At 44.0% G+C, this 72,089-nt stretch overlaps 1 protein-coding gene across 1 annotated transcript; it reads right to left on the bottom strand.

Annotated features, from left to right (window-relative positions):
- Positions 1 to 30,907: 30,907 nt before the first annotated feature.
- Positions 30,908 to 58,306, bottom strand: SENP5 (SUMO specific peptidase 5). Its single transcript, XM_054040486.1, has 10 exons — positions 58,194 to 58,306; positions 46,691 to 48,282; positions 41,295 to 41,400; positions 40,987 to 41,134; positions 40,347 to 40,394; positions 38,669 to 38,746; positions 35,330 to 35,467; positions 33,344 to 33,427; positions 31,829 to 31,879; positions 30,908 to 31,745 (listed from the first exon to the last, which is right to left on the bottom strand). The coding sequence occupies exons 2-10, from the start codon at positions 48,249 to 48,251 to the stop codon at positions 31,635 to 31,637; spliced, it is 2,325 nt and encodes a 774-aa protein (XP_053896461.1). The 5' UTR covers positions 48,252 to 48,282; positions 58,194 to 58,306; the 3' UTR covers positions 30,908 to 31,634.
- Positions 58,307 to 72,089: the final 13,783 nt, after the last annotated feature.

Raw genomic sequence — 72,089 nt, 5'->3', positions numbered from 1 at the left:
CTCCACGCCTGGAAAGAATGAAATGTTAGATGTGCAGCATTCTGCAGCTTGTTTAGCCGAACCCATTTATCTGCATTTTCCCTGGACCCCAATTCTATTCCCCAGAACCACAGCCAGGACCGGCTCCAGGGTTTTTGTCGCCCCAAGCGGCGAAAACAAACAAACAAAAAAGCCACGATCGCGATCGGCGGCCGCTCTACTGCGCCGTTTTCTTCTTCGGTGGCAGGTCCTTCCCTCCGAGAGGGACCCACCGCCGAAGAGCCGGGCGTGCCGCCCCTTCCCCTTGGCCGCCCCAAGCACCTGCTTGCTGGGCTGGTGCCTGGAGCCTGCCCTGACCACAGCAGTCTACTTCCCTCTATCTCATCATTCTGTTCTAAGAACATACCCGCTTTCATTTTCCCTAATGCCAGTTAGCAGCAGTAGAAGCATCTTTGAGACTAGAAATCCAGTGCAGTACGCATAGCATTACTCAGAGAGCTCCCTAACCAAAGTGCCTCCCTGACCCTCTCTCTCTGAAGCAGAATTGGTTAGTACATTATACTGAACCACTGGTATGTCCATGAAGGAACGGCTGGCATTTCCAATATCACACAGCATTTGCTGAAGCCCTGCCATGAAAGCAGGGTCTGTGTGTTCTCCGTTGCAAGAGGCAAATGACTGGATCGGCGGGCTCAGACACCCATTTCAAGAGGAGAAAGTTGCTGATTTAAAATATACCTACTTAGAGGGAGTTGCATTTGGCTCAGCAGGGTCAACAACCCAAGAACGTTCCCAAAGGGGAGAAAACGTCAGTTCACCCAGGAAACTCTTGAGTCAACCCAGTGTCCTGAATTACGTCAGCACGTAAATTGTCACCCTTGAGATGCAGCATCAGCACCTTAACGTAAGGGGATTGTTGTCCCCTTATGAAAACTCAGTGGAGGCGTTTTGGTTGCTAGCGCCAAGTACCAAAAGTAAGGGGAAGGGTCAATGGGAAATCAGGACCCTGAGACTGACAGTCCCCAGGAACAATGGGGAGAGGCCAGTGCTCCAGGTCAGCCTGACTGACAGGGCGGGCAGCTAATCAGGGAGTCAGGCAGCCAGGGGGGTCCCGTCCTCCGTGTGAGCTGGAATGGCCTGGGTCAGTCAGAGTGGGGCCGAGCTAAGGAGAAAGCAGGGGCCCGAGCTGAGCTGGGGAGCAGGGCCGGGCCAGCCAGAGGGGCCAGACAAGCAGCCCAGGAAGCCGGTCAGTGCTGGGAGCGGAGTCACAGAAGCAGCCCAGAGAGCAGACCTGTGCTGGGAGCAGAGCAGCAGCAGCCGTGCCGAGGCAGAGTGGTGGGGCTGGAGCCGAGACAGATTGGAGCTGGAGCCAGGTGCGGTGAGCAGCTGGGGAAAGCGAGGGGGACCCTGGGCAGCAGGCTCAGCGCAGGGAGATGCCCCCAGCCAAGACACCCTGCAGGCCAGACTTGGGGGGGGATCATAACCCTGATGGGGCAGGGGCGACACTGGGAAGCAGGGTCCTGCCACCTAGATCCTGAGAGCGTGTGGCCACCGCCAGAGCAAGTGTCCGACCCGCAGCGTCCCTGCAGCACAGGAGGCCTGGGCCATGTGAGGAACAGACTGAACTTCACGTAGTCGGGTTGTGATGTCCCCGTGCCACAGAGCGAGGTGACATGTTTTCCTTTAACCTTCCCCATTTTTTCCTTTTGTTTCAAATTGGCAGCTGTTTAATAAGTTGTATTTCCTTTGAACTGTATGTAATGATCAGTGGGTCAGGGAAGCATCCAGTGCCGAGAGCACCCCGCAGTGGGGACGTCCTAGCTCCTGCTCTAAGTGACCATGACAAGCTTGGGGGTCGAGCCCCCCAGGAATCCTGGGCCCAGCCTTGTTGGGGTTCCGAGGACTCTGCCACACAGGAGAGTGGAAGGGGAGCCCCCGAGGTCAGGCAGGCCTCTGGGTAAAGGGCGTGGGAACCAGGACTCAGATCCTTTCGCTAGCCCATTTCACTGGGGTCGTGTATAAGCCAGGAAAGTTCCCCACAATAGCGGGACCATTCCCCCGCTTACATTCATCTCCATAGCTGAGTGATCAACCAACACTGGGACAACACTGAAAGAAAGCAAACCTGTACCACTGCTTCCTCATTTACTGAGAGCTACCTCATACTGTAGAAGACCAACTGTGGGATGCCTGACTGTTAGTGGGAGTTCACAATATCCATCAGTTCTGTATGTTCAATAACAACCTACCACCTCAAAGCTAAATTCTTTACTTTTCCATCTTTACCATCACATTTTAGTGGTTTTCGCTGCTTCAGATCTTGTCATGCCCAGACACTGAATTTTCAGAAGACATTTCATGAATGATCCAAAGGCGAAAATTTGTTTGCCCAAACTACTTGTGAATAATGAAAACATTTGTACAAACTGGGTCAGAGCACAAAGATTTTGTGAAGAAAAAGAGGCCCAAAGCAGCTGTATAAATTATTTGTAATGAATCATTTGAATGGCTCTTCTAGTGAACGTCCCATCACAACACCCACTAACTGCATTTCATCGCAACTCCTCAGACCCATTTTCTGGCACCTAATTCAGACCCACTCTCCTTGAGAGTGGTTAATGATGTCTTTACTGTCCCACTCTGGGCCAACAGCCTTTTTCTTACAGAAGTGTAGTCGAGTAAGATTCTGCAGCGAAGGGAAAAATCTGTAAGCTATTAAATCAATTAGTCTGACTGACAATCGTTTGCCTCCTTGTGGACTTTCTGCAGAGAGGTATTTTCTGTCCTGATATTCCAAGGCTAAGATACAGATGCACAAACTCAGGCATACATGCACACCCACACGGAACAATGGAGGCACATCCTTATTAGACATGAATGAAGCCAATCCAAAAAGGTTGTAAGAAAGGAAATATTTCATTAGGGCAGAAAGTCACCGAGAAAGCAAGACAACCATTTTTATTTATTTTTTAACCGTGTAAATGGGACGCTCTACCTTGGCTGAGTTATTTCATAATGTATCTCCAGCAGAAATCAAAAAGTCGGCCAGCCTTTTTATTCAGTCCCCTCAATTACTGCAGCGGGCTGTTAGTGGTGCCAGAATGACATCTTTAGAGCTGGCAGAGAGATGTGCTTCTGAATATTCCCTTCCTGTTCAAAGGTGTTGGGAGAGTTTGCAGCTCAGGTCAATGTATGCTAATAAAGCACGAGTCTCCATATGGTATTTTGGCACTAAAACATCAGCCGCTTTTCAGACACTGCACTTGCCTCCTTTCAGACAAGCCTCTTTTAACTGGTTTGTTTAGTTTGCTTAGAGAATAATATTTGTTATTTGGCTTTTAGGATGACTAATAAATGAACTGTCTTTGCTCAGAGAGAATAATGCCACTTAAGCAAAACCTAGTACTGCAGTTCAGAGCTATTTAATAAGAAATACCTGTCAGTGTCAGAATATATTTACTGTGCATTAGCTTTGAAGAACAGCCGAATGAGTTTTCCTCTTGCTAAGTTTACTTTATGTAAAATGTAACACATGAACTGTGAGTATGTGGACAGCAAACAGAGTGTATCAATGAATTCATCCTCCCCCAGAAAACGCTGACAGTAGCAAGAGGAGCAGCTCCTAACAGACAAAACTGACATCATCAAAGCCAAACGTGTGACAGCTGCCAAAGATTCTCAGCCCACTCCCTCCTTTCCCTTGTTAAAAAACACTCTGTAGTCTATTTATTCTGTTGTTTAATCCAGGAGGGATGTAGCCACATAATTAAACACTTTTAACCTCTTTGTTTTAACTCACAATCAGAATCCAGCTAAAGAAAATTACTATGCATGGGAACATAGATCATTTGCCTTACCAATCAGACACTTAGTCCAATACCCTGCCTCCTGCAGGTGTACCCAAGAACAATCCTGTATCGGCAAGGGATTAACTAGATGAGACCTAATTCTCTAGGTCTTTTCCCATCTTTAATTTCTATGCTTCCCGGAAGGTAAAACAAAGTACAATGCACCTGCTAAATTGGGCAGTACTGAACCTGCAGGAAAGGGGGAGGGGAACCCGCACCAGATTCCAGTAGCAATCAGCTCACACCCTGCAGCATGGGATGTGAATACAGCTACCTTAGCACATGCAGTAGCCAGAACATTTGTATTATTTATGTAAGGATCCAGCCCCTTTTGAAAGCCAGCTCCAGCCTCCTGAGGTTGTGAGTTCCAAGGCTGATGAGAGGCTGGGTAAAGAAATTACCTGCTAAGATCACTGTCCCCGTGGCAACATGACCACCTGGAAAGAATATGGGAATGAGACTCTTGAATGTGCTGGAATTTTCCCTAGGTAAATTGGCTGCGACTCTTAAAAAGGTACGTACACCTGAGTGAGCGCGCACAGTTCTAATGACAAGGCTTTCACGCTTGCACATAGGTACGAGCACATGCCACTACCAGATGCATGCAAAAGTGTACGGGCTCATAGGTACTGACACAAGAGCCAATGAGTAAGAAGTGCAATAGGCGTAGGGTCAGATTGAGTCTGGCTGTAAGGCACCCATACAGGAGGTTCTGGGGGAATAAGACCCCCTCTCCGTATTAGGACTCCCAGGACCTTGGCAAAGGGGTACCGAGCTATTGCTCACCCCCTCGGAGGGACTGGAGAAAAGATGAGCAGAGCTGAGCCAGCAGGAAGGAAGACAGTGGGCCACAACTGGTAAAAGGCTGAAGCAAATTATCTGCTTCCTACCCGCTCAAGGAGCAACGGGGGGAGAAATTGTGATGCTATGAGTAACAATTCCTTCACAGGCAACGCAGCCACACAGTGCCTCCTCATGGCACTGGGCAAAAGCCTTATCTAGCCCTTAGCGAGGAATTGGAGAGTGCAGACTGGCAGCCCAACAGGACCAATCAACCCCTATGCCAACCATATACTAATCAAAATATCAAGCCTTAGCCAGACTAAAGTGGACCCGTCTTTCCTGAGTACGAGACACATGGCTCATTGACTGCCAGACCATGGACAGCTGGGCAGAAATTTTAGCAACCTTCTGGGGCCTGGGCAAATCCCTAGATAGCCCAAGACCTTAAAGCCACCTTTGCCCATCATGTCCCTCTGGTCTTGAGTCCAGGAGCTTGGCCAGGCTACAGGACCTGACCCTGAATTTAAGTGATAAAGGAAAGGGAGCCAAGAAATTACCTTCAAAGAGTTCATGAAATAGTTAATGAGTCTTTCAGCCTCAGAGAGGCAGGATGCAAATGCCGTTCTCCCCGAGGCGCCTTGTTCTGAGCGCTTCCAAGCGAGCACTGACCTTTCATCATTTGAGTGAAGAAAATACAACCCATGTACGTGGCCTGCGCTGTCCAGGAGATCACACCAGATGATTGCAGTGATGCCTTCTGGCAGGGGAATCTAGGAACCCAACCAAACCGAGAATAGCTGCTAAGGGCTGGACTTACTGCAAGCCAAGGGTGAGGAGACATGCCCACAGGCTGGGTTTAGTCGCAGCAAAGGGACAGGGTGGTTGAAATGCCATTTGATATCAATAAAGGGTGGATGTACGCAGTGTGTGCAGTTGGTATAACGTTACCACCTGCTACCGCGTCCCTTTGGCTTGCTAACTCAGGTAAGAGTCTGCAAGAGTGGCTGATGTATGTTACCCTGTTCTGCTGTCAATGCCTCTTTACAAAAGTGCTGCATTACAGCACTCGGCTGCTCCGTGGTCCGATTTCCAGCTGTCCTGATCAAACTTTTTATCTGGTGCAACCTTAGGTCGATGAGAATCAGAAAAATACAATGACAAATTGGATTTAATATGCAGCAATAAATGAGTGTGCTGTGATATCTAGCATCAACAAGGGGGCCAGATGACGCCCACCGCTGCAGGCTGATCTGACAATCCAAGGGAAATCTCCCTTGCTGGTGCTAAGTCTCCAAAGTGTTTCCTTCTTCCCAGCAGCATTGCCTTCATCTTGGATAGGTTCACCGTCAGCCAGCTGTCCTTCATCTAGGAGCTGATCTCAACCAGGCACTGGGGGAGAGGAGAGAGCGCGCTGGGTATTGTATCCATTAGAGCCTGTTACTTCATGATCTCCCCCCCCACCCCCCACCAATTCCCATGGCTTCGTGGATAGGCCTCCAGAAGGCAGGCAGCGCTGGAGGGACAGGCAGTGTCTGTCACCACTTCCTGCGAAGTCTCGAAAGGACTGGAGCCATCTCAGTAAAGCCAGCTGCATTCCGGAGGGGAGACAGTACTATGCTATGCTCAGTGTCGTCAAACTGAATTTCCTTCTCTCCTGCTTTATCTGGGGCAGGTCATCAGAATCATGGGGATCTGCAAGGCCTAAGGCAGATTTAGGGTGCCGGTGAATGCAACACTAGAGTCTCGAAATCCTCCGCTCCTTGGTCCTTTGGTTGGGTTGAGATTTGCTGAGCGTGCTCTGGGATTCAGCTGAGGTTATGGGGGGAGGACCATGGTAGCAGAGCTGTTTCCTTGCTTGCGTAGTTCAGGTGTCCATCTCTGTGCGGAGGAGACAGTGATCTGACAAGGATAAGAGGGTGCGTCTTATGCCGCCCAGATCCATTCCTAGACAAAAGATCAAGTCTAGGTGTCTCCAGTAGAGTGTGAAGGTCTTGCGAGTACACACGCGATCTCACGGTGAAGAGGGCGGTTAGGAGATTTTGGGCCATGGGGTCAGAGGCGTAGTCAGGGTGGATGTTGAAGCGTCCTGGGTTGATAAGCAGGAGATCACCACCACGTCAGACCGCTCTTCGGGCAACCTTTCACTGTGACTGAAGCTCTGTGGATTGGCAGGATTTCTCTGTGGACTCACAGTTGAGGTGAATACACCCAGGTGTGAGCTGCTTCTGTATGGGAGGTTTAATGGGAGTTGGACGGCTATTCCACGCCTGCTTTTGTGACTTCTGGAAGTGGGCTGTACAGAATAGCTAAGCTACAGCCAGAACCAGGCCTACATGGCATCTGGCCAGGTTTTAGTGATGCAGGCGGGGAGGAAGGGGGGGGGAATGAGTAAATTACACTCTTGTCATTTGCAACTGTAACTGTTTTTTTTTTTTAGTTTTTTTTTGGGGGGGTGTTTGCATTAATAAAGCACAGAGCTCCATTATGCACAGATGACTGACAGTCTGGCAGGAGTTTATGGCAGAATTTTTTGGCCACTCAAGGTTGTGTATTTAATAGATAAAGACTTTTTTTTTTTTTTTTTTAATACAGTCACATGTTGGTATTAACATTAAAATAGAAAAGTGACTTATTGTCTCTCCCTGGCTTGTCTTTCCCATTCTGCTCCTTCCCTTGTTTCTTTTTCATTTACCATATGCAATAGTTGTCTCCCTCATTCTCTTTAGTGACCGTTTTCCCTCTATTTTCTCCCCTCCACCCTCCCACATTTCTCTCTTCCTTTCCTCGTGTTGTTTTCTCCCTCCCTCTCCCACCCCCAATTTCTTCCCCCACACTTGTAGTCCCTTTCTGTGCTGTTCTGTCTCGCACTCATGCATGGGCACACACACACAATGAGCAGGAACAGCTACCACTCATAAGGTTGTGGGATCTGCCCGAGTGAAGCCAATTTAGCATTACATCGCCCACTCCTGCTAGACTAGTTTGTGGGGCATCAGTGTCAAAGGCTGATGAGCAATATTACAGAATGAACTTGGATGGCTGAATAATGACCTTGCTTGGGCTGACAATGGACCCCTGGACCTATAGAGCTAAAAGCATCCCCACTTGAACTAAAGGAGTCAAGTCACTCTTCCAGCTGGTGGCAGTAATAAACTCTGATCCTGTTATTTAGACCAACCACTAGAGGGGGACAAACACACTTTGTGCTGCTATAAGCTAGATAAGCTCTCTGTCCTGGGCCATGAGATCTCCATTAGTGCCAGCAGAGCTGTTTCTAGGTTATGTCCCAGTGCTCAGTACTGATTGTGAGGAGTCTAGGATAGTGAGAGAGCTCAGGCATTGCTGGAGTTACCTTCTCAATACGAGAAACTGGATGGTGGCTGGCAGGATAGCTGGTGTCAAGTGAAGGCTTCTTAAGCATGGATCGAATGTTATGCTTTTCGTGGTGGCTGGCAGATCCCCCTTGCTGGAGGAGACGCTGGTGGTCTCAGTCAGTGGTGGGCTCAGGCTCTCTTTAAACATCTCGAACTGCCATGAACTTTTAGGTGGCTGGTGGAAGTCTGAGATAGGAACATCTCCCAATTCCTCTCAGGACCGGAGTCCACAACATTCCCTTTCTAAGGTACAAGGTGCATGTTCTAAACACGGCCTTGTTTGAACTCACCGAGCCGTCAGAGGAGTTTCTGCAAGGACAAGCATTATGTTGGGTTTCTAGGAAGCAGAAAAGAAAACATTTCATGCAGTGAAGTAACACATCACAGACAGAGCAAGTCTCACTCTAAATCTGTTTTCCACAATGAATCACTGCTTCAAAGGACCTGCTCGGCAACGGGCAGGGAGAAAAAGCTTTGGCACAAAGAGACCTGGACCTGCACAATTTTAGTAAAGTTTTTGCCTTTCCATTGACTGCTTGATGCAGAGTGAAGATCACAAAGGGCGGACTCCACTCTTATTTGTGGTTTACACCAGTGGCATGCATACCAGCTGGGGAGGTAAAGTCCATGTTAACCAGCCTAGACTCAGGGCATGGGAGGATGGTGCACTCCTCCTACGTATGGTATCCCAGCCTCTGGGCCAGAATAAGGGCTGCAGTCCCACTTGTTGCTAAGGGCACTGAGGTCACTGGATTCTCTTAAACACAGAACTCCAGCCCAGCCCCACCTCAGTGGAGCAGTCTGCTCTGGCCTATGTTACCTAAGCTCTTGAAAATTTTAGCCAGCACCTTCAGTGACGCTCTCTCATGGAGCATTACAAGCACTTGCAGGCCTCATGTTTCATAAGATGACCCCTAACTGTGGCGGGAAGGAGTTTTCCCACGTAGCAGTATTGCAACTGGCCAAGAGCATTGGGGTGGGGGGTGGGCCCTCCACTGAAGCATTTGTTACTAGGATAGCTGATTAGCAATTCCTGCGTGAAATGCCAGGAGAATTTCAGAGAGTCTCAATAGGACGAAAGATAGGAAATAAAGGAAATGTGAGAAAACAACCATACTCCCCCTCATGGTATCGGGCAGTATCATCCTCCTGGCTAGGGAAATGGGCCTACTCCCTTTAATTTACTGGAGTGACACATGAGCCGTAATCACCTCAGAAGCAGCCCTGCCCTGCTTTCCCAACAGGCCTGGTAACAGAGCCTTTTGTAGCTTTTGGCACCAGGAAATGAATTTTTGTCATAGACCAAAAATTCCAGTTCACTGTAAACACTGAGCAACTGGCCTGTGATTAATCAGTTAAGGTTTTTACAGCTCTTTGAAGATGGAAAAGCACAACATATGCGATAAGTGTTTATCATCATTATTTATAGGACATTTCATTTGCATCTCAGTCCAGCTCCCAGCACAAGTGTTCCCATCACAGACCGGCACCATAAATGTCATTGCTGCAAACTCGGCAGAGCACCTAAGGCCTGAGTGAGTGGGCCCACAGACTCCACTCCCCTCACACCCAAGGAGGCTGTGGCTTCAGCTCAGGGGTGACAATGGCAGATATTTAACCTTTAAGACACTGGCTAGGTTCCCAGGGGGCTAAGCACGGACAACCAGCTGATTTCTAGGACCGTGCAGAGGCTCTCTACCATGGGTGCTGTGCCTGGAATCCAGGAAGGAGGGGGTTGGAGAGAGTCTGCCCATCCCTCCGCTTCCCACATGACACCCCACGGCAACTCCTCACCCACCTGCTCCGCTGTTGCTAGCGTGGCTGGGAGTAGCGTTTGCTGGATGATGGCTGCCACTGGCATTTGAAGAACTGTACTGATTAGACCTTTTCAGAGCAGGACTAAAAGAAATGGTACCTGGCGCTCCAGTGGCCGCTGGTGGCTTGTCTACACTAGGGCCCCCCACGTTAAGGCTGGTGAAGCACTGAACTGCTGTCAGCAGAAGAGGGACAGACATGTTCAGCTCAGGTATGGCATGGCCCTTTCCCTCCAGTGATGAGCCTGCCCCTTGCAGCTTCCCCAGCCCCAACTAGGGGGTGGGATCCAGAAACAGGGGTGTGCGTGGGGGAGGGTAAGCTGGCTTGCAGGGAGCAGGCAAGAATTTCCCACAGGGAAGTGGGGCAGAGCAGGACACACTCCTCTCAGGAATCCCAGAAAAACCCTATTTCCATAACAACCAGTCTATCTCTCAGCCCAGCACACCCTACCGGCTGGTCATCAAACCCAGGAAATTAGCTAGTTCCAGGTGACTCGCACTTGGGGGCCCAGTTAACCAAAGGGTTAAGCAGTTGTGCTCATTTGGGACTGAAGTCATTATATTCTTGCTGCACTTCCTACCTCAGTTCTCATAAAGGAAAATAAATGGGTCCCCTAAGCAAACCCAAGTCTGTGCAGTAACGGCATTTGGGGAAGGAGAAAGCGATTCCAGCTCTCTGCTCAAATTTAAACAAAACAAAAAAAAGGGAAAAGTTAAGGCCCTTTGCAAAGGCCTTCCCCTCCCTCCCCGAAGAGCGATAAAGGCCTCTTGGCAGCGCGAGAGAGAGTTTATTTTGGTTTGTGTTGTGTTGCTGCTGGGACCCCCTCAGCTGTTAGAAGGCAAGCGTGACAGCGTGATTGTTTTTACTGGACTACATAGGAGTTTTTAGGCTTGCAAAACTGATTTGGGAGCCGTTTTGCACTGATTGCTGCTGAGGGCTCTGACCGGAGCCCATAGACTCTTCCTTTATTGTGTCCAATGCTGGGGCCGTGTAGGCCTGGAATGGGAAAGCAGCCCCTTGCAGCTGGTTTAAATCATCACTTTCTTCTCATTTCATTGCACAAAGCAGCGCTTGAAGATTTTCTTTCTATTGCACTGAAATGTGAGTCTAATTAGATGATAACGAGGCTCTGACATTTTCTAATTGTAATCCTAGCTGTGCTAGGGATCGTTATGAAAATGATTAAAACTGTTGATAAGGGAGGAGAAAGGAGGGTCTACCAAAGAACCAGCTATTTGGCTCACAGCACAGGAAGGGCAGGACAGCGGGTCTGCCCCTTGGGTGAATCCACAATTGGACCCATGAGTAGGTTGTCCTCCGCGTACTTGTGCAAGGCCTTGATCCCACAGTGAGTTCCACACCTGCAGACACAACACCCAGTGAAGGCAATGGCTCTCCATGAGGTTGCAAGAATCCAAATCTCCTTGCAGAGGAAGAGCATCAGTCCTTTTTAATTAAAACTGTATTTGTGGCTGCTGTTGCTGGAGCGGGTATCGTGCCACATACAGCATTTATGTTTTTCTATATAAGGAAACTCAGCCCAAGGTCCATAGCCAAATTCTCCCAGCATCTCTGGAGGACAGATCTCTGATAAACCAGGGATCCCTGGAATTCTCCCACGCTCTCGCGTCATGTGGTATCAGCCGCTCTTCTGCGCTGGGCCTGGGGGATACCACCAAAGGAAGCTGTAGCATGTTTAATACAATGCCTCCCACTAAGTTGGATTCTTCCATTTGGACACCGACCTAAAACGAAAGCTGGTTCAGGTGAAAAAAGTTACTCTGGGCCTGAAGAACCGATGTGGAGCCTCACCAGACACGAAGCTAAGGAGACAACGGGATTCATGTATTTCCACACCTGTCTCTGCTAATGTCCGAGTCCCGGAGCAAACATTAGCGCTTCACATTCTATGGATTTGACACGCTCTTTCTGGAAGGTTTCCATTCCCCAAAAGAAAAGAATTAGCACCGAGGGACAAGTAACTCTGCTCTCCCCTGCTTCAGCGTTTTTAAAGGGAGCCGGGCCCATTTCCGTGAGATCAGTGGACAGTTCTGAAGCCAAGCACCTCACCTTGTGCTTAGCCTAGAAACAGAGATGGGATGAGCAAACAGTTCTCCAAGGCTCTGAAGTTTCACAAGAGAATGGCAAACTGGGACAGGTTTTATTTTAACTAGCTTTGAACCCCGTGGACGTAACGCATTCGAAATAGTTTCTCCGGCACACAAGAAGGGAATACTGTACCCTGTGGCTTTCGCAGTTAACTCAGAGGCATGACATGCGTCTGATGAAGTGGGCATTCACCCACGAAAGCTTATGCTCCAATACATCTGTTAGTCTATAAGGTGCCACAGGACTCTGTCGCTTTTTACAAGCTAGCAGTGACAAGCAAGACTGATGATAGCCTTCCCAATCATGCTGCCTCTGTCGCAGGCTGTTTGGCAGTGCCCTTCCTTGGCATCAGGGTGAGAATCTCTCCAGATTAGTCAGTCTTCTGGTTGGTTCCACATCTTTACAGAACTTCCGTGGCCCCTTATCTGGTAGTGGGCTATTTAAACTCAGTCCTCAGCTGCTCTGCATTTGCACTGAGAACTGTACACTTCCCACTCCCACCATCTCAGGCGACAATACAACCCTGCCGTTATTTAGAGCAGCCAACCACTGGGCCAATGGAGGATCTGGCAAAGTACTGCAAGCTCCACTCTTAGCCTGCCCCTTCCCCGGAGGCAGTGGTCAAGTAACGGAGAACTAGATGCACCAGCTTTGCACCACCTGAACATTCCCTGGATGGGGTGGAATGCTCTGCAGCTACAACGGGGCCAAGGACGAAGCGGGTTACATCTAAACAAAGCAAAATCATTTTAAATGATGGATTAAAGAAATACATGCAGCTAAGTGGCCCAATAACTAATGAGCCCAGGGGTAGCTTACAGCCAGTGATTCAAGTCTTCCGACAGCCAGATCTTAACCAAATTCCCTCTCCAAGGGTATAAAAATTTGTAGTATTACCAAATGCACTGTTTATCGTGGATCTGCATAGATCCCTATGGCACAGTTGTTCTTGTAATTACAGTAGAGGCGCATTCAGCTGTCACCTGCAGTGTCCATAGTCCAGCTCTGTAAACCTAGCTGTGTAAATCCCCCCAGAGGGGACAGATTTCAAGGCATGGGCCTCTGTAGGCTAGTAAAGTCTGAGTATGAACTCCCGAAGTATATGCGGTTTAAGATGTCTCCAGCCAGCACCAGCGGGTGTGGCCCGACCACTGAGACACCCAGGACTGAAGATGCCAGCAAGCTGTGGTACTTGTCCGGAGAAGAGAACTAGTGAACTATTTTCAGAGAACAACTTATTCATCCAAGTCAGGGCTTTATTTCGGTTCATGAATAGATTGTCGTTTCCACGCAATTGCTCATTGCTGAAATTCACGCACTGCAATATTTGCTGCATGATTTCCAGCAAACTGCTTGCTGCCAGCATTGTTTCCACGTCACAATTTGAAATTTGCACTGTTCTGGGAGGACACCTAGCTTCCATACCATGTTCCGTTCTTTGTCTAGGCCCATCACTCTTAGAATCTCGGACCAACATATGGAGATTTGTAACAAAAATAAATCTGACAATCAAAGTAACAGTGCAAAGATTCATGATTATGAATGGGAAAAATCACTTCCTGTAACTATTCTGCACGATTTGCATTCAATTTGCTGTTTCAGCATCATTCCTGCCAGTACACATTTGCTTTCTGTGCCTGTTGTAGCAAATGCAAAAAGGTCAGAAAGGGAAAGTGAACAAATTCATTGGAAAGAACTCAAACATATGTTCGAAGCTGGGAAAATACAGCAGAAAATATTCATAATCTCCACAATACACAGCCAATGCACTGTGTAGCTTGCATCTGGGAACAGCTTTAAGGCTAACAGAGACCAACTCTGCATTTATACATTTACCAACTTCTGATGTTTAAAAAGTTTCAGCTTAAAAAAAAAAAACCTCCAACTTTTTTAAAGCCACATATTGGAAAGCCACAACGGGATTTTTAAGACTTCTCCGCCCCGTACTTTAACAAACAGTTTAAGTTGTAATTTTTTTTGCTGGGAACCTTCATTAACAGAAGAGTAACTAACAGGCATGTTAATATAATTCACAGATGATACTAAATTAAGCAATATTGTAAACAGCGGTGAGGACTGAGAACTAGTACAGAAGGCCCCAGAGAGACCGAAACATGAGTGGAAAATAAATGAGATGCAATTTGGAAAAACACTGTCTCGGTGCCTTTGGGGAAAATAATTTGAAACACACAAACTCAGTGCGAGAGGGGAACTTGGAAAGCAGGAGCAATTGACGCTTTAGAACAACGAAGACAAAACTAGAAAAAATTTCGCAATACACCATGGGCCCAATCCACCGCATACTGAAGTCAATGAAGAGATTCCCATTGGCGTCAGTGGTTATTGGAACAGGGACTATGGCCAATGTCTTTTCGGGCTGCAGAGGCATCACAAAGCAGGGAGGTAATTGATCCTTTCTCTGTGACACACAGGATATTGGGTTCAGTTCTGGGCACCATTTGCCGTGAAGACGTTTGCGAGGGAGTTCAGAAAAGAGTAACCAAAGCAATCAGGGTGGAACCATTGCATTATGAGGAAGGATGAAGGTGGTAGAGCTGTGTGGCTTGACTGAGCAGTGGCTACAAGTCTACCAGTAAGTGAAAGATGGAAACATTGAGGAAGGAGTGGAAGCGTTTAGGGAGCTGCCCAGGAACATGACGAGGACAAATGGGATGGAACTAGGAAAGGGGAAAATTAAAGCTGAATATCAGACTATGAACGTTCCCGAGGGACATCCCATCCACTGGGATATTTAAAGTTAGACAAGCACAAAACTCTAGCAAATGTACAATAAGACACCACCCTGTCCTGGCAGGGAGATGAACTGGCTGGGGCTTCATTGGTCTCTTCCCTAATCTAAGGGCCTGTAACTACCCCCCCTTTTCTCTCTCCGGCTGTTTTCCATTTTCCTCTCTTTGCCTAGCGTGTCAGATGTCCCTTTGCTGCAACCCCCTTCTTAGCACCTCACCAGGTTCTTCTGGAAGTTGTATCGGTCACTGGCAAAGATATATGGCATGCTGCTCATTCCCTTGGTTTCTCTCCTAACCCAGATCTGATCAATCAAGGGACCCGCAAAGGTGGGTGCAAGGGGAGGAAGCATCTTTTAATGCCACTGGCTCCTGCTGGAGATTTCCTGAGTGACGGGCTGGGGAATGGCCGTTATTTTGCTCAGAAATAAGGTCCGTCTCTCCTCACTAGGAACAGTTTGCACGTCTGGGCCCTCCCCTTTCATTAGTCACTAGCTTCCTCCACTCCTGTGCCCTGGGATTCTCTGCTGTCTCCCTTCTCCCAGGCTCCAGTCCACATGACTGGTTCACGCGCCTGTTTTCCAATGGACCCTTTGGTGTTGCTAAAGCGGCTCGGTGGATAATCACAGGAGATGGAAAGCTTGGTTAAGATCCTGCAGGCACTCCGCACTGGCCTAGCTCTGCTCCCGCAGAAGTCGGCGATAAAACTCCCATTGAACTCTGTGAGGCCAGCACTTTAGAAAAAGGCGTCTAGGCTCATCCCAGCTTCTATCTTCCCTTCAGATAACGCGGTTGAATTGTAAAAGTGGAGACAGGTGTCCTCCTAAGTCCCACCCAGTCCATTCCCTGCCGTCTAGAAGTCCCAAGCAACCGAGTTTCCCTTGGGGGAAAAGGCTTCCCATGTGAGACATCACCCCTTGAGAGACAGCGTGGTTCTCTCTTCATTTAGGGCCTGTCAGCCAGTTTAATCCACAGGGCAATGGCAAGCCCCAGCCAATGGGTAATAATTGTGAGCAGGATTTCATTCAACACCTGCACACAATATAAAAGCGAAATTGCTCTGAACTAACAGAGGCCCCAGTTCAGCAAAGCACTACGCAGGTGCTTAAGTGCCTGCTTAAATGCTTTGCTGAACTGGGCCCATAATACACACTGACACCGTAGCAAGCCCCAAGCTTTATGTATGCCCCTCGTTCCCCTTTCTCTGGTCTTTATTTCCCACCTGTTCTGTGTCATACTCCCCTTCGGCCCCCATCCTGCAGTCAGGTCTGTGCGGAGGGACCCTTGGCCTGCGTGGACACATGGAAGCCAGTGGTGCTCTGTGCTTACAGCTGACAAGCTTTGGCCAGCTCCCTGCTGGACACTTCATGCAACTGGTTAACGAGCTGAATTGCAGATTTGCAAGTCGCCATGAACTTCGGTCTGTGGTCAGTACACCTTGGTGCAGCAACAGTGGAGTAGGCGGAGGAGCTGCACAAAACTCAGCAGCTGTGGGCGGGGGAGGCGGGTGGTTGCTGAGGAGAGTCCAGCACTGATGCTGAACGGGGGAGTAGCCAGGGGCGGGGAGAACTCAGGGGAGTGGGGGCACCGGTGAGTGCAGGGTAGCTGTGTTGGCTGAAGTTGTAGGCAAGGAGGGGGAAGGGTTGCTGGTTGCCTGTGGGGTCCATGGGGCTGTTTGCAGAGGCTGGAGAGGGAGTAGCTGGCAGCCTGCCATCTGGTGCAGCTCTCTGTTGGCTGTGGGAGCTTAGAACCGGTCTCGGGCCCCTCAGCTTGTACTGCTGTCACCTCCTGCCCCAGCCACGCGGCTGCTGCCACCTCCTCCCGGCTACTCCCTTCCTGGCTGGGATCCCACGGCGGTTGCCGAAAGGGGAGGCCGAGCGGCTGCTCAGCCGTCTCCTGTGACCTGAAGGTGCAGCTGCAGCCAAGTGATTGCCGCTTTCCGGCAGCTCAGCTGGAACGCGTGAGGGCTGCCAAATGCACAAGTGTCACGGGAGACGCGTGGCACTTGGGCAGCCCTGTGTGTGGGCACGCGGTCTCCTCATGTGGCTCCAATTACAGGATCGAGGTCCTAGATCCAAAGTGCGGTAGGGAAGAGACTGGGACTCGATTCACTAGGCGAAGCATCACAAAGGCACCAATACGGAAATACAAAATAACCATCCAATGCTTTACTACAACTCAGCTATATGTGGTCAATTGCGTAATCATTCACTATGGCTATCGCATTACGTAACTTTTTGTATTTCAAACACCCAATCGAACCCCATATACTTTAGATCAGCGATACTCAGACCTCAGCGGTCCAGGAGCCACATTAGCCAACAACATCACCCAAAAGAGCCACAGTGGTGTGAATTCATTGTTTCATTTACTATGGTGCTATTCATATTTAAACAGTATGACGGGAAATAGAGATATATTATTCTCACAGCAAATAAGTTAATAACCTAGCGCAAGTTGAGAACTTAATTGGTTAATAATGTAGTAAAAGCATCCGGATTAACAATTAAATCACGCCATGTTTTAATATCATGTGCTGCAACGAGCCACAGGAGATGCATTAAAGAGCCAATTGCAGCTCACAAGCCAATTTGAGTATCGCAACTTTAGGTGATGCATTCTTGCTACCCATTTTCTCCATTTTTCATTTGATTATTTACACCACATCATCTAAAAACAAAATCAACATCAGAAGGAAGAGGGGCAGGTACCAGCAGGACTAATTGCCTTTATATTGATCTTTTAGGCTCTCCATTAAGCATGCTTTATGTCTATGAACTTTTGAGATATCTATAGTGATAGCATGAACATGTTAAATGGTATCCCTCACTCATTCTTAACCTTACCTTCTTTAACTTATCCCTATGCTTGGAAGGATTTCATTTCTACTGGCAAATGTCAGCAAACGTTGATTTCACTGTGCGCATGCACACACACACACACACACACACAAATATTTCCACCAATAATAGAAATGAACAGATAGGCAAAATATGAAAAATCTTGCTTTAAAACTTAGAGTTTAAGGGTATTTACTTCATATATTTTGACATACTTTTTCAATATCGTGTGTTAATGATAATAAAGCTTTAATATTTTTAATTAATATCTACTGTCATTAATTATACCCCATAATTTCCCACCACTGTAAACATTTAAATTGATCAAAGATGCTTTAAAAACATTGTTGAAATGATTTAAAAAAAAATCAAGTTCTGCTAAACCTACTTATATCTGATCACAACAACTGATCAGGAAATGGATTTTGCAGTCTGTAAGAAATTCCAACGTTATCATCATGAACTAGGACCGAAAAGTCAAATTCTTGAAATATTTCACAGAACAAGATATCCTCAAATATTTTGTTTTGGAAACATCCAAATGACCTTTTCAAAACATATCATTTTTGACAAGGCTGAAATCTTATAATAAAAATGTAAATATAATCAACTAAACAAAGAAGTCAGAATGAAACATCCCATTTCAATTTCAAATGGTTTCAAAAAACATTTCATCAGCAATTGTCGAAACTGACACATTCCTGCAAAACATTTCAATTCAAACAGCATTTGCCACGGAAAACTCTTCCATCAAATATTGCAACCAGCTCTACTTACCACCAGCAGCTGCCTCTAAATGGCATTCATTTCAGGTCAGCTGGAGACTGTTTATTCCAGGACCATATGACATTTAGCACATACTCTTCAGAAGTAGCTCGTATGTGGCTCTTGTGAAAGAAGACTTTGGAAATTAATCTTGTGGACAAGGTGGTGGATCTGGAAGAAGGTCTCTGAAATATATTGGATAGGGACTAGATTTCCTGACATTTTGTCATATTGCACAACTCCTGCGACAACGGAAGATTGTACTATGTGGAAAAGAAAATTTCCCAAAATATGTTTAGAAGACTCAGTCATTAAGGAGTCCTTGGAGGAGGTCGGCAAGAGGGGAAAGAAAGAGAAACTATTGCCCATTGGTTAGGACACTGGCTTGGGTTGGGAGGTTTTCATGTTTTATCACTCTGAATCAGGCAGAGTAAGGATTTGAACCTGGTCTCCTCGATGTGGGCGCCCCAATCCAAAAGCTCAACTTTCAATTAAAAAAATGGACATTTTCACACAATTCCATGTTTGCAAATATGTTCAAAGGGTTTTGTTTTTATTCCAGTGGGAAACAAAGCCGAATTTCAACAGCTGTAAAGTTGCTACCCACCCGGAACTGTCACCCTCTGGACAGCTCTAATCTGATGTTCACATATCATCCCTTGAAGTTGGTCCCATCACCGAGGAATATCGGTCATGGCAGCAGGGGCCATGTAGAAGCAGGCAGAACTATAAAAAGAGAGGAGTTGAAAGGAGCAGGGTTATCATTATAGTATTTAGAGCTCAGCTCCTAAACCTGGAAAACGTGAGTTGGAATTACTGTCACACTGATCAATGTGATGTACCAAGCCAATGGAATTGTTTCCTCAAGACTTACAGGGCAAATTACTGAATTTTGTCATTTTATTTGACAAAGCGGTTGTGTCAGGCACCTGGTTTTATTGCCCCATTTTACTCAGGTTGCCATCCACTTAAGCAGGACAGCTGCTGGGGACGCTAGCCACGCGGCATGGATAGCGAGTCGAGACCTCCACCATAAGGATAAGGAGGAGTGCTTGCTTCTTTTCAGTGGGCCTTTCAATTACACGGCTCCAAATGATCCGTTGAGGTCATGGCTCCCAGCTGCCATACTAACTCCATATCTCCCCTTCTGCAGCAGCATAGGCGCCGACTTTCTGATTTCTCTGAGGGTGCTCGACCCCCAGCCTGCCCCCATTCCACCCCTTTCCCCAAGGCCCCACCCCTGCCCTGCTCCACCCCCTCCCCGAGCGTCCCACTCTCGCTCCACCTCTTCCTGCCCCTGCTCCTCCCTCTCCGCCCCCCCATACCTCCTGCCCACTGCTGAACAACGGATCAGCAGCAGGCAGGAGGGGCTGGGGGGGAAGCGGAGGAGCTGATCAGCTGGGCCCGCCAGTGGGTGCTGAGCACCCACTATTTTTTTCCCCCGTGGGTGCTCCAGCCCTGGAGCCGCCACGGAGTTGGCACTTATGTGTAGAAGGGAGTTTGAGAAACCATTTATCACATGTTCCATTACTACCACACCACCCTGTAATTCTCTTGATAAACACTGGAAGGATGAATGGATTAGCCTACTAAAATAGCCATTTTAAAGGGATGCCTCCAAGCCCAACCACTTCCTGGAAGTTGCTTCTAACCAGCCTCCCACCTGGCTGAGATGCCATCACTAAGCAGCCCCTCCTTCCCCCCTCCCTTATAGAGTGGAATTTAAAAAAAAAGGATTTTTTTCCCCCCAAAATAAACATGATTTAAAAAATTTTTTTACATATTCTCAAAAATAAACTTGTTTAAATTTGAAATTATGATAATTTATGTTAAGGCCCAAATTTATTAAAATAAAAAAATTCTGCATCACCGAGCCCTCAAATTTTAATGCGTTAAAGAGCCTTTTTAACTATAGATTCAAGAGGAAAAACATCTAACTTTTGAGGTCAACTCAAGCTTTATAATACATATGCTACAATGTGACTACTGCATTAAGTATCTATGAGAGTCAGCCTTGTCAGTGGAGCAAATGCTGGTATTTGTCTCTCTCCAAATGTAAATATGTGCAGCTTCAGTTGTGCAGGACAGCTTTTGCCTTAATCACTTTTGCTTTGTTTGGTTAACAAATACACAGTATAGTTTAACCATTTGGACTAGTTCAAATTGAGAAACCAATTGAGAATTGAAAAAGCCAGAAAGCTTATTTTCATCCAAGCTATGAATTAAAACCAGCTGGGAGAGGATGAGATCTACTAATTCTAATTTTAAAACTCTCACTGAAATCAAGGAGAATTAGGGCTTAACCTACTTAGGTGCTTTTAAAACTCCCACTAGGTGCCTATCTGCATGTTAAGGTACTTAAATATCTTGAAATTCTGGCCCATGATGGCCAGAGACAGAATTAATTTACTACAGTTAAATATTTCCTTTAAGAAATCAGTTTTGAATGCAAAACATGTTTTGAGACTTAGTTTTTTCCTTATGTATCCAGGCATATTTAAGTGAGTTTTATTTTAATGAATAAAAACAAATTTCAAATGCTAATTTTATACAGTAATTGAATTCCAATTTCCATCCAAATGCACAAATGGACAAATCTTAATTTAAAAAAAATCTAAAAAATGCATCATTCACCATTTTCTATCATGAACAAATAAAGAATCTGAAAAAAAATATGCTAAACTATATAACGGATTAAATTAAAGGCGTGTGGATAGAGCATATCCTCCTGGTTAGCCAACAAAGTTCCAAATGTGGCATAAAGGCTTTATTTGGTTGCCAATCAACATGTTTTAATGGCCACGCCAACCAATGAGAATTAACATCTCTTTAGGAAAAGAACTAGAGTACAAAGCGGTCATGGATTCTTCAGTTTTCAAAGGAAAGTGGGGATCATTAGGACAGCTTAGAAAGAACTTTGAGATTTAGGGTTGAAGCGTACTATGCAAGAGCTAAAATATTTTATCATTTTGCTCTCCAAGGAGAAAGGGTCCTGCTCTCCATCATATTTTGTATTCATTGTTTCCTCGGGTCATGTCAGTCCCAACGTGTTAGGTCTCTTTGAGACTTCACAGGCAAGAAGGCCTGCATCCACCTTACAGAAGTGTGTACTACTAATAAACCCTGTTGTATGCAGGGTTGTAGCCATGTCGGTGCCAGGATATTAGAGACAAGGTGGGTGAAAAACAACAAGGAGTCTGGTGGCACCTTAAAGACTAACAGATTTATTTGGGCATATGCTTTTGTGGGTAAAAACCTCATTTCTTCAGATGCAAGATGGGTGAAGTCATCTCTTTTATTAGACTAACTTCTATTGTCTCTTTCACCAACAGAAGTAAATAAAAAGACATTAGCTCACCCATCTTGTCTCTTTAATAACCCGTTAATCCCCACAACAAGAGGATAAAGAGTAAGAATTTCTAGTACTGAACTTGGTCCATGAAGACCATGTGCTGCTTCTCCTTTAAAACTCAACACAAAATCTATTGAAGACTCCATTGATTTTAATTGGCACCGACTGGATCAGGGACTTTAAATTCCACCTCGTTTATTTCTCTCTCTTATCGTCTGCATGACTTGCTCATTCATGCCACGGCAAGAAGGCCAGTGCCAGGAGGGAAGGGCATAAGGACACTAGAACTCTAGCTAGAGATTACAAGGGTGTTACCTAAGAAAAACAAAACTGCATCGAAACATGCAACTGATAACCCACCATGGCCCGTTGTCATCTTGATGCATCTGTGTATTTGTTCAGATACATGAAAGCATTTCATGCCAATAGGCCTGTAACACCTTACTAATTGTTCTGACTACACATACAACGCCCCCCCCCCCAATCAAAAAAAAAAGGAGGGTAAAAATTCAGCTGACCTCTGAAGATTACCCATTATCTTAACTAAAGGGAAACGTTTTAGGGGGGAAAATCTTGCAAAAGGGGGTTCAGATTAGAGTTGGTCAAAAAACAGAGGGAACAAATTGACTTTGTTCAAAAAAAATTAAATTGGGAACATTTGGAGCTGCTTCAGTTCAGATTCCCAAATAGCAAGTTCAGCACCTGTTTGATCTTTTCCCAACATGTTGCACTTTAAAATATCCCAAACCAAACTTATCTAAACCTGGAATTGCCTGACACCTGGGATCAGTTTGGAGCAGTTTCTGTGAAGCTGAGGAATCCAATTACTGAACTGGTAACAGGATAAAAAGCACAAAGGGACAAACCTACCCTTTGCAATTCACTTACTGTCCGCTAAGTGGATTTAGTCTAATTAATTAATGGAACACTGTACAGTATACAAAGCATGACGTTTTAGACTAGATAACAGTGCCACCTAGTGTACAATAGTGGGCTCTGCACCTGAGTACTTATGGAGGCTCCTTTGACTGAAGCCCTGTTGTAGCCATGGATGGTACTTACGCTTCCTGAACCTATCAGAGCCGCCGACACGAGCTCAGCAAAAAGGCTAAAGGAAAAAATGTGCCTAAGTGTTAAGCTAGTTTTTCCATGCTGTGATCCCCCCTTTCAAGCTTGTCAGTTATACAAACAAAATAATTCAAAGACATTTTAACATGTATTTTCTGTAGGTCTTGAATTTATATTTCCCTTTGCGGTGGCCTTTGAGCTATACTGCCTGATTTTCAAAAAGTGACATGTGGGTTTCAAATTAGAGATTGGATTCTAAAGGAATTTATAAAGAGCTGGCAGGTAAAAACACATTTCTGTTTATAAATTTAGGCTGGAGCAGACCAGCAATTTAATACAAATTCCTAAAACTCCAACCTGGGTGTCATGGGGCATTGCAGGATTCAGTAACACAAGGCAACCATATTCCAGCCCCAAGCGTATGGTAGAGGGTAACTAATTCCAATTCCTGGACTAATCAGTTTTCCATTTTAAGGTCCAACTGTGAGTTAAGACTATAAAACACACCAACTATTGGATACAAATTTTTTAAAAGGAAACCGGGCTGTTTAGTTATTTGCAAAACCATGTTGAGTTATAAGTATCTGACCACAAATTAGACAGAAGTTGCCACTGATGTGGTTTTTCTTTAAGAATTTATGGCGGTGGTAACGTAGTGTTGTAAAAAGAACGCTCGTGATCTATACAGAGCGGTGGTTTGTGATTGAACTAAAGCCTTTGGCATCCTAGCCCAATTCCTACCAATCGTTTTTTTCCCCCCCTCTTTGGACACTTGTAAAATAAATGAATAGCACATCTCTGGAATAATTCTCAAGATCAAATGCTTGTGTATTTGATGCATAGGGATTTTTAGTGGGTTTGATGGGGCTGAAAGGACTTTTAAAATATAGTTTCAAAATTGTTGCATATTTTCTTCAGAAACATGTGAAAACATAATTACCAATATGGCAAACTACAAACATCACAAGATCTTTCTTCTTACATGCCAATACACTAATAACGTGGCCCTAAATCCCCAGTTTATGCTATTTTGATAGTGCTTGTGTGACATCTGGTGGTCAAACCATAGATTGCAAAAAAATTGATCCCTCAAAGAACTCAGTCGAGAGAGACCCCTATCATGAACTCATTGCAGGGTTGGAGCCATATAGATAACATGTTTATGTAGGCCAAGATTTTCAAGTGACTAGTGATTTTGGATACCCAACATGTTTTTTAAGGGCCCGATTTTCAGAAGTCACTGAGCACCTACCCTCTGGAAATCTGACCCCTTTAAGGGGTCTCAGACTGGACCACCAAGAATGGAAGCATTCAAAAATCACTAGGTATTTCTGAAAATCTTGGCCATAATGTTTAGATAAGCCACTACTATATTTTGGGGGTGGGGGTGGGTATTTTAAACGGAGAATATTAAAAAGATGGACGTTAACTGCTGAAGACGTGTATTTTTAGAAGGCATGAGAAAGACCGTCTTTGAAAAGATCTTAAGACAACCACAAAAATTCAGGCATAATCTTTTTATTAGGCTGAAGATTTTAGTATTTTTCATCTGCATAAATCAGACTCAAAAGTTTAATAGGAAAAAAACATTAACTGAAGTATGGACCACTGGTATAACCCTCCCTACAGTATCTTGTTCCAAAACTCTGCATGAAAACATGCCTCCAGGTCTACTCTCTGCCCTGTAAAATGGTGGTTTTGAGACTGGTGCACCAACTGGCTGAGAAACAAAGCAACACAGGAATGTTACATTCATTTTTCATTAAAAAAAGTCTCCAACTATACATATCCCAAGAAGAACATGAGAAGAAGTTGGTATTTCTTTAAAAGTAGGTTTCAGAGTAGCAGCTGTGTTAGTCTGTATCCGCAAAAAGAAGAACAGGAGTACTTGTGGCACCTTAGAGACTAACAAATTTAAAAGTAGCAAAGTCTCTGCAAGTGGGACAGTTTTAAAACAAGGATTTTAAAAGTCGTTTGACTACTTGGAGACTGAAGGGGGAATCTTCTTAGTTCTCCGACAGGCTCCAGCCCACATGGTGCTCCCAGTAGAGGAGGAGGCTGCTGCAGCCATCCATTCCCCCTGGGCTGGCTCTGCAGTGGAGATCAGATGCCCTCACACAGAGCGGTGGTATAAGGAGACAGGGTTTCTAACGGCCCATGTACAGAGAGCATCCCCTCTTCAGCTGTAATCAGTGCTGCTGAAGTCCGTTTATTTTAACTGCAAACATTAGGTAAACAGCGAATATTTCACTAGTGAACAGAACTCCTCTATGATCCAGATGTGCAGGACTGAATGGCAGTGTCTTCGGGCAGCGCACATCTCCCCTCTTTAAAGGACCCTGGCACCGGAGCAGCTGCTCCAGTAAGATTCTCAAGTGACCGTAGTGACACGGCAGGGGAGTGCCATGGTTCAGTGCGCTGTTGAACTCCACCATACACAGCTCTTTGTTCTAACACTTTACTTCCCCAAAAGGTTTGCGTAGTCAGGAAGGATGGGCTTTATATGCATCTACAACAGAAACAAAACTGGACTTACCTTGTACTCTAAATTCTGTCCTTTATGTAGCTAAACAATTCATACATCTTTAAATGTCAGTTCCCCCAGGCCTCCAATTTACCTCCTTGCAACTTTTGGTTAAAGGCTCCGTAATGACTTCAAAACCTCTCCCCCACTTCAAGAGCTTTGGTAACTTAACAGAGCTGTGGAAACAAACTTAAGAGTGCAGAGTCTCTTTGGAAACAATTGGGACCTTAACCAGTGAACTAATGCCATGTTTGAAGAGACAAAATAAACACTAGTCAGCTGAATCAAATCTGAAAAAAAAAAAAATCACAGGAATGAGCATTGCCCAAATTTCAGAGGGGTAGGGGGGAATTCCTTGCTTGTGTTCAGAGGAAACAAGTTAGTTTATTTTTCAAGATATTTTACTCAGTTTCCAACAATATAAGTTGCATGTTACGTGTTCAGAAGACTAAATTCTATCCCCAAATCCTTCTAGTCTGTTGCTTGCAAAATCCATTAAGTTCAGGCACAAGCAAGCCAGACTCATCTCTTTCGCTCCTGATGCCTATTACATATAAATAGTAATTATTGTTTCTGGCAAGGCTCTAGTGTCTCTTATGATTTTGTATTTTAATGATCTGATTTCTTAGTACTCTCTACTGGAAGAATATATTTAACAAGCATCCACACTTCCTCCACGAGAGGGTTTTTAAATTATGAATGTAATAAAGACAAGGATGTTGCCAGATGATTAATAGCTTAAAAAAACATTTCTTACTAAGCCGTCATTTTCCCCCATTTGCCACACATTCAATCCCTGTACATTTTTGTAACATTCAGCAAGAGATGCACAGTTTAACTCAAGAGCTACATAACCAAGTTAACCAGCAGTGCTATTTTTGTTTCATATAAAAGGAGTAAAAGCAAGTCAAGTTCTACCTGTTCTACTGACAGATCTACATTGTTTAAGTACCTCCTTAGTATAAGATAGATGTCTACTATATGCAGCTTTCTTCTTTTTAATGCATACAAGATGCCTCATTTTGTAAATTGATCACAGCTCAAACTACAGAAAGTTGTAACATTGCACCCCTAGAGAACATCCAAAAAATAAATAAAATAAGAAGTCATTGTCTGCAGTTCAGAGTTACTGAGCTCCTGGCAACATTCCCTTAAAATCATTTTAATTTTGTTTTAAAAATGATAAAGGTGAAAACACACTGCTCAACGACAATAGGATCAGTGCTCAACCGCAGTACTTTCATACAATGCAAAAACACACCCAACTATAGTTGTGATTTGGGAAATTTATGAAACTAAGTCACTTTCTAATGTTTGGGGTTTTTTTAAGTTTCCATCTTAACTTGAACAAAAACCTACAGTGGCTACAACAACAAATACGCAAAACTCCCAGGAAATAGAGGCGGGATAGATATTATACTAGAGATAAAATGCAAACTAGCAAAAGAAAGGCAGTTTTTCCAAGTATGCCTAATCATCACAAGGGAAATACAGAAAGTATGCACCATGTCTCACTTGCAACCCGCAAAAAGGGCACGGTAAGACCGGAGGGGTAGCATGTTGCAGTCAGTATTACGGTTCAGCCTTCGTTCAGCAAGATACTTGCAGACAAGACGACCACACCCAGGCTTAGACACACTCTTAAGTACCTTGTGGAATCTATTTCCTTTACGTGTATTGACATCAGCAACAGAGTCCGTCATTTTAAACTAGAGATTCACACAAACTAAAAATAGGGAATAAAACTGATTGGCAATTGTGGTTTACATGTGTTACAATTCGGGTAGTTGGAGTTATACCAACCATCTCAAAATAGGTAAAACCCCCATTTCGTGCTTGTAGTACAATTTGACTGTTGACTGGACAAATCTCTTCAGAACAAGATCCGATATTTGCTATGTATTAGACAATCCAGTTTAGAGCGGTTTATGGAACTCTCAAATACCACATTAATGGAATTGCTGACAGCCTTAACTACAGCCAAATAAATATGCCTCTTATAATAAAGGCACTCTCCACACATCTGAAGCACTATACGAAATAGCAAACTGACTGCAGGTTAGTGAACTCCATCTCCTTTCAGGGATGAGGAGCATTCTTGAACAAGACTTAAACTGCCTACGTTTCACAATGTAAACACTCCAGTGTGTCATGCCCATGATGAACTGCAGCCCGACACTAACAATTATGTAAGTAAAGTGTGCATTTAATATCTTGGTTCAACTTTCCCTGGCATTCCTTCCTCAGATTCCCCGCATTGGAATGTTAAGCTGCATATTTGAGTGTCTACAGTGCCCCATAATCAACTGAAATTAGCATACTTCTCGGCAAGCCACTGGCTGACAAGCTGGCAAATAGATGAGTTTAGAGAAACATGCATCCGACTCTCCACTTCACTAACGTCACAAGGCTGCAGATTAAAGATGCAAGATCCTTTTTTTAAAATCAAGAAATGTGCATATATGAAATCATTTCAATGCATTTGTTTTCCAGTTAAATATGAGGTTTATAAATGCGCTGTGCTACGGCTGATGCCACCAGCTAGCGGGCCTAGACTCTTGCCCCTCTCCCATTTAGTGTAATTGAATTTGGGTTCTTAGCAAGTAGGCATCAAGCCAAAAGACAGCAGGAAAAGGTCCAATGTGTAAGTCATGAATGGAAAACCCTAAATTCAGAGATCTAGGCCAGTGGTTCTCAAGCCATTTGCGGCCCAATCAGCACAGAGCTGCAGTCCATCCATCTTCAGGGCCATACAAGTAGTAAATATATTGTGTCGATGCGGCCCACGTAACACAGAGAGAGCTTAATATGTGGCCCACAATGGTAAACAGATTGAGAACTACTTATCTAGGCATAAGTCTAGATCAGGGGTTCTCAACCTGGGGGTCGTAACCACCCTGCCTTTCCCCTACGCCCTCCCATTTAGCAGTTCTGAGATGGTCCTGGTTTGGAAGAGGTTGAGAATAGGTTGATCATAAGAAAAGGTTCCAAAACATAGGCCTCTCAGTCCATCGAGTGACCAAAGATTCCAGTGAATTAGGAAATCAAATACTCATGGACACTGACTCCTCTATGGAAAGTGCTCGATCATTTCTGATCCGAGAACAGACTTGCTTGGGAATCTCACATTCTGAGAAGTGTCCCACTTGGCATACCACCAACATGCCATATATACTCGTTCACAAGATGAATTTTTTTTAGTAAAAAAGGGAAGCACCAGAAAAGGGGGTCGGCTTATGAACGGGTATAGAGAGGGAGAGGTGGGACACAGCCCCTCCCCCCAACAGAGGGAGCACGGAGAGGCAGCACAGCCAGAAGGGAAGAGGCGGGGCCAGAGTCTCTCCACTTCTGGCCACGCTGCTCTCCCCCCAGCCTCCCAAAGCAGCTGCAGCCGTGCCGCTCAGCCCCGCCCCCCAGAGCAGGCTGTGGCCACGCCGCCGGAGCACACTGTGGCTGTGCCATCCGGCCCAGCCTGCTGGAACATGCTGCGGGCGCCGCCCGGTCTGGCCCACTGGAGCAGGCTGCGGCCGCGCTGCCCAGCTTGCCGGAGCAGCTCCAGCCAGGCCAGAGACATCCTCCCCAGATAAGGTGGGAAGGGATGGGATGGGGAGAGTGTGGGGGTCCTGGACTGGGGGGGTCTTGTGGGGGTGGTCACAGGGATTACTCCCCTGACTCCCAGCTTCTCCCCCCCAAAAAAATTTCCCCACCAGTTGCTGTCCCGGCCTGTCAGGGTAAGCAGTTGGTGCACCAGGACACTGTTTACTTAGGTTTACCTCCATGCCTGCAGACGCTCGAGGTAAACAAACTGTCTCGGCCCGCTAGCGGCTTATCCTGATGGCCCGGGAGCCAAAGTTTGCTGACCCCTGAATTATAGGGTTGGCTTATGAACGGGTTATAAAAATTTTCCATTTTTACTTATCCATCTTGGGGGGTCAGCTTATAAACAAACCAGCTTATGATCGAGTATATACGGTAATTCATTTTTTAAAAGTTGCCTCGCCTCTCGCCAATATCCTGAATTACAAAAGCGGACATCTAAAATCAAAACGACTTGTCACCATTTATGCGATTTAGTCTTTGCATTTCACTCACCTTGGACAGCAAAACTAAACTAAGTTTCATTTTTGGTTAAAGGCCAACGGATGCAATTTTTGGTCCCAGACACTAGGACAGGTGTGCTGGGGTTGTATTCACAACAGTGTAGGGGAATGCCTAAATAAATCCATGGACTTTTCTAAATCAAGATGCACCAAGTTTAAATGTTGAGCTTACAACTACTTAGGCCTTGAACCAAGTGCCCAATTCAGCGAAGTATTTGAGCAAGTGCCTAATTTTAAGCATATGCTTAAGAACCTTGCTGAATTGGGCCGAAAGCTTGATGCTGCAAGCCCTTGTGTGGTGTACGGTTGGGAGCACAAGGCTGTTGCACTATGCATGAGCACAAAATAAGACTAAGTGCTAAGCATAATCCTCTGCACAGAGCAGCCCCTCTGGGCCTACTCCCTTACTTGAAAATATTACAGTGTAAAGAAAGGGGAGCAGCAGAGCATGGTGAGAAAGTGGGCGAGGAGATGCCATGCATAGGCATTTAGTTATATGCTCTCTCCTATTCAGTCTCAAGCCGGCTGCTAGGAGTTGGTGTGGTGATGTCACCAATGCAGCATCAGATTCCCCTGCGTTCTGTCTTGCACTTAGCGAGGCAACATTCCTACACCACATGGGGCAGGATCAAGTCTCTAGTACAGGGGTAGGCAACCTGCGGCACGCGAGCGGATTTTCAATGGCACTCACACTGCCCGGGTCCTGGCCACCGGTCCGGGGGCCTCTGCATTTTAATTTAATTTTAAATGAAGCTTCTTAAACATTTTAGAAACCTTATTTACTTTACAGGCAACAATAGTTTAGTTCTATATTATAGACTTATGGAAAGAGACCTTCTAAAAACGTTACAATGTATGACTGGCACGCGACACCTTAAATTAGAGTGAATAAATAAAGACTCGGCACACCACTGCTGAAAGGTTGCCGACCCCTGCTCTAGTATATCTTAGCTCAGTGGTGGGCAACCTGCGGCTGTTTCCACTGGCCAGGAACAGCGAACCGCGGCCACTGGGAGCTGCAGACAGCTGTGCAAATGTAAATAAATGGTCTGGCAGCCTGCTGCAGGTTGCCCACCACTGTCTTAGATTGCACACTTTTTTGGGGCAGGGACTATCTTTTTGTTCTGTAGGTACAGCGCCTAGCACAATGGAACCCTGGTCCGAGATGGGAGCTCCTAGGTGCTGCCATGCTACAATTCATAAACAAAAGAGATGAAAAGAGTGTTTAAGATAGTCAAGTACCATGAAGAGGAGCGGAAAGATACTTTTTGACGGAATTAAAGTTATAGAATTGGGGTTGGGAGTGGGAGGAGAGAGAAAAGAGAAATGGGATGGACAGAACAGCTAGAAGGGAATCCAATTTCAGAAGAGAGACCCAGAAGGAAGATGGCTACAGTGAAAGAGGAACTGAAACGCAACACTTCACCTTAGCCTATTTATAGAATTTACCTAAGATGTGAACAGTTGCTAGTTACCAAATCCAACGTTAAAACTAAGTTTTGCATCTTCAGGGTCAGCTTCATCACTCCCCCTCTAACACTCCAAGACACATGCACAATCATCAAGGCTCCCAAAGCACATATGAACATACTGTCAATCTGAATAGCTGAATATCTCCATGTTTTATTATACAGTCAAGTGCCGAAGTCTCATTTGTGCAAAGGCTGCTTTTCAACCACAGGGAACAGGGGGATAACGACAGCTAGATAAATGTTAACAGAGAACAATTTTTTTATTAGTGACTTCAACTCTATTCAAAGGGGGGTCTCCACACAAAGTCTGTAGGCAGATTTATCCAGCCCTCCCCCCACCCCCCAAAAAGCGGGCATTCAGTACTACACAGCCACAATGAGAAAAATGGAATAATTTGAGTTTTCAAAAAAAGGTTCTAGCTGCTCTTTTTTATGGCATTGAATTTTTTTGATACATTCAAAGCATTATTGCCTCAGAAAACGGATCATGCATCTTTATGTTGTCAGACAAATTTTTAACCTGTATTCTGTCATTTCTAGCTACATTTCAAAGGTGCACCAAATCTACAGTTTTATACCTTTTTTTAGTCGCATGCTTTGCCTATATGCATGCGTCGATAATAAATATTAAATACAGGAAAGAACATAAAAGAGGAAACCAAACTGACATTAGGAATATTTTGTGGCAGCTCTGTTAAGTCCTGCAGAAAAAGTTGAGGTAACATCGTGGCCACACCACTCAGCTGAGAGTCATTTGAAATTCACGGAAGTTTTCAGAAATTCAAGTACACAAACACCAGCTGGAACTCTTCAGAAATGCCAGAGAAAAGGCTCGACATTTTTTTTTTTTTTTTATTGTTAATCTATTAGCTGGCGCTCACACAGCTCCTTGTAAATCCTTTTTCTTACTCGTGGCATATCTTCCTGGGAGAACTGAAAAGGCTGGTCTAAGGCGAGGCACTTGCAGTACTGAGGAAAATGAAAAAGCTTAATTGAAACAGGAAAATTGACAAGAAAAAAAGCCACATAACGCTTTAAAATTACACTCTTACCTGGAGCACAAAAACCCCACAGTCACTGTCATTTTTCTGTTGTGGAATGCACTGAGGGAGGAAAAAGACGCAAGACGTTAAATGACATGTCTTTAGCCCTCCTTCAGTTTTCACTCTATGTTCTATTTAAAATCCAAAATGCGATTTTGCAAGATTAGGGAGTTCTTTTTATTGAAAACTGGTGACTCTGCAACACATACAGCTTGAGCTGCAATTACTTATTTTGGGCCCAGTCACGCCAGGGGAGGCAAACGCAGCACCTTGTTAGGATCATGCCTAGTATTTAAGAGAGTAGATATTTTATGACCGATAAATTACAGCTCTCCCTCCTATATCTGGTGTTTAATGACCAATTCAGGATCGCTTCCTCTCAATTACTTTAAATAAATATTTTAACATTACTGTCTACTTTACTCAAGTCAGACTTCAAGACATCAGCAAACTCACACAAGCCTAGAGAAATGTTTCCCTAGGTATTTGTGCTATAGAAGGTGGATCCCCATCCTCCCCACACATCTTGAAGGAAGCAATGGGCAATTTATGGGCAGGCCATTGCAAGGTTTCAGTTAGTGGCCTGCACATTGCACGGTTGCTGGCCTGGAACGATGCCTGCAAAGAGACAGTGAATTCACTGCAAATGACAGCCTTTAATTTCCTGGCTATGCCAGATCATCTCTCTCTCTTTTTTTTTTTTTTTTAATACTTGCAACTCACTAGCTCTCAGACATTCATATTTCCTTTAAATCCAAAGCATTGCAAGAGGAAAAATGATACTTTCCTAGAGCCAAAATCATCCACCTCACAGGGCTACACAGAAATAAGGGGGAGATGTGCATCTGGGATCCTCTCAGCATTGCCCTGGAACCTAGAAATAGCTCCGGTGAGTGGGGAGCCGTTGGGAGACCGTCTAATGTTCAATGACCTGTTTTATATCCTCAGCCATTATGGGGCAGTTATGCAAGTCACAAATTCCCTCGTTCGCACGTCACACAAGTTGTTCCCTTTTATCACTGCTAGACATAGTTTATTTGTTAGCGAATATAGTGCTGGTGAAATGTGCCAGACGGACAGCCCTGCAGACCAAAGCCCTCTGTCTATCCACAGCAGTAGTTGTCTTTCACTTCATACTGTCCCCTGCTGATGTGCTTCAACCTTTGGGAGCAGTCACCTCTAAAGAGCAGAGGAGCTGGTCTCTTCTGAACACACAGTTCTTTACCCCTGTGCCAACATGGGTGCTGACTGTAGTGGCTTTTGCAATGTGAATAACTTCTCCACCAGGGTCTGGGCGGAGGCCACCAGCTCACTTAATAGGAGAGAGAGGCCTGGTGGGATCTGAACGAGCAACCAAGAGCACATTAGCAAGCCCAAGTCATCCAGCTTCTTCCTTTTCGTTCATTTAAAAATACGTATTTACTGCTTCTTTAAAATAACGTGGATTTAAAAGTGAAGGTGGCCCACGCAAGAGACTCAGCTTGTAGAAGATTCACACCGGGGTTTAGAGAGGCTGGCACTAACCTTTGTAACAGCAGTTTGCCATCCCTGAAGAAACTCAGGATGATTCTTCTCTCTTGCTTCAGTCAGTAAATACTTTCGTATGTTCTTAAAAAGAAAATCAGAGCCTTACAGTTACACACAAATTAAAGCCAAGGAGAAAGGCATGCGGGTACGTTTAACCAGCGTGAGCTTGGCCCTTGTGCTTAACCCAGCTCTAGCGGTTAAGGAGGGAACTAACTGGCTTCATTGAGCACCAGGGCTGGATTTGGCCCGCCAGTCCACGCAGAAACGCAGTGGAAACCCCACCACACTTGGGACAATTAAAAGTAGATTGGGCAAAGTGTTAGAAAATGAACTGTAGAGAAGAATTTTGTACTGGCAGGAAGATGCACTAGATGGGCTAGCCTTGTCTAGTTTTAATGTATTTGATTGGCCGAGCTTGTGGGGCCCTGACACACAATTTGATTGCATTTCTCTCTTTGAACGTCACGGGATAACTTTTGACCGCTGCATCCGATCAATTCCAAAGTTTCAGGGCAGGTTCTCGGCATCAATACATAGAAGCCTATTGATTGGGGGGGGGGGGGGGAATCGTAAAATCCAAAAGGGGGGAGGGGGACAGCATCTGGTTAGCAGAGCCACAGCTTCAACCACCTCTGTAATTCTCTATAAATCAAAGAACTGGTTGTTGGCAGAAATGAATACAGTCCAGCATAACCACCTCTCTCATTTTACCATGTCCCAATTAAGCTTACAATGTTGACGCCCTTCAAGAGAAAGAAAAGAAAAAGGAGAATAAAAATGGGGGGGGGGGGGGAATAGGGAGTCACACGGAACCCCTGCCAGGGGAGAATGGGGAATTGTGGCATGGTGAAGATTGCAGAAAGTCCCTGAAATACATGGGAACGGGAGGGTGGCACACAGGGAGCTTGTGAACAATGGGAATGGAGGGATGCAAGAAGCCTCCGGTGTCTGCAATGAGCATGGCCTACAGAAGCAAAGTGTGCAACTCTCTAGTTCTATAAACATCAGGGTATGTTGACACTACAGCTGTGCTGTAGATGCTTCCTAGATTGACGGAAGGGGTTTTCCCCATTGATGTAGTTAATCTACCTCTCCAAAAGGTGGTAGCTTGGGCAATAGGGCCTAGCTGGGTCTATAGGAGGGGTTAGGTCCACCTAACAACGAGCTGCATTTTTCATAGCTTTGACTGATGTAGCTAGGTCGATCTAAGTTTTAGGAGTAGGTGAGGCCTCAGCTTTATCTTCGGCAGTTGCTGATGGGAAACTTATTTTAATTCTGACGTCCTTTCTGTGAGCTCTGTGAAATACTCTGCCTTCATACACACTACACACACTTCAAAGCTGCAGCCTGCTGTATTAGCAAGCAATTAGGTCAGCTTTGCAAAACAGCCACTAAAACTGGTCAGTCCAGGCCAAACTACTTGCCTATGTTTTACCATCATGATTGAAATATTATCAATCGACCAGACATTTAAGGAAAAAAAATGCTGGTACCTGCACTCCTCAAAAAAATAAAACAAAACGATCTTTGGTTCACAAGATGTGCAAACGGCTATCTTATTCCTCTTTGAACAATGGATTTCTCTTACTGTACTAGGCTTTAAGCAATTGTTTTTGGGGGAGTGCTACAGAAGAAGAGAACACAACAGAAAAAGTTTGCTAGACACAGATTGGTTGTATAAATATGGCAATGGCAGACCTGGGCTTTATTCCCAGGTCTGGCACAGAGTCACTGTGACCTTGGTCCATGTCTCAGTTTCCCCATCTGTCAAAGAAGTTAACTCTCCTGGACCTTTGTAATCACTTTGAGAACTGGATGAAGGCAATAGAAGTGCCCAGTATTTATTTTATTTTTAGTGCATGCACAGAGATTACATAAAGCACGATGCCTCCAAAACCTAGACTTATTTTGGATAGGATAAAAATTTAATTCTTAAAGCAAGGATCCAAGCACTTTAAGCGTAACTATAATAATTCCTCTTACCTCTACACAAAATTTAAAATGAATGCCTTGGGAATCGTAAAATGAAATAATTCGGTTAGGGATGTTCACAGTAATGAGGGACCAGTGGACTTCCAGGTGAATAGGAATTAACAGGAGAGTCTTTTTGAACAAGTCCACCTGACAAACAAAACAGTAAGTATTACCAAACAGGGAAACAGACCACGTGCAAGTTAAATACGCTTCCCACAACATTGTATTTCTTTTAAAACAGAACATCTTTGCCCTCTCCTGACCCTGAAAGTTCTCTTCTTTTAACTCCCTCCAAGAGCTCTTCACGCGGGCATTTCAGTCACACATTTGTGTCTTGTACTAGATGCAAGACATTGTTGCAGTCGAAAAAAAAACAACAATGAACACTGTGGGGGTTCCACAATTAGTCTTCACCTGCAATTGCAACCAAGCACACTCGATTTACGTGTTACAACGGAGGGTGGCGTGGGCACTCACTTTAACTAACATGGCTAACACAACCTGCAAGCAAGCTAGGCCATTTATACATCTTCGGCAAGGATGTTTCTGCAGTGAGAACGCAGCTGATTTGTACCGACTCTGCAGTGCTGATGGCGGTAAAAATGGGTCAGCAGATTAAGCAATCAGGACTCAAAGAAACCACACACAAACAGCAGGCCGAGGCACTTTTCTGACCCGTATTCACTGTAACATAGCACTTTGTTCTTGCCCAGTGAACTGCAGCTCGGACAATGAAGAGGCAGAGATACTTTCCAGGGCAAAGATTTTCTTCCTGTGTCTGCACACTGCCTAGAACATTCGGTGTGCTTCTATAAAGTCCAATAAGCAATATAAAACAGGGCGTGACTCTCCATTGCAAAGTCAATGAAAGAGGAGGCGAATATACTATACAGTGCCTAGCACACCAGGGTCCTGTGCCATGACTAGGGCTATGCAGTGCTACTGTAACACACACACAAAAATCAATAGATCTAGTCCACAAGCAAGGAATCAGAGGGCATAGGGAGCGACAACAACAAAGTTTTGGGTAAGGGATGACGGCATCTTTATGTTGAGTTCCTTAAGGAAGGTTTTACGTGCTTACGTTGTTTAATTCCTAGTGCTCGGAAAGGCAATGGAAAGCAAAAGTGGATTTCCAGCTCCCCATGCACTAGATTTTGGTTTACATGAAGAGCCATTACACACAACGGAACATTCGGAAGGCACAGAGAACAACTCATCCTGCATCATTAATGGAGCACAAGCAATTATTGGATTAGGATACTTTACCCAGCAGCAGAGGTACTGCAGTCAGACAGGCAAACAAGGAAGAAGGACTAATACCACCTTAAAAATCATATGGAATGGCGGGCTCTAAACAACATGGCAAAGTTGAGAACACGCCCTTTTTTTTTTTTTTAAGAGTAGATTAGGATTTATTCTTTTGGAAGTAAGGCATTGGAACTGCTTTGGTCTTCAACTGCACTGTCCCCTTCAATCTTCTCTTTTGTCCCCCAAAAGCACATGATATTGGTAGAATCTTGTTGTGTACACCAGAAACGCAGAAGAAACAGGACACTGGACTAACTGGACTGGTCTAATCCTGCAGGGTAATTCCTATCTATTTTTAAAAGCACTACGCAGTTGGTACAAAGCATAGCGTCCATGCTATAATACTACGAGTGGGAGAGGGGCGGGTTACATCTGTCGTAAGGAAATAAAGTGTCCGTATGAACATTAGTGGGTAACACACGATGCAAACAAGCGGTCAGACAGATACACTTCTACACCGATATAATGCGACCCGATATAACACGAATTCGGATATAACGCGGTAAAGCAGTGTTCCGGGGGGCGGGGCTGTGCACTCCGGCGGATCAAAGCAAGTTCGATATAACGCGGTTTCACCTATAATTAAATCACTAAGATTTTTTGGCTCCCGAGGACAGCGTTACATAGGGGTAGAGGTGTATTGCGACAGCAGTGCCTCACGTTCCTCTGTAGGCCAGGCTGCATATCCCATGTTGCACCACAGTCTCCCCTCTTGTAATCCAGACAGGGGGCCCAGCCTACAAAGGAGAACTGGGACATTAAGCAACCAAACTACAACTCCCATGAGGCCTTGCACCAATGTATGCAAACTAAAATATTTGGGTTTTCAGACAACAATTTGAACATTTTTTGCAGAAAGCAGACACTTTTCCTGAAAAATGTTTAGTCATAAACCCAATTTTCAATGCTAAATGCTCAACAGTCCTTGAAAGTCTGGCCCTCTGCCTTTATATCTGTACTTGAATTGTGAGAGCTATTAGTATCAGCATTTACATAACAATTTTTTGTGACAGCCTATTGCTTTTATTACAAGGGAAATGAAGTTTCCCCTCAGTGCAGTGGTGCGGTAAGAAACAGGGATCTACTTTGGAAGGGACCCACAACAGTTTAGGGCCTGACTTTAGGGATTTTTTTAACAAATATTTTCAAGTTACTTTCATGTAATACAGTCCTGTCCCCATCTGAACACTCACCAACAACGATGTGAGCATAATCAATAGTGCTCTAGAACATGAGAACCAAAAAGTGACTAGTCTAGTTTCACTTACCAAGCTTTTGCAAAATGTATAAAGTACACCACTGACCATAGTGAAAAAGCAAATTAGAATTTAATAAGTATTTAATAGTAAAAGATTTGGATCATCTAAAAAGTATCCCTTTAAAGACCACTGGTATATTTAAAAAAAAAAAAGTCACATTTCTCCACAGGGGAGGTAAACAGAAACCTGATAACTTTTCAATTCCTTTATTAAAGTACACTACAATTCCTATTTGAAGATGGGCTAACCTGATTTTTTTGTTTAATACCTGTGTTAAAATGTGGCTCTACTGTACACGCAGTCTCTAAAAATGCTTCGTGCAGTTTCTTGTTTGTCATCTCTAAATTTCCGTACCAAATGTGCAAGCGTTTACAAATAGAGGGTTTTTTTTTCTTTCAGCTGACAGCCCCATACAAACCAACTTGACTTCGAGAACCCAGGCTGAATTCTTTGCCTCTCATACACCATCACCAGCAAGAAGGGGTTCTGCCATCCAAACGGAGTTGTTAGCTACCACCCCTTTTTGCTAAGCTCCAAATGATAATGAAACTTTAAAAAAAAAAACCAGTTCTATTGATGATGCTGAAGGAGGACTAGAAGGCTTGTCAGCTGAGCAGTACTGAGAGGAGTAACAAGCGGTAAAACTTTCTTTTGTCACTTGGTACTAACGTAATTTCAAGTTAAACATTTTCTTGTGAGCGGGGAAGAAATGCGAAGTATCAGCATCCAGTGGTCTATTCTATACAAATCATAAGCAATCGACAGAATTAAATGGTACCTTTTTAGTCCATCGTTTTACACCATTATATCCTTTGGTTACCAGCTGTCTATGAAAAAAGCTGTTAAAAAAATGAACCTAGAAAGACAAATTAAAAAAAGAAATGAGGGCTAAAAGTGTGCATAAATACTTCCAGTCATGCCTAACATAACTTCAACATAATTAAACATCTAGCTGCTTAATACACAAGAACTAAAAAAGCAAAACAGCAAGAGACAAGCAAGTCTACAGATGTTTTAGCAAACCTTAAATAGCTACTGCAGTTCTTTAGAATGAAGAGAAACTCTCTATTTCCCTAGAACATGTAATGCGAAGCAGTTTATTTTTTGAACTTGGCATTCCTAAGCCTATGACATGCAGCTGCAATCCTTTGTTTAGGGAGAAGAGGCTACAGAAGAGTTACAGATATTATTCTCCTGCATTCCAGGGATTAAAATCACTGGAGGATTGGGGAAAATCATATTTTCCCATCCTCCCTACATAACTTGCTGGAAACGCCTTCCATTTTCTGCTATGTGACTCAGAACCAAATAATTTGATTGTCAAAAGATATGAAGTTTAAGACACAAAAACATGGACATCAGCGTTCAACCCTCTGGCCAGTTACAGATTTCACAAAAATGCTTCTGAAATACAGAATACTTCTTTGTCTACTGTGTTACATCTTTTGCAAGTAACTACAACCTACTGTTGTGGCGAAAGGTTGTAGATTTGTACAGTTAAAACAATTCTTTAGCATTAGGTTAACACTTGTGTTAGCATCTCAATTAAAGGAAGAGATTAATACAAAATGAAAAAGCTATAAGTCACATTTTATGCAGTTTTACAACATCCGTATTTAATAATCTTGCTGGTACTGAGGAGGTAGAAATTATTGCTTGAAAAAAGCTGGATAGTTCAGCATTTGAAAATGCTGGATAAAACCTATTAGTTATGCCAACAGAAACTTCTAACTGCATTCTACAAAGTACTAGAACAAGATCTCCCATGAGGATTTAAATTATGCACTATAAAAAGTGGGCACAGGCAGACAGATACACTCTCCAATACCACAGTTCTGGTTCATGCACTGAAAAGCAGAGAGAATACTAATGAGGAATCACTACCACCACCAATCAAAGAAGCAATGCTCTACATTCTGAGCGAGAACATTAAAGGGTTGCTATACTCTGTGCAGCCAGCCAATCTAAAAATGGCATTGTGTGGTTTCTTTGTGGTCTCAGTGATTCCATATTCAATTTGTTCAGCTTACAAGTAAACAGATGGTTCTTCTAACTGTCAGTGCTACAACCAAACTCAATCCAGAATCTGAAAGTCAAGATGGGTTTCTTCTGCCCTGAATGTCAACACCAACAATGAGAGACACTACAGCTGGAAAGTAGTTAAGAACTCTGTTGATGATGCATGAGCCAGAAGAGAATCCAGCTCACTTTCGTAATTTTTGTGGCTCTGTGAGCCTAAAAGGAATAAAAATTTGTACCTGTAAAGTGAACAAAAGACTGACTAAAGGCAGCAGATCTTGTGAGTACAGAGGGGCTATTTTTACACTGTCACTTTGAAACACCATAATGGCATTTTAATCTGAGTTACACCTCCCTCCTATTTGACCCATGTACCTAGGGTCTTATGCCATCTCTCCCTTTCTACCCCATAATGGGCACCTTTTCACAATGCTCACCTTGTCAGGGACTGCATCCATTATGAGTTCACCATACATATTAATAATCTGCAAGAGTTAGTAAAAATTATAATTTGCACAAAAATAACATTGTATTACTGGAAGTAAATCCAAGATTTGAGAGGGCATCTAAAAAAGCACACATCTTTTTTCTAACAAGAAGTTGACTAATTAGAGTAACATTCTATTATGCTCTGGAATCAACAATGGGTTGCTAGAGCAGACATAATATAAGCAGATGCTTAAAGACTGCCTCAGTGTGAAATGTTGGATTAATTCAATTGAAGTCTACTGAGGCACATCTGGAGGACTGGTACTCTCTCTGTTTTTTTGGCTATGGGCCTTGCATTGCAGTTACTTTCTCCTCTTCTAGCTAAGTGGGAGGAAATACTATCTTTTCGCACCTGCAACCGCTGTCTTCTTGAAGAGGAAGTACAATGTGGTTGCATGAGGACAGGTCTGGGAGTCAGAAACTCAAGTTCTATATTACTGGGTCTGCCAATGAAAAGCCACTCGACCGCTCTGCCTTAGTTTGCCATCTATGAAGCGAGGATAACAGTGACCTACCTCACACAGGGGGGTCTGAGGATTAGCTAATATTTTTTAATACTTTGAAGAGGTAAACATAAGCATCTCTAACCTGGTCATTTAGCCAGTTCTGACCATCCAGTGTAGCCAGATCATCCATATCTAGCATGTGCTTATTATAGAAGACCCGGAAATTGCAAGTGGAAGATTTTGGATGCCTTGTCCGATACTTCATGATTTCCCTGCTGATAAAAGGCTTTCTGAAACAGAATTGAAAAGGTAGAGACATGGATAAAGATATTCCAGGTCATACCAAATGGAGCTGTTCCAGCAGGTGTCAGTTTCAATCTGGAATGTAAATTAGTGTGTCAAATAATAACTTTTCCTTTACAAGTACTAGAATATATTACAGCTACAAACCTATGGGAGAAATCTTCATTAAAGACTTCCTTTAATCTTGCCATGACATCTTTTTCACAGAGTGGAACTAAACTGCCATATTTCTTCATCACTTCATCTAGGAATCCTTTGAATACATCAGATAAATGAAAAAGCAAACATGTAAAAAGTTGAGTTCTCTAGTCCAACAAAACCAGATATTAGAAATATTTAATAGCACAGTGTCCCACCCACCCGGTGCCAAGTTGCTGCATGCAGTTAATAGAATACAAGAGTTAAAAATGCTCAGAGAGGCACCATTAAAGAGGGGGGAAGTGATCTTAAAAGTCATCATCTACATAAAAATGTTAAACACTTTGAGCCCAATTTTCTTCATTTACGCAGAATTTATACCCAGGTATCCCACTGGAGTTACTCTCAATTTATACTTCTATAAGCAAGAGAAGAACCAGTCCCTTTGCCTATTTCTATTAACATTTTACATATATCTTATTCAAACATTGTAAATTCAGGGTGCCATCAGTTCCTACAAGAATTAAAGCACTCATTAAAACTAAATTTCTAGCCGTTAGGTTATGAAGATAACCTCCCACATGCAAAAGGAGTCAATGCAGTACTGTCTGCTGACAGCTACCATGCCTCCACTGCTGCTCACTGTTTTCTTGAACTGTAGTAAAGTAAAAACATATCAGAGTCTGATCAATTTTTACTAACTATTCAGCAGAGAAACTTGAGAATCAAGTCAATTTCACCCTGCTGTTGCTTGTGAAAGCTCTAAGCAGCAGTGACAACAGCAATTGGGGATATTCACTGGAAAAGACCAAAAGGTTGAGTCTAGAGGGAAAGTCTAGCAAACATATGTTTTCTGGCTGCTAAGAGAAACAGGAGTAGAACGCAACAAAGGGTCCTGTGGCACCTTTAAGGCTAAAAGAAGTATTGGGAGCATAAGCTTTCGTGGGTAAGAACCTCACTTCTTCAGATGCAAGGAGCAGAAGGGTGGAGACATCACCCCATTCCAGCATCAAGAAGCAGGGTAAGTAGGAGAGAAAAATCATGAGAGAGAAGACTGGAGTAACAGATCATCAAACAACGTTGACTGTTCAAAAGGAAGAGACACCAAATTCTGCAGCTCCCTTCCAGCTGCCAGAGGGCTTTTTGGAATCGAGGGAAAAACTCCCAAACATATTGGAAGCCAGAACCAGACGCTTATAAGAAAGATGGAGCCCCAGAAAAGGGACCAGGGACATCACCCGAGTAGGAATTCCAGCATCTTTCCCTTTCCCAGGAGATATGGGAGGGGACAGATAGCTCCTGTCTCACCTGGACATGGGACCCATTGCACTGGGGCTTCTCTATTTTGCATTAGCCTTTTGGCTAGTCCTCCAATTATTTAGGGTCTGATCAAGTTTCCAAGTAGCATGTATGAAGGTATAGATGGATGGGGCGGGGCAGGGCAAGGCAGGAAAAGGAGAGACTGATGGGATAAGTTGTTAGAAAATAAAATCATGGTATTTTGAGAGATTCTGGGGGAGAAATAGAAGAAGAGAAAAAATATCGGAGAAGAGATTGAAAACACAATGAAAAGGAAGATACATAAAAAGACAGGGAGGGAGAAAGGCAAAGAGGAAAACAGACTGAAAATAATGTAGGAAGACATATAGAATCATAGAATATCAGGGTTGGAAGGGACCTCAGGAGGTCATCTAGTCCAACCCCCTGCTCAAAGCAAGACCAATTCCCAGCTAAATCATCCCAGCCAGGGCTTTGTCAAGCCTGACCTTAAAAACCTCTAAGGAAGGAGATTCCACCACCTCCCTAGGTAACCCATTCTAGTGCTAAATACCATACCATAATGTATTACTGGGGAAAGGTGAAGTGAAGCCAAGAAAGGAAAGAAATTATATTGAACAAAAGTAAGAAGAAACATGAACCACACTAAAAAAAAAAGTATTGAAGTTCATTGCGGACTGTCCTTAATTGTAACTTTGTCAAACACTAACAGCATACATTGTATTCCTTTAAGTTGTAAAGGGTTGTGATCACAAAAGTGTTTTTCACCCTGGCTAGGAAATACTGTCTTCAGGTTAGACAGTGTTTGAGAAATTATTAAGCCTTATGCTACATATATTTTCTCATGCTTCAGGGACAGGACTGAGGAGTTCTTAGTTCTGTTCCTGGCTCTGGCCGACTTCTGATCTCACTTATGCTGGTATAAATAGACTCATAGACTCTGGCCTAAGGTCAGAAGGGACCATTATGATCATCTAGTCCTACCTCCCGCATGATGCGGGCCACAAAAGCTGACCCACCCACTCCTGGAAGAATTCTCTCCCTTGACTCAGCTGTTGAAGTCCCCAAATCATGGTAACTCAAAGGGGAAAACAATCCCAAGTTCAAATCTGGCACAAAGTTGCAACTTCTCAGTGCCAGCTTCCTTATCTGTAAACAGAGGGCTGAAGTTCTTTAATGCTTGAAAAGAACGTTGAGGTCCTCAGATAGGCAGCACTACAGACGCGCCAAACATTACTTTTTGCAACACCTTTGCACAATAGGGCAAGATTTAGATTAATCTAAAATCCTGGAGAGAGATTAAAAGGACAAACAAAACCACAAATATCAAAGAGGTTGAGAATTAAGACACTGACCTCATCTCTACCTTCCCTCAGTCTGACCTACCAATCACATTGATCTTAGGCCCTCGTGTGATACCCCAAGGCTCAAAGAGAACAAATGTGCACTTCTTACACCTTCCATCTGAGGCCCTAAGGTTTCTACAAACATTGTTAGTCTAGCTAGGAATGACTGTCTGGGGCCACATGGATTGGCTGACTGGGCCTTTTTTGAGGTCACATGTACCAACACACCTAGGACCTCTTTATTGGAAAACAAAAATCCCTTCACCCATTCTCTTAAATGGATCGGGGAGAACGCTGTTGAGGGGGAGACAACAAAAGGGACCTGGAGACCTAAAAGGCAACCTGATGGACCCTCCTATCAAAATACTGTCTCTGCAGCACTTTGTGGTCCCTGCAGGCACTTGTAACCCACTGAATGAATATCCAAACTCAATTGGGAATTCCATATGCCAAAATTTGTATTTCGCCACTGACTACCAGTGGAGCAGGATTTGGTCCCCAGTTAATAACAAAGTATATTCAAAGTGAATACTGGGTCATAAACTGCTTATGAAAGCACAGCTGGGTTTCTTGGGAATGGAAAGAGGAATCCAAAGAGCCCAGAAACTCTTGAGAAAAGAAAGAAAAAAAAAAAAAAAAGAGGAGTGAAAGTCTACTGTTTATTTTTCCTCTTTTACGAGATTTCATATGCCACCCCTCTCCCCCCAAAATTTAAAACTTTAAGAAAATTAAATATGAATGAACCAGAGTATTAGCAATCAATATTGCCAAGGTGTAAATCATTAAGTTAATGGTGTACTTCCTACTTGGAAGAAGGCATTCACCTTCTATCTTTGAGCCTCACAACATATCTGAATACCACCCCCAATAGGGTGTTCATTCACATCCCGCTGGTGCTTACTGCTGTAATGAATTAAGCTTCAAAATATCCCTGAGAGGTATTATTATACCAATTTTTTCTAAAGTAGAAACTGAGGCCCACTGTTTAAGTGACATGCCCAGGGCCATTTAGCAGTGCCAAAATAAGCGAACACAAGCCAGATCACCTGATTTTGCCTGTGCTTTAGCCACAAAGCCTCCTCCCCCATCTAGAACATCAAGGGTGGAATTTAATTGAGCCCTATTTAGATACTTTGGCCAAGTATACACCACAGGAATTACAGTGGGATAGCTACGGTGATGCAGCTATGTCAATTCAGCCCCATCGTGTAGACGCAGCCAATAGCAATGGATGGAGTTTTTCCGTTGCTGTAGAACACCGCTTCTCCAAGCAGCGGCAGGTGGATCAACCTGTGTCTACACCAGGGGTTAGGTCAGGATAGCTACAACACTCCTGGATATGGATTTCACACACCTCTGAGTTCTGCAGCTATGTTGGCCTAAATTTTAAGTATAGACCAGGCCTTAATTTTAAGTATAGACCAGGCCTTAATTTTGCTTCCAAGTGAACTGAAATGCTATTAGCCAGCTGACACACCCAAGTTCAGGGATCTCAATTTCTCTGCATGGTCTGAAGGAGAGAGAAGCTGGATGCCGGTCTGTTCCTCATTTCCCTCTGGCTTGCTTTCCACAGAGAACTGAAAGTAGAGGAACAATGCATACATATTCACTGTATATGAGCAAATCACTTGTCTCAATAGGGTTCAAAGGAATTTTTGTTCAATGCTAGACCATATTTTGCATCCAGCTTCTCTCCCCTTCACACCATGTTTTGGAGGATCGACCATAAAAAGCTTCCCAATAGTTTCTCCAGACAGGGAAAGTGGAGAATTGGGGCAAAATTTGAGTCTGTCAAATTTAGTAGCAATCCTTTAACACTCCTTGTCAAAGGGAACATATAACAGGCTGTATAATCTACTGAAAATAGGCTGTTCTAATGAAAACCAATTGACCCACAGTTATCTGAGTGTTGCTGGACTCTACCAGTATCTTAATGGTACAATACAAAAGGGAGTGCTAATTCTTACTACATTGTGTTATATATATCCTGACATCAGATAAGGTTGTATATACAACACACTTCAAACACAAGTATTTGTATCATGCTCCACATTAAAAGAAACTCCATCAGGCAGGGTCGGTTCATCATGTATAATGAATATGAGTGTTCCCTTTTGGTTTTTTTTGAAGTTTTGTTTGGATTTAGACTTTTCCCTGTTCAAACATTTAGGGTATGAAAACCCAAAAGTGAAATTGACTGGTTTAGTCCCCTGCTTAAAGCTAAATGAAGCTGAGAAATTACACAGGCAGTAAGCCTAGGGAAAAGCAAATTAGATCACTATCTAAGTTGCCAGTAATATGTGAGAGTACCTGATTTTTTTTAAAAGGCATTTTAACCCTATACTGTCCCTTTATAACCTCAAGGTAAAAACATTTTCTAAATTTAAAATGCTGATCCATATTTTTCACAAGCAGCCCAATTCGATTGTATTCTCTAAAACGAAGTAGAAAGATGTACCATTCAACAATTGTTGAAAAATAAAAGGCTTGCGTCAATTAAGCATTATACCCATACTTCAGAAGGTACCATTCTAAAGCTAGCATAAGCGAGCCTGCCAAGTGAGGAAAGTACTGCCCCATTTCCCTTACAACAGCCCTCCTCATCACAGCTTCTCATCTCAGTTGGAGTATTAAGCTACACACTTTTTGCAATTCATGGTGCATGACCATTTTAATAAAGGAATTAAAGTGGTAAGGAAACTTCAAATATTCCCAACTTCATATGCTATGCCCAGCTATTCTCAAGAAGGACTAGCTTTATATCATGTGTAAAGAGTATACCACAAATCCATGTTGATAACTGCTCATCAGCCACACGAGAAACTTTCTGACTGTTCCTTCTGCCTCCCTTTCGAGCTCCTGAGTTTAGTCCTGTGCTTTCTGGCAAAGGCTCCTCTAGGGGGCTTTTACAATAAGGGTGATCTAGTAACTTTGCACTAAAAATGTCCAGATTTATGGAGCCTTCGACTTCCATCTGGGAAGAGCTGTCTTCATTTTGTGCCAGCTCCCCCGAAAAAGGTCCATTTGCAAGGTTATTGTTCATATTTGAATCCCCCTTGCAGGATTCTAACAATATCATTTCATCAACACACATAACCTGATTAGATTCTGCATCTTCTTGACCTGAAATTGCAATTTCTCTCTCTGTTACTGAGAGGAAAAGATCCTCCTGGCAACTGTCCACTACAGGAGCCTCGTTTGTTTCCGTCCCGTGCAAGGTCTCTGTACCCAAAGGAGCTGTTTTGTGCAGCTCTGGTTGGCAGATTTTAACATTGCCATCTCTGGATGCAGGTTCCTCAGAATGTAGCTCATCACATTGTAATGCATCCTGTGTAAGGCAGATGTCCGATGCAGGTGTCTTATTCTCCTCAGCTACAGGTCCTGGTGTATTATTGTTCATATCTGATGAGCTATACAGGTTCCAAAAGGAGTTATTTTTAGATTTCCAGCAGGAAAACCAGTTACAAAATCCACCTTCAAAATCTCCTTGAAGATTCTCTTGACAGTCCCTGGTAACTTTCTCCACCCAGCTTGGCTTGATTTTACTTGATTTGCAGGTTTTGCCTCTTGCTCTAAGTTTTGGGGATTTTATGATTCTATCCCGAAACCTAATCATAGAAAGTTTCTTATGCATCATAAATACAGGTATCTTTTTTACAGTATACTGGTTAAATCTGGACCTCTTTTTAGTAGTCAAGGGGCCACAAGTTCCATTCTGCTCTAGCCCTCTGCAACAGCACCTTCTTTTACTATTGTTTAAGACTACCACGACTGCATTGCCTTCATCATTATTGCGTTCCTTCCCACTGGGTGTGAAACCATCCTTCTTTACAGGTAAGATAGTGTCGCACAGCCCACCACAAAAGGCCCTGTGGTCATTGCCATGCATGCAGCCAAGACTAGCGTCTGCTTGTAATCCAGTGACTCTGTTCAAGAGATCTTCACCCTGAAAGGGTTCATTGTCCAACTTCTCTATTGCCTCCGCACGTGGGCTTCCAGTTTTGCCATTGGGAAAGGGCTTTTTTGCCCTTCTGGACGTTTTTGTAGAAAAGGTGCTGTGTTCAGCAGTTGGTTTTTGATGGTTTTTTGCATTTAGAAGCACTTTAGGAACCCACTCACTCTGGAGTCTGAGTGCCTTCCTTCTGCCCTGGAGAGATCGGTACGCTTTGTTCCGGTTTAGGCTCACAACTGATTGAGCACTTTGTCTTTTTCTCTTAGCTAGGAAAAAATGCTTCTTTTGGAAACAGTATTTCCTGAGCCCCCAAAATCCAGTGGTCCATCTTCTAGAAAGGAACAGCAATCGACTTCTTTTCCAATTTAAATTTCTTCTATGTTCTTTCATTTTTCTGCTGCATTATGATCTCGAAGGGCAGCTGTAAGAATAAGGAACACAAGGTTACATTTCAGATAACTTTGAATTCAAAGCCATGAAAACACAATTCACATTCCTCCGGGAGCGTGTCTGTCTAAAATTCCAAGAGCCTCCCGAATCCCCACATTGCATTAGAAGTTCAAGCATAACGGTTGCAATGGCTTTCTCACCAACGTGTTACATGTGTCCGCTCCCAGTTCTATATTCAGCCGCTCCTCTTACTTAGATTAAAGAGCAGGTAACCTCTCATTCAGATCACTCTCTCCTAATCTTAATTTTGACCCAACTTGGGCTAGTGAATCTGTAAAGCATAGATAATATTTAACTGCCATCTTAGGAGTTTTAAACCACAGGCTTAAGTCTGAAAGTTAGCCACAAGCATGCCTCGCTATCAGATTCCACCAGGGACATAACGAAGCCCGATTATTGCATAATAAACCTTAAGTATTGGGGAGCCATCCTCTGGTGAACCAGTTCAACAGAAACTCTTCCATTAAAAAGGAACTAAAATGATCACATTCTTTCTTCACTATAAATGACGTTTCGCTATAGCCAAGTCCACTGTAAAATGGTTCCTCTATCTTTAAAGGGCAATGCCGTAAGCTGCCATAACCAAAATTAACCCTTATACTAACAAAATAGTACCAGCTCAAGACACTGACTGAGCCTTCTAAACAAATCCCTTTCCCCATTGCAATGGCCCGTATCCTAGATGGGCAAATATAAACAGTTAAAACTGGGAGGATGTGCGTTTAGGATCACACAAGACTGTCCAATAATTCTAAAGTTAAGGGCCACGTAATACTATCAGTTCACCCACATTACACGCTCTCTGCTTAGGCATAGTTAGTGGTCTAACTAGTAACGTCAAATATATGTACATCCCGGAGAAGTAAAGGTTATTCCAAGAACCTTCTGGGGAGCAGAGTCCACCTTTGACAGACGTGAAGGGGATATGCGGAAGAAGGTTCACATCACTGTTGCTATGCTTGGCAACAGTCATTTTTCTGCCAGGCTGGATGAAAAGAATAGCAGAATATTTGAACAAGCAACAGAGCAGGGCAACACCAATGGAAAAAACATGGATGCTTGCAAAGGTGTCACTGCAACTCTGTCTGCTTCATGCAATTTGTCCCAGGGCCTGCCGAGGACACAGTATGTTACAAGTGGGGCAGGGCTTCCTTTGCTAAACGTTTTAGGAGATGACGCCAAGCATGCTCAGAAGTGATTTGTCACTCACTTATTTTGACTTGTTTTCCCCCACTTCACCAACTGAAAGATCTGCTTCTCAAGAAGGATGATTATTACAAAATTTGGAGTTTATCCACAGCAGCATGAGGTGCAACTGTGACACCAAAGGAACTTCCACACATTTAAAAACAAGAGAGAGTGGTGTCTAAACTGAGATCAAGCACAGAAATGTCAGCCTTAAAGGAGAATTTCAGTTATGAACATGTGGAAACAGACGTTGACAATGGGAGTCCTGACATAACCCTGACTACAGAGTTCACGCTTGAAAAACCTATTAGAGTGAACAATCAGAAAAATGGATAGGTTTTATTTTGCTGGGATAGAAATGCAAACAGAGGGTAAAGAATTTAAAGGTTAGTACTACTTTCTTAAAGCTACTCCCACTGTACCATGAAGGTAAGCGGCTGACTTGCAGAGAGTTGTGAATCATGAAGTAATAGACTGGGACACACATTGGTAAAAACCAGTACAGATCACCAGCACAACGGTGAGCAAGTAGTCTATTTTTTGTCAGCCTTATTAATAAGGCAGTCATTACTGTTCTCCTAAATGGGATATAACAGCAACTCCTATAAGGGGGATTTCCTCACATTTCCTCTCCTGGCTTTCGCCTGTCGCTCTTTAGGCTAGTTCCTCCGTAAGAGTATATCTTACCTGCAGAGTTAGCCTGGGTGATCAGCACTGAGGTTAGCATAGCCCAGGCAGAGCATCCTTACTGCAAAGCTCTACTCATGTTACTGTGTCCACACTGGTGCTATAGTCCCCAGTGAGAGACACTAGGACCTCTGGAGGGTTACCCCATAGCTCTTTGCACTGCACCACTATGAATTGTTTTGCAATGCACCGTGGACAATGTATGTGTGTGCTGGCTGGCATCTCTGTTCAAGTATGTAGACGTGCAGTAGAAATGTAGCAGACCACATGAAATGTGGAATTCAAATGCTGAACCCGTGTATACAAACTGGAAGGTGATGTCCAGTATGGAAGAAAGGAGTAGGCAAAGGGCAAGAAAATACAGCCAATGGTCTGTGATGGGATGGGATCTGAGTTACTACAGAGAATTCTTTCCTGGGTGCTGGCTGGTGAGTCCTGCCCACATGCTCAGGGTTTAGCTGATCGCCATATTTGGGGTCAGGAAGGAATTTTCCTCCAGGGCAGATTGACAGAGGTCCTGGAGGTTTTTCGCCTTCCTCTGCAGTGTGGGGCACAGGTCACTTGTTGGAGGATTCTCTGCACCTTGAGGTCTTTAAACCACGATTTGAGGACTTCAATAACTCAGGCCTAGGTTAGGGGTTTGTTACAGGAGTGGGTGGGTGAGATTCTGTGGCCTGCGTTGTGCAGGAGGTCAGACTAGATGATCATAATGGTCCCTTCTGACCTTAAAGTCTATGAGTAGGCACTGGAGGATTATCAGAACCTCTGTTGATTAGCCTGTATCCCATGTGGGTAGGTTACCAACCCCAATTAAAGTGGAAACTGACCAGCCAGTCAGCCCATGTTCAAGTAGATAAAATATATTTTTAAAATTAGGTTTTATTTAAATATTTTCTTCTTTTTTAAAATAAATGTATTTAAAATTAAACTTGAAATTATAACTGCCTATATGAAGGCCTAAACTTATAATTAAAATAACTGAAATTAAATTTAAAAAAATATTCAAGCACTACAAGTTTGCTGCTGAAGTTTTAAAGAAAGACTACTCTGGTAGAAGTCACTGGCCAAGCACCCGGAACTAGAGTTTACTGGAGTGCTAAACCCACTTTTGACAGCAGTAGCCTGTTCTGCCGGTACAGAGAGAATATTTTCTTCAGTTATTCAATAAATTCAATTCAGTGATTAGTTCATTCAAAGTTAAGAAACCAAGTGGAAGTTGAAAAGGCAGAAGGGCTTGTTTTCCCTCTTCCAAACTATGAATAAAAACGAGGTTTGGGGACGAGAAATACGAGTTTTGAAATCTTAAAGGACGTGGTGATCAGAAACAATCAGTTTAATGCACTAATTACAGTTAATAGTCCTATGTTTAATAAATCAGTTTTAAATGCAAAACATGTTTTCGATAAACTTTATTTGAATAAAAACAATTTTAAAATGCTGTACTTGTGCATTTCATTGAATTCCAATTTCACTCCAAATGTAGCTTGACTTAAATCAAATAAAAAATGAATCTAGTAAATAAACGTGTCATTTGCCATTTTCTAACATCGTATCAAAAAAGAGAATAGAAATATGAATACACGTATGTTTACATTTATGGAAGCAATTATATAGCTTGAACATCTCCTCCTGGTTAACAAAAAATACAAAGTTTAGCGTAAAGGGCAATAGTTAATTGCAAATAAACATGTTTTAATGGTTACCAACTAATGATAATCAACCTCTCTTTTGGTAAGTAACTAAAAAGTACAAACGCAAGACAAGATTAAAATTGCTGATTTAAAATCAGTCCACCTGCCCCGGTTTGAAGCACCACCAAACCCAGATCACAGTATTGTGGGTGTGGATGGCAGCAACAATAGGGGATTGGCTAGCTGCAATGAAGACATAGCCTCAGACTCCAGTTAGGGTATGTCTGCACTACCACGATAAGTCGACCTTAGTTACACAACTTAGCTGAATAACGTAGCTGGAGTCGACATAGTTTAGGTCGACTTACTGCGGTGTCTACACTGTGCTGGGTCAACGGGAGACACTCTCCTGTCGACTTACCTTACTCTTCTCGTTCGGGGCAACCGGAGGGCGATCTGTGGTTGATTTAGCGGGTCTTCACTAGACCCGCTAAATCAATCCCCAGTGCATCAATTGCCAGAGGATCAATCCGGCAGTAATGTAGACACAGCCCAGTAGTGTAGACACAGACCGAGGTTCAGAGATCCTTTCTGGAAAACTGCAACAGGAACTGATTGGGCCTTTCAAGTAGCAGCAGCAGCGCTCCTGAACCTTGTCAGGCAACAAAAACAGAACTAGCAAGCTGCACGGTAGTGATTCAACACAAAGCCAGCCAACACCTCCCTTCACTTAGCTCTGGTTCAATGGCTCCTAACTCACTGCCCTTTTTGTCGTCGTAGTTTCCCTTTAACTGCCATGGAACTTTCCAGAACCTTCCTTCAGATCCCTGTAACATCACTTACTGGCAATCTCAGACACTCAGATACCACGATGAGCACAGAAGAGCCTGCATCTTGCAGCCTGAGCCATAAAAATATCAGTCTAGACAACTTCATGAACATACCTTCAAATCTATTAAATTTGTTAGTCTCTAAGGTGCCACAAGTACTCCTGTTCTTTTTGCGGATACAGACTAACACGGCTGCTACTCTGAAACATACCTTCCAATGTTTTTTAAGAACAGCTCTCATGCACAATCCCATTTGGAGACATTGGTTCACCTCTAAACCTTGAGATTTTCTAATATGGCATCTGACACTAGCCTTTCTCCACACTGACGCAACTTCACCAGCGGAAACACTAGCATTGTCAGGACTCTGGATTGCTGCTGGCTTTTTAACCTCCAGCAGGCCGAGACAACTGTGGCTAAAAATGCCTGCAGCTGCCATTGTCTTCTCCGCACTAAACTGAATTAGTTAGAGCAACAGAGAGAAATTTCTAGGAAAAACGACCTAGTGAAAGTAAGACCGAACAGTAAAAAAAAAAAAAAAAAAAAAAGACATGAGGCTAACTTGAGTTGTTCTCAAAGCAGAAGTGTCACAAAGCCTAAATGAAATTTGCAATATTGTTGCAAAATTGTGTCACTAACTGTTGGACACTAGTCCCAATGTTCTTAAAAATGGGACATCAACTTAATACACGTCTATCCAAAAAAGCTGACTTACTATTGTTATAATACTTCATATTACTACAAAGATTAACAATAATTTCCCTATATTTCAGTTCAGGCATTTGGCACACACAATGTATAGTCAATTTCACTATTTCTCATGCTTTGCTAGTCAGTTTCTTCTGTTTGCCTGAATCATTCACACAATGGGGAGAGGAAAATATTTTTTAAAAATACGAAAAAGTCTATCTCCCCAAGTGTAGATTTCAAGATGGTGCCCCTTTAAGAAAAAGCCTTCCAGGGAGTGGTTAAGTATTATTTTAACAGTCTGAAAAGTTTCCTCTTTTCACCATTATTAGTAGAATTGAAAGCTGCAAAACAATATTCTATATGAAAACGTTTAATTGAAAAATACTACAGTAAAGGTTTTCTACATTTAATTTTTTCAGTGCTGCAAGAACCATCACTGGTTTTGCGTGCTCTCTCAACTTAAAAAAATATTTGGGGTAATAGCTGAAAAATGCACTAATAGCAGAGAAACTGAACTGTGCAACATATTTCTCAGGAGAGTTGTACACGTGTCTTAAAAAAAAACGAACTCACTACTTTGCCACTACAAATGTTACATTAAAACGGTTACATGAAATCAAAATTAAGAATTTGGGCTTAAAAATCAAAGAAACTTCGAAGATACAGCTGACACTACATCCTTAAATCCAATGCAATACATGGCATACACTGTCTAGGATCACTCACTGCCAGGTTCTGTTTTCTTAGCTGCAGTAAGTAGGCACAGCAGGATGACAGCACACAGTTTGCCTCAGCTCTGAGAATACTCCCACTCTTTGGGGATGTTAAACTCCACTATATTTTATTTACACTACACTGAAACAGTATGTTTCCATTTATTTCCCCCATACTGATTAGTGTCAAGGTGAGATAACTTACAGATTACATATGGTACAACATTTGTTGCACTGGCACATGTGGACTCTTGTTTTAAGTTAGCGTCAAGTACAAATTTGGTATTCAAAATTTTACGTTGGGAGCAATTCAATATTAACTAAATTTTGAAACCAAGGTATTTGAGGTATACAAGTTTATTTTGCAGAGGTGTCATGCACCCCTATAAATGCAAAGAAATTTAATTTTATATAACATTGGTATGAATAATTAGTCCTCATACAATAAACTTCTTCTGGCTGCCATTTTAAAATTAAATGTAAAAACTGCCAGATTACTTAGGTCCAATTTTGCCTCAGATGTGCACAACTAGTATTTTCTCCAGTAAAATTAAATAGTTATATTCAAGTACAGAAACTCAATTTAACACCAAGGGCCAAATTCTGCACAGGTGCAACAATTTTTAACCCCAAAAGGTCCTTTTACTTTGTTTGTGAGCATAGTTCATACATGTGCCATCCCAGCTATATTTTAGTCAACACATGACATTCATTGCTAGAGCAAAATTAACTTACTATGTCACCATCCTCAGTGAAAAGAAGTACTGGAAAACATATGGCACACTTGAATCCTTAACTGTGAATATTCTTCCTTTTTCTGTTCAGCTACATGCTTGCGACACTGTAAAGATTATGTGCATTTCTGGAAGTTATCAGAGAATTTTCACAGCTAGCTTAATACGAACAGAAGACCACCCTATGAAAAGTTTTGAAAAAACAACTAAATGGTTGAAATATGGAAACGGAAAATTTTAATTTATACACACAATGAAAATGGGAGATAATCACATATCACTGCATTAGCAGCTATTGATGTTTAGCTCAAATTTGATGTAATTCCGTTTGTACAGATTAAAATTTACAGTACTGGATATAGTATCTCTTCACTTCCTGTTCTAAACCTTTGTGCAATGTTTCTGTGCACCACTGAACAACTGCTGAGTTTCACGGAGTAGTGAAGTAACCCTCCAGTGGTGAAGTAACACCTAGACAGCATGCTTTGGGATGAAAGATACTATACACATGTAAGGTATTACAAATAGTGACTGACAAAGTCCAATAGTATCAAGTATGTATATCAACAAAAAATAAGTTATGAAAATTATTGCCAATAAAGGGATGGTGTCAGGCATATTTAGCCCAAAAATTAGGCTGATCTTTATACAAATAAGGTCTTTAGTAGAAAAGTTTTAATTCCATTTAAAAATTTTTAGTCTTGCAACTTTTTGGTTGGTTTTATAATCACATGAAACAAACTCTGAAACACCATCCCAGTCACTATATCAAAGCAGGAATGTGCAACTGACAAAGCTAAAGTGAAATTTGTCTATTTTCATTGTCCGAGCAGAGGAACTAGAAATTTACATGCACAGTTTCTGCATGTATCATGGATTGAGGGGCCTCCCTGATGTTTTCACAGAATTTAAGCTTTCATTAAAAAATTAAGAGCCTACTTTCCGAGCTGTTAAGCACCTACAGCTTCTACTGATTTCAAGTGAAGTTGCCTGTGCTTAGCATCTTTTGAGAAAGTTTTCCTGTCTTCTGAAGCATGCAGAGAATGAAAAATTAGTTCCGAAAGGTGCAAACTTCCCTTCTTATGTCCATGGTTTTAACTCTCAAGACAGTTGAGAAATTAAATGCCATCAAAACCTACTGGGTGAGCTGGAAGTTTCAGCAACAACAATGCGATTGTAAGATCATCCATTTGAGGATGCTCAGTTGGAACAGGTGTCCATGTATCCAATTTGTGTTTTTATCCTTCCGCCACACAGGACTCTCTGTTCAGCTTCCCTCTGCCTTGCAACTCAGGTCCCCAGTGACCGTGCTGAGCACCAGTGCCTTGGCACCAGCTGTCAGCCTCTGAACTGTATCATGTGCTGGCATAACCCCATAGGGCAGAAGGGCTCTTCCATTGCTATAGGAACACCACCTCCCCAGGCAGCAGTAGCTAGGTCAAAGGAAGCATACTTCCATTGACCTAGCCAGGTCTACACTGGGAGTTAGATTGGCATAGCTACAATGCTCAGGGGTCTGGATTTTTCAAACTCCTGAACACGATACCTATGATGATCTGAAAGTATAGCCCAGGCCTTAGGAACTGGTGGTCTGAGGCAGCTGAATCTTTAGTTTATTGAGGGAGAAGCAATGCTGGAAATCTCTTCAAGAGAAGACTGGAAGGCCAGGAAGGGGAGTTGATAGCACAGTATGGTTGAGTACTTCCTACAATGAAAAATGATTCCAAAGTCCTCCTCTGCTTCTGAAGTTACCAAATCATCCCAAGCCCTATATCAATTTCCAGCCACCAAAATTCTTCTTTCTTCTGCACATCTAAAAATCCTCGCACTCCAAGAAAGAGCTCACTTGACCCTACACATCCAAGACTTTACTTGGCCTATCGTCTGAGATAGGTATGTACTCATGGTGACCAGCCCCTCTCGCTGACGAGGCTACTATCAATTTTTAGTGCACCAGCTCGAAGTGTGCACATTTCCTTAGTGAGTGAGAAACTGGAACAGGGAGAAGGACCCTGCTGTCAGCTGCAAACAACTAGACTCCTCCAGTAAAGTTTGCAAGGTTGCTCTGATTGGTCCAGGAGCACCTGTTCACTTTGATACCTTACATTTGAGTGACTCCTTGCATTTTACACTAATATCCGATAGCAAAGAAAGGAATAAGCCAAAATAGAGATGTAATCTAAACAAAATATCTTGCTCCAGGCAAGGCCTCAGTGTTTTTTGGCAAAATTCCCCAATGAAATCATATTGCTTTTTGGGGAAGTCTGTACCAATGTCTCCGAAATTCCCCTGCATGTTTCCCATGACCCTGAGAAATACAACAAAAAGCAAACGCCGTAAATAGTTAGAAATCTTTAAAGTTCTTTCAGTGATAATAATTTAAATCACTAGTAACCTAAGCATCATAAAGACAATGTAGATTTTAAATGTGAATTTTAACCAATAAAGATCTTTTTAATCTGTGTGCTCAGACTAGTCTTTCCTTGGAAACCGGGAGAGAGAATTTTGAGCATGTCTTCTCCCAGCCTCCTCGATGGATGTCACAGAAAGTGTTTCAAGAAAACATAAAAACCAAGACACAGGGAATAGCTCTGTACTTCCTCCAACAATTCAAACCACTCTCTGGGGAGCTGGCAAGAAACTCTGTCCCTTTCCTATGGGGTCCTTCCCTCCACCACACAGCAAAACCAAGGCCTCAACTTCCCTCTAGTCTCTCCCAGCAACTGGTTACCAGCCTCACACCCAAAATGGGGACAGGAGCCACTCTGACCATTCCCAGCCAACCCTGGGCCCCGAGCAAGCAGATCCCTTGCACACCCCAGCCCCAGCCGGGCCCCCAACACGCTGCCCCCCTTGCACACCCCAGCCCCAGCCGGGCCGCCAACACGCTGCCCCCCTTGCACACCCCAGCCCCAGCCGGGTCCCCAACACGCTGCCCCCCTTGCACACTCCAGCCCCAGCCGGGTCCCCAACACGCTGCCCCCCTTGCACACTCCAGCCCCAGCCGGGTCCCCAACACGCTGCCCCCCTTGCACACCCCAGCCGGGTCCCCAACACGCTGCCCCCTTTGCACACCCCAGCCCCAGCCGGGTCCCCAACACGCTGCCCCCCTTGCACACCCCAGCCGGGTCCCCAACACGCTGCCCCCCCTTGCACATCCCAGCCCCAGCCGGGCCCCCAACAAGCTGGCCCCCCACGCGCAGCCCCCACCCGCTGGGGCCCCCCACGCGCAGCCCCCACCCGCTGGGGCCCCCCACGCGCAGCCCCCACCCGCTGGGGCCCCCCACGCGCAGCCCCCACCCGCTGGGGCCCCCTTCCGCTCCTCAAACTCTACCCCCCCCGGCCCCAAACCGGCCCCTGCTGCCCCAACCGGCCGCCAGGCGGGCGGGAGCCGAGCCCCGGCTCGTACCTCTGTCCCTCGTTGTCGTCCAGCGCATCCCGGCCGCAGCAAAGCGCCCCCGGCTCCGCCTCCCGCCGCCGCCGGCACCCCTGGCTGGCGCAGCGCCTCCCGCCAGTCACTGAGCAGCGCCTCACGTGGGCAAGTCCCTGCGCACTGCGCCGGCGCACACTGACTACCTCACTCTCCCGCGACAGGCCCGAAGGGCGGGAGGGAGAAGGGCTGCGAGAGCAGTTCAGCTAGTGCGCATGTGCTCGAAGGGGCCTGGTCCTCAGCGCGCCTGCGTCACGTACGCTAACGTGCTCTCTCCCCTTCCCCCCCCCCCCAACAGGAAAGCCAGGGCACAGCCACACGCTTTTCCCACCATCGAGGCCCTGGCTATCGATTTAAAGGGACAGTCACAATTAAATCCATGTCTGTTGAAAAGGACCTGTCTGTGTCCTTCCCCCCCTCCATGCCCCTGAGGTCATTGCCATTATTAAAGCCCCAGGATCGCTACACACTTCCCCCCCTTTCCTTCTCCCCATGCCTGGCAAACCCACACCGCCCACTCGTCATCTCCCAGAGACCACCCTGATTCCCGCACCTCTGCTTGCCGGACATTCATTGCAACCCCCCAGCAGCAGCTTTCTGCCCCCACCATCCATCCTGCTCGGGGTGCTTTTATTGCCCCTCCAGTAGATTTGGTACGGGGTGGCTATTTTAGAGGCGAGAGTCTGCGAGCATTTCTAATAAGCTCGGAGCCGATCCCTGGCCACTCCAAACTTCACAGGGACAGAGCCAGCACCTCTCCCTAAATCATGGGTCTTGGCTAAAGGAGAATCCCCCCATGGCACTAGTGCACTAGTGCCAACGCCAAGTGTTCAGGAACCAGCACTTAGAACCCAAAGCATCACTGGCTTAAAAATCATGCGATTAAAACAAAAACTTCTGGTCTGTCTTCTGACTGTTGAGGGGTGTGCGGGCAAAATGTACTCTTACCTGCACATACAAAAATGCATAGCTTCTCACTTAGCTGTCCAGAGGGAACTTATGTGCACCTCACTTTTAGGTTGGTGGTTGGGGGAATTATCATTCCATCCTTCTCCATCTCCCTCCCCACTAACCTGCTCGACTCCCTTCCCCATCTCTCTCCCTGCCCCTCTTAGTGTCCTGCTCCACCCCCATTCTCCCTCCATGCCCCCCCCACCATTTTCTGTCTTACACCTGGCCTTTGCATTTAATTCCCCCATAGTTCCTTCTGTTTCACTTTACTGTATCCTATCCCTTACTATCTGCCACCTCCAATTCCCCTTCACCCATCTCCTCCCTATCCCTCACATTCCCCTATACTCCCTCACTCTCCCTCCTGCACCTTTTCAGTCTCTTCTGTTCCACATATTGCCCAGGCTCCTCCTGCATCCCCCATTCTCCTGAACCCCCATTTCTCCTTCCTGCCAACTTTACTGCATCTTCTCTTCTGCCCCACATCCCCCTGCCCCTTCTCATCGTCTTTCCTGCCCCCTCTCCTTTCCCCAGTCCCCCTGCTGTCTTGGTTTCACTTTCCTGACCCTAGGAGGTACCCATCTTTCCTGGAGGCAGCCAGGGTTCTGTCTCATTGGAAACAATGGGAGATGGCAGCCATTTCTACTGAAGGCACAAGTAGGGTTAGCATATTTCAGGTTCCCAACAAGAGGACACTGCAGCAGGAGAGAAGTTGGGCGGGGAGCTGGAGGGGGTATCTGTGTCAGGAGTACTCACTGGAAGTGGGGGGACAGTGTCGCTCCCTGTCACAGTGGTAGGGCAACTGGCGCAAGCCCAGGATGCAGCAACAGCCGGCAGTCAGGGTCCCCCTGCAGGACTCCCTCCCCAGGGCCTACAACTGTGGCTGCAGGGGACTGGACCAATCAGCTGCGGATGCAGGTGGAAGCGGACCAATCATGGCTCTTTCTGAACTACAGCACCTGCTCTGCAAAAATCCAGGACATTTCCTGTTATTTGAAAAATCCACCAGGACAAGAGGACAGAGGCTCAAAAAAGAGGCAATGTCCTGGAAAGCCCAGACATACGTGTAACCCACACACCATCTGGGTGTGGTGCATCTAGTGGCATCAAGACCACTTAGAGAAAGAGAGATAAAATGAGTCTGCTAACAGCCAGTTGGCTTTTGGCTCATACATTTAGCTCCAAAGGTCCAAGGTTCAATCCTGCCCACCAACGACCAGGGTCTGTCAGTGTTAATATGCACAACCCCCTGAAAAAAGGCTGATGGGAAATGCCAGCAATCTTGACAGAAGACACCCTCTGGCTTTAGGTAATAGCTCATTGCAGACATTTTAAATGGGAAAAAGTGAGTGAGTTTGATGCTGGGAATTGGGAGATCAAGAGCAACTAAAAGCGAAACATAGTAGGAGAGTCATGATAAGATCATGATAGTTGACAACTCTGCAATTAGTTGTTAACACTATGGGGCCTATGACACACAGAGAAGCAGTGCTAATCCCATCAAGTAGCAGACAGTGGTACATACATGTTAGTTTATTACAACACTTCCCCTTCTGCAGACCCTATTACCCAATGATATCAAACCATTTAACAACCATTCATTCACTTTGAGAAATTATTGTCACTGTTTATTTAGGGGAGCACCCAAAGGCTACAATCGTGAGCCTTTAGAGGCTCGTCTTTTGATCTACTGTGCCCCAAGGCGCGTTCCAAATCCTCTCCACCGGTGGTGCAGCTACAGCCAGGAATTTCCTTGGCTGCAGCAGATAGGGGAGGGTTTATCCCTCCCTATGTGATCTTGAACTTAACCTCATTGTGTCTCAGTTTCCCTACCCCTGAAATGGAGATAATACTGACCGGCTTCACAGCTGTGCTGTGAGAATAGCTGCACAGCATTTTGGAAATAGGAAGTTCTATATACGTAGGGAGGGGGAAGGGTGCATTTTCTCTGGCTTGGTAACCTTTGTGAGAAGAAGCTACAATAGCTCCTCCAAGCAAAAGAGAGTCAATGAAGCAGGGAATGTTGGGAGGCAGCCAGCCCACATGGACTTTGCTTCAGCTTTGTGTGGTTGGGGCGTGAGGCAAATATTTTGAGATTATGCAGCATCTACCAGTGTACGTGTTCCTCTGGGTATTGAAACTGGATCGTGAAATATTGTAACAAAGGAGTGTTGTACCGTGATGGGGTAATGCTGCAACCGAAACAGTGGGGTCAGTGCCAGACTGAGGGCTTGGTGCTTTTTTGCTGTTCTGCTAGGCAAACTGGAAATTGTCCAGCTCAGCTCTCTCTCACTGTGCTGCCCTAGGCAACCATTTGCTCTTCTGTATGTTAAGTCCAGCCCTGGAATGGTTAAGTGATCAGCATTCCGGTTTACACAATCCTCTGGCTTTCATTAATCCATTAAACAGCAACCTCAGAAAGGAAGATGGACTGTGCAGAGTTCAGGGAGCACAATAGGACTGTAACTTATAGTGAATGGAAAGAGGAATCTTTATCTAGCTGCTTGACACAGACAGACCCTGCAATTCTCCCTGGCTCTCTACCTCACTGTAACATGAGCTCGGCCTCTAAATCCTGGCCTGATCGAAGCACTCATTAGTATTATCAGTTCCAAGCATTTAACAGTCATGAGTCAGACCCAAAAATCATGAGATTTAAAAAATAATAATAATCCATTGGGGTTAGTTTTATTTGCCTTCTGGGCCTTTAGGGAGCGCTCAGGTCACATTTTCAAGCTTTTTCTGCATCCACAATGGCTAGTAACACACTTTTTTTTTTTTTTTTTAAAGCCAGATTCTCACATAATCATATGCCGACAATGGGGCTTTAAGAAACTCACCCAATACTACAGACTTGGTGACACCGAATCATGGAAAGGAATGCTGACAGCCTGACAGCCTTTGGGTATTCAGACTTGAAGTCTTAATGTGATCATGAGTGTAGGCTTCATTGCATTGAACATAGGCTGGCTTCAGTTCCTGCAGGAATAAAAGGGCTTTGAACTCCATGTAGATGAAATCCCCTACCCACATGGGTCATCAGTGAGGGCTGAACCATGCGACCTTCAGCATAAAGAGCTGCAGCCTCTACCACTTAAGCTAAAGGAGTAGCTCCATTATGTTGTAGCAGTGGCGGGTTCTTATGTAGAGCAGCTAGCTACTAGAAGGGGATCCATAATACCCAGTGAACCAACTGGTTGCTGAGCCTCTTAAGTACAGACAGCCAAGCAACAGTAGGTTCTGTTAGGTAAAGGTCAAGTTTCACATAATCGTGTTTTATTTGGAGGTTGCTAACGATCAGCCTGCATTCGCTAAACAATGGAAGAACAGCCAAACAGGGAAACTCAACCACAAATAAACATTATTACAACTGAAATAATTTCAAGAGGCAAATGTACTTTACTCCATTTCATTTCAGAGTCAGAGTAAAGCTGAAGATATCGTCAAAGGGCTAGCATTCCATCGTTCCTGGATTTTAGTATATGGAACATACAGGTACATATGAATATCTGTACATCTCACTTCAAACTTAGAAATAAATACATTCACAGAACATAAGAATGGCCATAGTGGGTCAGACCAAAGGTCCATCTAGCCCAGTATCCTGTCTTCCAACATTGGCCAATGCCAGGTGCCCCAGAGGAAATGAACAGAACAGGAATCATCAAGTGATCTATCTCGTCGCCCATTCCCAGCTTCTGGCAAACAGAGACTGGGGACATCCCTGCCCATCCTAGCTAACAGCCATTGATGGACATATCCTCCATGAATTTATCTAGTTCTTTTTTGAACACTTTTATAGTCTTGGCCTTCACAACATCCTCTGGCAAGGAGCTCCACAGGTTGACTGTGCGTTATTTGAAAAAAATACTTCCCTTTGTTTGGTTTAAACCTGCTGCCTATTAATTTCATTTGGTGGCCCCTAGTTCTTGCGTTATGAGAAGGAATAAATAACACTTCCTTATTTACTTTCTCCACACCAGTCATGATTTTATAAACCTCTATCATATCCCCCCTTAGTCGTCTCTTTTCCAAGCTGAAAAGTCCCAGTCTTATTCATCTCTCCTCATACGCCAGGTGTTCCATACCCCTAATCGTTTTTGTTGCCCTTTTCTGAACCTTTTCCAATATATCTTTTTTCAGATGGGGCAACCACATCTGCATGCAGTATTCAAGATGTGGGTGTACCATAGAGGCAATATGATATTTTCTGTCTTATTATCTATCCCTCTCTTAATGATTACCAACATTGTTTGCTTTTTTGACTGCTGCTGCATATTGAGTGGATGGTTTCAGAGAACTATCCATGACTCCAAGATCTCTTTCTTGAGTGGTAACAGCTAATTTAGACCCCATTGTTTTATATGGATAGTTGGGATTATGTTTTCCAATGTGCATTACTTTGAATTTATCAACATTGAATTTCATCTGCCATTTTTTTGCCTAGTCACCCAGTTTTGAGAGATCCTTTTGTAGCTCTTCGCAGTCTGCCTAAGGCTTAACTACCTTGAGTAGTTTTGTAACATCTGCAAATTTTGCCACCTCACTATTTACCCCATTTTCCAGATCGTTTATGAATATGTTGAATAGGACTGGTCCCAGTACAGACCCCTGGCGGGTCTTTACCTCTCTCCATTCTGAGAGCTGACCATTTATTCCTACCCTTTGTTTCCTATCTTTTAACCAGTTACCAATCCATGAGAGAACCTTTCCTCTCATCCCATGACTGCTTACTTTGCTGAAAGGCCTTTGGTGAGGGACCTTGTCAAAGGCTTTCTGAAAATCTAAATACACTATCTCCACTGGATCTCCTTTGTCCACATGCTTGTTGACCCCATCAAAGAATTCTAATAGATTGGTGAGGCATGATTTCTCTTTACATAAACAATGTTGACTATTCCCCAACAAATCATGTTCATCTATGTGTCTGACAATTTTGTTCTTTACTATACTTTCAACCAGTTTGCCCGGTACTGAAGTCAGGCTTACCGGCCTGTAATTGCCAGGGTCACCTCTGGAGCCCTTTTTAAAAATTGGTGTCACATTAGCTATCCTCCAGTCATTTGGTACAGAAACTGATTTAAATGATTGCTTACAGACTACAGTTAGTAGTCCTGCAATTTCACAATTGAGTTCCTCCAGAACTCTTGAGTGAATACCATCTGGTCCTGGTGACTTATTACTGTTTAGTTTATCAGTTTGTTCCAAAACCACCTCTAATGACACCTCAGTCTAGGACAGTTCCTCAGATTTGTCACCTAAAAAGAAAGGCTCACGATTATCATTGAACTGTAATGAGTAAAAAAGTTAAAGTACATTAAAAAATGAACTAAACAAGACTACAGCAAATGTAGGGGTGGTTCTCTTTGGTACGTATTTTAGGAAACAAAGCTTACAAATATTTTGATCTGTTCATGTATTCTAGTATGACACTCTTCCTGAAGAAATATACTTTCTAAACAGAAAGTTGTCCACAAGCTTTTTTTTCTTTTCTTTTTAATTAATGGCCTAGATTCTGCAAAATGACTTGTGACTTTGGGTGCCACCATTTTTGGTTCCCAGTTTGAGCTCACATAAAGGAGCCTTGTTTTCAGAGGTCAGGTGTTCAGCAGTTTCTGAAAATCTAGTCTCTTTAAAGTGGCACAAGTTGGGTCCCCCAAAATCAAAATCTTGACCTCTATCTTGTACCTAATAATACAGTATTAAAACTTAGTACCCAAGTTCAAAGTACTCAAAAAGCTTTATTAACCCTCGTGACCAGTGATGCATTGAGGTCGGAATGCCATTCGGCACTTAAAGAAACAAAATGGCATCCTCCACGCGGCCATGTGGAGGGTGCCATTTTGTAGACCAAAATGGCATCCCTTGCATAGCATGAGCTCGCATGCACTATATGTATGAGGTCATAACGGGGTACCAGTATTTCAAAAAAAATCAGGACTGCACCACTGCTCACAACACCTCTGCCAAGTATTATATTGGCTAACATTTTCAAAAGCACCTAAGCAATTTAGGTGCTTTGGAAAATTTCACCAGTTGTCTTCACAATCGGACTGATGCTTTAAGAGCCTTAATAGCTCTTAGACAAACACTGGTATTCTAGCTCTCATTCTGCTAAATGCAAACATTTACAGTTTTCTTAATTACAGTGTTTACAAATATTTCTGATGGAAGGCGAATCTTGTCAGAGAGGACGGATGGTCCAGTGGTTAGGTCATTAGCCTAAGGCTTGGGAGTCCAGGGAATGATAGCAAAGGGCTGTTGTGAGGATAAACGCATTGTAGATTGTGAGATGCTCAGATACTACTGGAATGGGGGTCATATAAGATAAGTAATAGAAAGATCTAGAAAGTTTTCAAGGCAAGACACTTTACTGTACATTACTGCATCTTTGAGTCACAGAAATTACATTGGGTCAAGTATAAGTTATACCCAGGATTATTCTGATCCACTGTCTTCCAATTTACTGGAATAGTTTTCATTACAACAGTATAGCTATATTCTCTCAACCCGCGTCCTATCAGGGAGAAGATTAGGAGGAACGCTCCTCCTGGTTACAGATGGAGCTCTAATGGAACCAGTATATTATGTCTCTCACTTGACGGCAAAATGTTAAACTATATACTGACACCATGCTGCTTTTAATTGTTATCAGAGTATGACGTTTATAATGAAAACTGAATAAGAAACAAATTGGAACCGGACACCACTGTTACTACTCTTCATTTTTAACACTGGCTTTGTTAGAACTTGAAACACTAGGCAAAAGCCTGTTCTAGCAGAAGGTTAGAATCTAATCCAAAAAGGTTATACCACTACTGTAGTTGCTTCTGGAATGCTGTGACAATCCCAGTAACACAAAGAAGTGTATTACAGTGAAATTTTTATATTATTAACTAACTGGGGATTAAGGCGGTCATAAAAATCAAACTATTGATAAAATTGAACATCTCAAAATTACTGTAGGTACACCAAATGTCATGAAGTCATGGGAATGTGAAGGAATGTCAACTTCATCAACATCCCTTTCATTATGTGATTTCCTCCCAGATTTATGGAAGAATTTGATAGTACTTTTTTGTGTATAGGGCTCAAAAATCTAAGTGTTAGGAGAGTAGGATGAAATAGGGAACTCAGGATGAACCGTTCAATGATCCTGGTCTTTATCAAAGATCCAGCAAGGCGTACACATAAGAAGAGTGCCAGGCTTTTGGCCTACAACCAACAGCTGGTATGTAATAGATTTAAACCTCAAACTTACATATGTACAAAGTTTGATACACTCATGTATTTTACTGCATCAGGTCAGTATGATGAATGAAGAAGGGCATTTTGAGGGGGATAATTCAGTTCTTCAGTGAAAAAACTGGGACAGTTTAGCTGACAACTGGTATATCTATAAAGGTCCCCATTCTGTGTTCCTTGCTCTTTGCAATCTCCCATTTCCCTCAGTGAGGTTGCAGATTAACACAGAACACGCTAATAAGGAGCTAGAGGCTGTGTAAACCTGGGACCTGTTGTTTTTGTAGATGCGGTACTAAGTGATTATCCGCCACAACATTCATGTATTTCAAGAGATACGGCAGAAGATCAGTTTTCATTGTCAACCGACGTGCCAGTTCATTTGACATCCATGGGCTTTTTAAATGCAGGTCAGATTAGCACTTTGTCCAGACCAGAGGGAAGCAACATGTTAAATGTACAGGAACCTTCTTTCCACCCATGCTGTCCAAATGACGAACAGCAGCAGAAGCAGCAACAGCATTTCATTGTCGGAGCACCAAACCCTCTCAAAATAAGAACATTTGTATGATTAGTGCCCTTAGAATGAAGGCATGTCTATGAGGCCCTGTCTTGCAAACATTGAACTCATGCAAGTAACGCCACTGATATGAGTAATCCCATTGGATTACTCATGTGCATCAGAGTTTGCAGAGTTAGGCTCCAGGTGAATAACCTTATTAGCTTGCAGCTTCAGCCTCTGGTGTTTGAAAGGTTCCCAGGGTGGCTGCCCATGACCAGTGGCTGAGAGCACTTGAACGTCAGTTTGGTAAGTGGTTGAGGGTTTAAGGTCATGGATTATCACAAATGCTTGCTCCTAAAAAGGGAAGAACAGGTGAGTTAACAGAATACACTCAGATGATTTTTCTTATTTAAAAAAAAAAAAACTCACTGAAGTGAAACATCTACCATAGTATTTGCATTGCCGTAGTGCTTCGAAGCATTGGCTGTGTCCAGGCCCCCATTGTGCCAGATGCTGCACACAGGCAGTGACAGACACTATATCCTGCCCTAAATAACTTAAAATCTACATGGACAAAGGATGGGAGAGGAAACAGAAGTGACATGGCTTGCCCAGAGTCACATAACAGCTCGGTGGCAGGGCAAGGGATTGAACTCCCATCTTCTAGCTGAATCCCCTGTCTGCTAGGCCACACTGCTGCTCTAGAATAGCGCCTAGATTCACCACTGTTCAAGAAGTATTTTACTGCACTTTAAAACAGTATCTGCCCAGTGTCTCTCACCAACCCTTCCATGTTTTTATTATTTGGTTTAGCTAGATTTACACTCTGGAACTTGTGCATTGTAAAAAACCGTCAGCGTATGCCCGAATCATCCCACCCTATTTGCAGGGTCTGGGCCTTCCTAGGGAATGCTAAGTGAGGAGATCAGTAGAGAGTGGAGCAAATTCAGCTCTCGTTAGCCTTGTCTAGACTACGGGAAAAGGTCTTCTTTTAAAACACATTTTACATAACACTTTTAAAACGTCACTTATGACCTAACAGAAACAGGATTCAGCACCTTTAAATAGGGTTACCATTCGTCCGGATTTACCCGGACATGTCCTCCTTTTTGTGCTAAAAATAGCGTCCGGGGGGAATTTGTAAAGCACTCACAATGTCCGGGATTTCCCCCTCCCCCGGCACAGCAGAGTGAGCGGCTGGGAGGGCTGCAGGAAAGTCCCGGGCTGGACTCCGGAGCAGCTGGAGAGGAGCTCCGCCCTGCATTCTGAGCAAGTGTCTCAGCACAAAGTGCAGCCCTCCCCTTTTGCAACTGGGAGCGGTTTCTGCCATGCAGCGTAGCAAAACGGGAGCGAGAGCACTTTGTGCTGATACAAGGGCAGCTCTCCCCTGCAACCCGGTCCGGACCTGGGACCGGGTTTTGTTGTGCAGGGCCAGGGACCGGGTTTTGTTGTGCTGGGGAGCTCAGCCACGTGTCCGGCTCGCACAGAGCCCAACACCCTGTTCTGAGCAGCAGGGTAAGGGGGGCAGGAGAAGGGGCAGGGAGTTCTGGAGGGGGCAGTCAAGAAACGGGGGGGGGCTTTTGGGGGGGAGTGGAGAAAGTTTTGGGCAGTCAGGGTACAGGTAGGGGGTAGAGTCCTGGTGGGCAGTTGGGGGGGGGGGTCTTAGGAGGGGGCAGTTAGGGGACAAGGAACAGGGAGTCTTAGGTAGGGGGTGGGGTTCTGGAGGGCAGTTAGGAGCAGGGGTCCCAGGAGGGGGCAGTCAGGGGACAAGGAGCGGGGGGGGTAGGGGGCTGGGAGTTCTGGGGGGGAGCTGTCAGGGGGCAGGAGTGGGGAGAGGGATCGGAGCAGTCAGGGGACAGGGAGCAGAGGGGTTTAGATGGGTTGGGAGTTCTGGGGGGGGCTGTCAGGGGGCAGGAGTGCGGAGAGGGATCGGAGCAGTCAGGGGACAGGGAGCAGAGGGGTTTAGATGGGTTGGGAGTTCTGGGGGGGGGCTGTCAGGGGGTGGGGAGTGGTTGGATGGGGCGTGGGAGTCCCAGGGGTCTGTCTGGGGGTGGGGGTGTGGATAAAGGTTGGGGCAGTCAGGGGACAAGAGGCAGGGAGGCTTAGATAGTCCTGGGGGGCAGTTAGGAGCAGGGGTCCCAGGAGGGGGTAGTCAGGGGACAAGGAACGGGGGGAGGGTTGGGAGGTCAGGGGGGGCGGGAAGTGGGAGGGGCAGGGGCAGGGCTAGGGCGGGGCTCCTCCCGTCCTCTTTTTTGCTCGCTGAAATATGGTAACCCTACTTTAAAACCATGTTAGCTGGTCATGGCTGACTAAGGCAGAGCCTAGTTGATCATGACCACTTAACATGTTTTTAAAGGTATTAAACCCTGTCTACATGAGTGTTAGTTAAAATCTGTTAGCCAACACGTTTAAAAAATACCCTTCTTTTCTCCCAGTCCACCAGTCCATTTAGAGCCTGATCCAAAGCCCACTGAAGTCAGTGTGAAACTTTCGATCCACTTCAATGGATTTACACTGGTATAAATCCAGATTAGCTACTGTGAAGACAAGATTTACACCAGTCTAGCCAAGAGCAAAATTTTTGCCCAATAAACATTTTAAAGGTGATTGCAGTAACACCCATTTAGCAAATATCCCTTCCCTATTCTGTAGGAGGTTCTGCACGTTCCCCTAGCCAAAGACAAATGACCACAGGTAAAGGAAGGAAATTAAAGATCTGAGCTGAATGTCTGAGCAGAGTGTATTGACAATGATTTGTCTGCAGAGACACTGCACCAATGAACCTGGTCTTATAGCTCCCAGCAATAAATACCGTATTACAGAAAATTCCTAATGCGCCCTAATAGAATGTGCCATATGACATCCTTTAGTGGATTGAAACTGATTACCCTTACAGGAGGAAGTATTAGTCTCTGGGAGGCACGACAATCAGGGACAGCAGCTTTTTGACTGATGCTAGAGATTTCTGTCCAGCTAAACTGATAGCCGTGCTCGGTGTCTCTGCAAAGCCTGCTGGCAAAATTCTCCTTCATGGAGCCATTTACACTCCTGAAAGCCATTAGCTTCTCGGGTTTCAACGTCATTTGCCTAGCCAGCTGGTGGGGCCCTGGTTTAAAAGAACAGGACAAATAGGGAAGCAGATATTGTCATAAAACTGTCCATGTTGCACAGGACAGTCAGAAAAAACAATGTTATATAAATATACTTCTTGTAGCTAGAAATTACAAATCCAGACCTCTGTAATTCAGGATGAATTTAACTACTGATTACTATAGAACACACGTGATATGAATGAATGGAAGCTTTTCTTTTTGGCTAAAATAAGGATTATGTTTTATTTTTGGGAAAAGGAAGTCTCTTATGGACAGGGCACAGGACTAACTCAGGCAGCCCAGTTCAGTTCCTGGTTTAGCCACAGACTTCCTGTGTGATCTTGTGCAAGTCACTTAAGCGATTCTGTGCTCAGTGAGATGGAGATATTCCTTCCCTACCTTACAGGGGTGTGGCGAGGATAAAATGCATTAATGATTCCAGGGTGCTCAGACAGTACAGTGATAAGGGCCAGATAAATACATGGATATATCAATCTACAGATGAGCTTTAGGTAATTTATAAATAAGAAAAGTGAACCCAATTGTTCCCTAAATAAAACTTGGGCCACCTCACTGAAACCCTTTGAAGTGCTGAGTGCCCCCAACTTGCATTGAACTCAATAGGCACTGAGGGCACTCAGCACCTTGCAGGATCAGGCCTCTAACTTTGCAGCTTGCAATGGGATTTGTTGAACCATTTGCAACACATTCAGCCTCATCCCAATGTGAAAAAACTCCTAAAATGTCAAATCATGGATAGAATGTATATTAAAATCTAGGGCTATCAAGCGATTAAAAAAATGCATCACGATTAATCGCGCTGTTAAACAATAATAGAATACCATTTATTTAAATATTTTTGGATGTTTTCTACATTTTCAAATATATTGATTTCAATTACAACACAGAATACAAAGTGTACAGTGCTCACTTTATTTTTTTATTACAAATATTTGCACTGTAAAAAACAAAAGGAATTTTAATTCATCTAATACAAGTACTGGAGTGCAATCTCTTTATCATCCGAGCCTGCTATAACATGAAATATATGGCAGAATGCAGGTAAAACAGAGCAGGAGACATACAATTCTCCCCCAAGGAGTTCAGTCACAAATTTAATAAACTCATTATTTTTTTTTAAACAAGTGTCATCAGCATGGAAGCATGTCCTCTGGAATGAGGGCTGAAGCATGAAGAGGCATATGAAACTTTAGCACATCTGGCATGTAAATATCTTGCGACACCAGCTACAACGGTGCCATGCAAATGCTTGTTCTCAACTTTCAGGGGACATTGTAATTAAGAAGTGGGCAGCATTATCTCCCGTAAATGAAAACAAACTTGTTTCTCTTGGAGATTGGCTGAATAAGAAGTAGGACTGAGTAGAGTTGCAAGCTCTAAAGTTTTACACAGTTTTGTTTTTGAGTGCAATTATGTAACAAAAAAACTACATTTGTAAGTTGCACTTTAATGATAAAGAGATTGCACTACAGTACCTGTATTAGACTAATTAAAATTTATTTTGTTTTTTTACAGTGCAAATATTTGTAATAAAAAATAGTGAGCACTGTACACTTTGTATTCTGTGTTGTAATTGAAATCGATATATTTGAAAATATGGAAAAATATCCAAAAATATTTAATACATTTCAATTGGCATTCCATTGTTTAACAGTGCGATTAATTTTTTTAAATCGCGATTAATTTTTTTGAATTAATCGCGTGAATTAACTGCAATCAATCGACAGCTCTATTAAAAACAAAAGATAACAGCATCTAGCCCTCAGCACTGGGACAGAATACTGGACTTCCAACCACAGCTGGTTCCTTGCCTGCCCATTTTGATGCTATAACATTTTATAGAGATATTTTAAAATTGCTCTTATAATTTCCACTTTCCAGTGTTCTCTGATGTGACTGAGCCTGACTGTGGACAGGCACAGCTGCTGCCAAGAACTGTAGGGTCAAGTCCTGCCTGCTTCTAGCTTCTTCTTCCCATAGCTGTTCAAGATGAATTGACACACAGGCATTCTGCCCACATGTAACAAATTCAATGTGTGTCTGGCATAGCTGGACACTGCTTATAGC

The sequence above is a fragment of the Malaclemys terrapin genome, chromosome 9, assembly GCF_027887155.1.
Source record: "Malaclemys terrapin pileata isolate rMalTer1 chromosome 9, rMalTer1.hap1, whole genome shotgun sequence".
Taxonomy (NCBI): Eukaryota; Metazoa; Chordata; order Testudines; family Emydidae; genus Malaclemys; species Malaclemys terrapin.
The sequence above is the reverse complement of the archived record's forward strand: the minus strand, read 5'-3'. Positions and strand labels throughout refer to the sequence as shown.

Excerpts from the sequence above, each read along its gene's own strand:
- SENP5 (XM_054040486.1), bottom strand. The coding sequence starts at position 48,251 with ATGAAAGAACATAGAAGAAATTTAAATTGGAAAAGAAGTCGATTGCTG. Across the intron at positions 35,468-38,668 it reads TAAAACGATGGACTAAAAAG|GTGGACTTGTTCAAAAAGAC; the intron begins GTACCATTTAAT and ends TTTGTTTGTCAG. Across the intron at positions 31,746-31,828 it reads GTGGGGTTTTTGTGCTCCAG|TACTGCAAGTGCCTCGCCTT; the intron begins GTAAGAGTGTAA and ends CATTTTCCTCAG.